General features: G+C 36.9%; 8 protein-coding genes, 1 non-coding gene and 2 pseudogenes across 12 annotated transcripts; 2 read left to right on the forward strand and 9 right to left on the reverse strand.

The window, feature by feature from the left end:
- Nucleotides 1–1,066: 1,066 nt before the first annotated feature.
- LOC148929930 (uncharacterized) lies at nucleotides 1,067–4,128 on the reverse strand. Its single transcript, XM_089068998.1, has 8 exons — nucleotides 3,973–4,128; nucleotides 3,646–3,669; nucleotides 3,295–3,400; nucleotides 3,064–3,132; nucleotides 2,129–2,622; nucleotides 1,782–2,043; nucleotides 1,456–1,664; nucleotides 1,067–1,352 (listed from the first exon to the last, which is right to left on the reverse strand). Exons 1-8 carry the CDS (start codon nucleotides 3,975–3,977, stop codon nucleotides 1,286–1,288), a joined length of 1,236 nt encoding a protein of 411 aa, XP_088925124.1. The 5' UTR covers nucleotides 3,978–4,128; the 3' UTR covers nucleotides 1,067–1,285.
- A 3,688-nt stretch (nucleotides 4,129–7,816) lies between these two features.
- Nucleotides 7,817–9,432, forward strand: LOC148929931 (peroxidase 5-like). The gene is made up of 3 exons (XM_089069000.1): nucleotides 7,817–8,070; nucleotides 8,248–8,729; nucleotides 8,993–9,432. The coding sequence occupies exons 1-3, from the start codon at nucleotides 7,861–7,863 to the stop codon at nucleotides 9,282–9,284; spliced, it is 984 nt and encodes a 327-aa protein (XP_088925126.1). The 5' UTR covers nucleotides 7,817–7,860; the 3' UTR covers nucleotides 9,285–9,432.
- A 1,080-nt stretch (nucleotides 9,433–10,512) lies between these two features.
- On the reverse strand, nucleotides 10,513–15,987 carry LOC148929932 (coatomer subunit beta-2-like). 3 transcript variants are annotated; one of them, XR_016137086.1, is made up of 6 exons: nucleotides 15,864–15,987; nucleotides 13,115–15,177; nucleotides 12,191–12,700; nucleotides 11,718–11,803; nucleotides 10,927–11,211; nucleotides 10,513–10,808 (listed from the first exon to the last, which is right to left on the reverse strand). XR_016137086.1 is itself a non-coding variant. In XM_089068323.1 (6 exons), the coding sequence occupies exons 2-5, from the start codon at nucleotides 15,161–15,163 to the stop codon at nucleotides 11,007–11,009; spliced, it is 2,850 nt and encodes a 949-aa protein (XP_088924449.1). In that variant the 5' UTR covers nucleotides 15,164–15,177; nucleotides 15,864–15,987; the 3' UTR covers nucleotides 10,513–10,808; nucleotides 11,005–11,006. The 3 variants fall into 3 exon arrangements, 2 of the variants coding, with proteins under 2 accessions (XP_088924449.1, XP_088924450.1); XM_089068323.1 differs by having other exon boundaries at nucleotides 11,005–11,211; XM_089068324.1 differs by having other exon boundaries at nucleotides 11,005–11,211; nucleotides 15,771–15,931.
- Nucleotides 15,988–17,028: 1,041 nt separating this feature from the next.
- Nucleotides 17,029–20,865, reverse strand: LOC148929933 (putative WRKY transcription factor 26). Its single transcript, XM_089069437.1, has 5 exons — nucleotides 20,485–20,865; nucleotides 20,284–20,409; nucleotides 18,638–19,092; nucleotides 18,399–18,554; nucleotides 17,029–17,905 (listed from the first exon to the last, which is right to left on the reverse strand). Exons 1-5 carry the CDS (start codon nucleotides 20,647–20,649, stop codon nucleotides 17,272–17,274), a joined length of 1,536 nt encoding a protein of 511 aa, XP_088925563.1. The 5' UTR covers nucleotides 20,650–20,865; the 3' UTR covers nucleotides 17,029–17,271.
- Nucleotides 20,866–23,028: 2,163 nt separating this feature from the next.
- Nucleotides 23,029–24,739, reverse strand: LOC148929934 (isopentenyl-diphosphate Delta-isomerase I-like; annotated as a pseudogene). The gene is made up of 4 exons (XR_016137172.1): nucleotides 24,541–24,739; nucleotides 24,047–24,102; nucleotides 23,631–23,964; nucleotides 23,029–23,445 (listed from the first exon to the last, which is right to left on the reverse strand). The product of XR_016137172.1 is annotated as an isopentenyl-diphosphate Delta-isomerase I-like (transcript).
- Nucleotides 24,740–26,677: 1,938 nt separating this feature from the next.
- On the reverse strand, nucleotides 26,678–27,350 carry LOC148929935 (protein METHYLENE BLUE SENSITIVITY 1 pseudogene; annotated as a pseudogene).
- A 340-nt stretch (nucleotides 27,351–27,690) lies between these two features.
- On the reverse strand, nucleotides 27,691–29,955 carry LOC148929936 (putative pentatricopeptide repeat-containing protein At3g23330). The gene has a single exon (XM_089067558.1). It carries the CDS (start codon nucleotides 29,700–29,702, stop codon nucleotides 27,924–27,926), a length of 1,779 nt encoding a protein of 592 aa, XP_088923684.1. The 5' UTR covers nucleotides 29,703–29,955; the 3' UTR covers nucleotides 27,691–27,923.
- A 68-nt stretch (nucleotides 29,956–30,023) lies between these two features.
- On the reverse strand, nucleotides 30,024–33,139 carry LOC125214665 (GDT1-like protein 4). Its single transcript, XM_089067559.1, has 9 exons — nucleotides 32,861–33,139; nucleotides 32,724–32,780; nucleotides 32,413–32,544; nucleotides 32,024–32,122; nucleotides 31,840–31,912; nucleotides 31,515–31,600; nucleotides 31,070–31,153; nucleotides 30,844–30,903; nucleotides 30,024–30,353 (listed from the first exon to the last, which is right to left on the reverse strand). The coding sequence occupies exons 1-9, from the start codon at nucleotides 32,942–32,944 to the stop codon at nucleotides 30,165–30,167; spliced, it is 864 nt and encodes a 287-aa protein (XP_088923685.1). The 5' UTR covers nucleotides 32,945–33,139; the 3' UTR covers nucleotides 30,024–30,164.
- A 1,258-nt stretch (nucleotides 33,140–34,397) lies between these two features.
- LOC125215681 (cellulose synthase-like protein D4) lies at nucleotides 34,398–38,453 on the reverse strand. Its single transcript, XM_048117176.2, has 2 exons — nucleotides 36,097–38,453; nucleotides 34,398–35,435 (listed from the first exon to the last, which is right to left on the reverse strand). Exons 1-2 carry the CDS (start codon nucleotides 38,412–38,414, stop codon nucleotides 34,466–34,468), a joined length of 3,288 nt encoding a protein of 1,095 aa, XP_047973133.2. The 5' UTR covers nucleotides 38,415–38,453; the 3' UTR covers nucleotides 34,398–34,465.
- A 2,017-nt stretch (nucleotides 38,454–40,470) lies between these two features.
- TRNAG-CCC (transfer RNA glycine (anticodon CCC)) lies at nucleotides 40,471–40,541 on the reverse strand. The gene has a single exon. It is a non-coding gene; the product is annotated as a tRNA-Gly (tRNA).
- Nucleotides 40,542–44,366: 3,825 nt separating this feature from the next.
- Nucleotides 44,367–46,067, forward strand: LOC125214672 (U-box domain-containing protein 39-like). Its single transcript, XM_048115789.2, has 2 exons — nucleotides 44,367–44,956; nucleotides 45,049–46,067. Exons 1-2 carry the CDS (start codon nucleotides 44,517–44,519, stop codon nucleotides 45,893–45,895), a joined length of 1,287 nt encoding a protein of 428 aa, XP_047971746.2. The 5' UTR covers nucleotides 44,367–44,516; the 3' UTR covers nucleotides 45,896–46,067.
- The last annotated feature ends 16,314 nt before the right edge of the window (nucleotides 46,068–62,381 follow it).

Raw genomic sequence — 62,381 nt, forward strand, 5'->3', positions numbered from 1 at the left:
ACACACATATAGATAAATGAGTAAGATATTTATACTGCTGCTGTTTTAATTTAACTTAAACCAACACAGAATAAATTGGTAGATATGTTATGGTATTACAAAGAAATGGATGACTAAGAAGACAAGGTGATCCCACCACGAAGCCGATAACAAGCAGTGACAATATCGCCATCTTCAATCCCGGCTTCCTCTGCTGTTTTGTATTCGTTTAAGCGAACGCCATCAAAAAGGAAGGTAACAGAACCATAAACGCAGTTGATTTTATCGCAGAAGTCCAAAAAGACCATTCGCAACGGGAGGCTCTTCTCGGTTGTGAAGCTCAGTCTCCGCCACCCTGTTCTGGCCTCGTAAATCTGGATTTGAAACGTGATCATTCCGCTTTCTTGCTTCGCATCTCACACTCTTCCTCCATATATATAAGGGAGGAAATGAAGGTGAATGATCATTCCCAAAATGCATTAATTTTACTTGGCGCATTATCTACTTCGACTGTTGAAACTATCGAGTGATGCTTCATGTTCTTGAATTCATGACTGCTTGCTAATCAATGTAAATATCAATTAATAGATACATAAATAAAAGGTGCAAGCAATAACAAAAAAAGTCATTGTATATGCTTAACAAAATTAGGAAAGATTCGAGAAAAGATGACTTAAGAACAATTTTATTCTCCTATAAGAGCTTTTAGATGAAACAATAAAAATGTATAGTCACATGAAGCCTCGATAGCTGGCACGCCAGGTAGGAAGCCTCGAAGAGGTCGTTGTTCGTTGTCAATGAGGAGGAGAGGCTGTAGCTGGAAGAAGACGAGGATGCGACATGAAGATTGGGCCGAGAAGAGGAGGGAGAGCATGGTGGATGTTGGCGTGGTAGGGGATAAGGGTTGCAGTGAAAGAGCAAAGTTTAAAAAAAAGAAAACAAAAAAAAAAGGCAAAGAGAGAAATGGTATGAGCAGGATTTAATACCCAATTTTATGATAATTGTTAGCATTTTTTTATATCTATTTTTCATTAAGCTTTTTACTTGCAACTTGCGATCTTTCATGGAGTATGAAATTACTATGATATAGGAGGCACAATAGCAAAAATCAATATATGAAAACAGACAACTTAATTGTAACAAGTCTACGTAACATGAATCCAGAAACATTACGATAAACGACATCCATTATCGAATCTCACATGAAACAGCCCTCTTCAGCAAGAAAAATTCAAGGAAGTCGATATGCATAAAACGAAAACGGGACCAGCCAGTGCAGATAGACAGGCTGACGGCGTCACCCAAGTTACTCTTCTTCCTCAGCTTCCTCTAGCCACTTCACAAATGGCTCCAGCGACTTCACGAATGTTTGCCTAGGAACACCAAGAAAACAACAATAATGGATGAGAAATTGTACAACCAAGTAGAGCCAATGATTTCGTTCGTTCCTCCACAGAAAAAGAAAATGCAGCCTACCTGCCCTTAGTGATGGTTCCTTTGCGGAACCAGTGAAGAATGGTGTCTTCTGCAAGAACGTCCTGATCATAAAGTGATCTTATTATTTCGGGAAATAGCTTCATCAGTTTAGCGTCTTCGTAGCACTGGACCTGCACTTTGTAAATAAGTTCGAGCTCAAGCTTTCCTGAGGTGCAGAAGGCACTCAGCAGTGCAGCCCATGTTTTCACCTGAAAACAGAAGAAAATAAACATCATTTCAGATCAATGAATCATAAATATTCAGTAGCAGACATCATATGAAAATTGAAAAATATAAAGACTTTGCATATAGGATTCGGACCATACCTGACGTAGAGCAGAATTAGCATTTTGCTGCTGGTTTTTCCCAGACCATTGCACCGCGTCCATGAGGACATCCCAGAGAATCCGCACAACCTCGATGTCCGGAAATTTAGCATCTTTCACATGTTGTTTAACTGTTTCTATGACCTCAGCTACATCAGCTGCTTCACTTATCTGATTTGTTATCGCAGTTTTCATCTCCTTAAGCTTGACCTCAAACAGCTTCTTGTCATTGTACTCAACCAACAGTAGGAGCCCTTCCTTGCTGAGATACGAAGATAACTTAGAATCATTTAAAGATAGCTGAAATTCAGTACATATGGCCAGAAGGGCGGAAGGAGGTTACTTACGTAAAATGTTCAGAGAGAGCTTCAGGCGTCCGCTTTGCAGACGGGAAAAAGCCCATTAGGCTATCCTCAATTTTAGCCCGCTTCAGAATTGCGATGAGGTCATCAAGACTATTGTCAACCAGATATTCTTTGAAGAAATCAGTGATGAATGAGAGAACTAGCCCTTTCTCAATGAGGTTATCCTTGAGCAATGGCTGGAAGACGGTCTCCGGGGGGAGACCAGACAACTTCTGGGAAAAAGCAAGTGCAGTGAAGATAGCGAGCTTCTTCCTTTCATCCTGCTCGAACAGTTCCAAAGATTGCAAGAACTTTTGCATGACATTTTCAAGACTCTTTATGAGAAAAGGCCTTCTCCTCAAAAGCTTCTGTATATAGATCACTGACGGCAAAATCACTTCACGACTAGGTTCACAGTCGAATATAGAGTATGGATGACGCTCCCCCTCATCGAGCTTGATAGTGCCAGGTTGTGTACGGGTGCCCCTGAATACAACCTGCATTCACAAAATCATTAGTTCCCCCACAAAATAAAGATACTAGTCAAAGCTACACAAGAGTTTTTGCAAACTCATCATCAAAACCAATCATCATTACATTATCCATCAATTTTCAAAAATCCAAAACAACTCCAACTCAGCAAGTTTGTAGTATTAGCTACTGAAAATCAATTATTAGGGAATGTGCTGGCAAATGAGTGACACAAGCAAAACAATCTTATATATAAATGATTCAAATCAAAATCTATGTATTTACATATACCTGAAAAGTGAAAAATAAATCAAGACTGCATATACGCTTATGACATGTACTGAAAAATCATTTTTTTTTTATCATCGTTCCCATTCAGAGAAAAGAAAACATGCATCGCTATTCAATCCCTAAACCCTCAAAATTAGAAAACAACATATGCAGCTGACAAAAGCTTAAGAACCAACCTCAAAGAAGGTATCTCCGTATCTTGAGAAATTAAGGTCTGAAGATTCAATGCACCTTGCAATAAGTTCCTGATTCCACAACAGACATTTCCATCAATCAACACTCAAAACATCATGTTACCAAATCATCAAATTACGACACTTGGCAAAACAATAAACAGAATACATCACAAAGAAGACAAACAAGGATTGAGCTGAAAGAGAAATCCTTGACAGTGACAACATAAGTACCAGATCACCAGCATTATCCAAATAAATCTGGACCACTGCATCCGAGAATGCTGCAGGGTCCAGAGGCGCAGCGATATTCCGTTTGCGGGTCTTAATCCGCGTACCACTGCAATAAACAATTCAGCAACGCCACTCATCAAAACATAATACGCAGAGAAAGATTTTCAGTGATGAGCTCAGCTAAAAAGTAAAATAAAAAAAGCAAGATTCCGAGCTGCTTAAAGTGCTTAAAAAGAAGAAACTTTGCCTCATATCCAAAAAAATTTTCAAAAAGAATTAATCTTAAATGAAAACAATCTGCCTAAAACACCTAAATTGTGTGCTAGCTAATGATGTTGTTCAAAAACTTACCCGAGAGTGGGTTTCTCCTTCGAGCTGCATGTCAAGAAAAACACAAATAATTAGCAAATCTGTCGATTAAAATTATGATTAAACCTAAAACAAAAAAAAGCCCTAGCCAAGATCCTAAATCACCTAAATTTTAAAATCGTCTCAGCTGAAATCGTAGTACAGAAAAAAAATCCACAAAAAACGAATCAAACACAGCCAATTGATGCACGAAACTAAAAATTGCCGATTACAAATCCAAAAAAAATTGGCAGATCTGAAAAACACACACACACACACTGAACCACGAGAAGGGGATAAAAAAGATAGGATCTTGGAGGGAATCGTTACCTCATAAACCGATATTAAGAGAATCAAAGAGAGGGCGAGGCTCTCGCGAAGCAAAGAGAGAGAGAGGTGTGGAGATTAGAGAGAGAATGAAGAGAAGTGATGCAAATCCGAATTGTGAAATGGGGTAAGCGGCACAAGGAAAACGATATTTATACTGGGAAGGAAAATGAGAAATAATAATACTATAATTAAAAAGATTAATTAATGAAGAGTACAAGTACATAAGCGCACAGCACAAGTGACTGATGCGGTAGAAGGACTCTTTGCTCATGGTGGTTGGTGGGGTCCACAGTGGAAAAAGATTAAAAGAGTTTCCTTTTTTGTATATAATTAATAGCATTAAACATAAATCCAAATCAGCGCTAAGATATTTTCGAAGGAAAATGGGCTTCATTTGCCCATAAAAAGCCCATAGCCCATTAAGTTGTACTCAATTTTGTTTTAAAATAAGCCTAGGCAAATTCCTATAGAGAAATACACTTAGTGCGTGCGCGCGGGTCAAACCCGATTGGGTCCGTGCTTCCCCCGGTTAGAAGGGAAGGGCGACGTGAGTGTGTTGTGCTACATCGGTTATAGTTATGAAAAGTTCAAACCTAGTGTTATGTTACTATTCAATTCAATGACGAACGTTATAAACCTGTAGTTTATGCCGACAGATTTAGTGACTAATTCCCTCGCTGATTAATGAACACATCCAAAGATAGGCAAAAATGACCAAGGATTTTGGAGACATTGGTTGTGTCTTGATAGTTACTACTCCCTCCGTCCACGAATAAGAGTCTCGTTTTTCTATTTTGGTCCATCCATGAATAAGAGACCCCACATTCCACTAACTCATTCCACTCACATATCATTTAAAACTAATACGTATATACAAGTGGAACCCTTATTTCACTAACTTTTTTCCACCCACTTTTCTTAACATTTCTTAAAACTCGCGCCATTTAAAAATGAGACTCTTAATCGTGGACGGAGAGAGTATAATATTAGATAGCCCCCAAAAAAATGGTAGAATTGATAGGTTATTCCCTAGATAAATTCAATACAAACGAGTAATTAGAAAGAAATCACATTTTTAGATGTACTCCCAAAGTTTAGTTCATAATTATATATAGTAGTACTATCAAAACTCTAACAAAATCAAGTTAAATCAAAGGTGAATTATTGCACCTAAAAGTTTCCAATTGTTCCTATCATCACTATCACCATAGAAAGGGACGAGACGACACACAAATGAAAATAAATTAGTAAATAAAAGAGGAAAAATAAGGTTTTCAGTGAGTGAGGCAATTGATCGAACAGGTGGTGTGCAAAACAGAATAGAGTGTAGAAACAAAGGAACTGATCAATCAAGATTCCTCTCGAAGGGAATCGGAGGAGGTGTTGTCAAATCCGGAGGCTCCGTCGGCGGCGGCGCGTGGTGGGTCTTGGTGTTGGGCGTTAATGATCTGGTCCATGTCCCTCATTCTTGTGAACATAACATTTGTGACCAGCGCTGATTGAAATTGAAAGAGATGAATTAAGATGAGAGGGAGAGTAGAGGTTATGAGGAATGTGAGTATTACCGGCGGCAGTTCCGAAGGTCCACAGCCATAAGATCTTCAATCCTGGACTCTTGTCTCTCCACATATCTTCTCTCCCCTCTTTCTCTTGCTTGTGTTGAGTTGTGTTGTGCAGAAAACACAATGTGAATAGAATCATTAGTTTTTAATGTTTATTGGACAGTCCACCAAATCAAATTGGGCTACCTCTAAGGCCCACTATTTAGGTTCTCAAAATCTAATACACCGTTCGTCCTACGACAATATCCATTTTTAGTTGGTCACAAATTTTAATGCACAACTGGTAAGATAGACCCCACGAGAGAAAAAAAGTTTCCATATTTAGAAAGTGTATAAAGAGTGCATATTCTTGTGGAACGGAAGAGTATTGAACATGACTATTAAATTATACTCCCCCTGTCTCCAAACAATATGTATTTTGGGTTCAGCACGAATTTTAATGTAAAATTAGTAAAGTAAGAGAGAGGTATAGGGAAAAAGTAATTAAAATATTGTTAGTGGATAATGTTCTACTTCAAATAAAGAGAATTTTTTTAAAAAAATCGAAAGTGCATATTCTTGTGGGATAGATAGAGTACGTCAATATTTCATTTTGAGTAGAGTCTTAGCGATGAAGTGAGTGTCATTTGTTTTAGTATTTTAGAAAATTTATTTATAATATCTTTACGGGATACTTATCATAATTCATACTATGGGCCCACTCATTAAAGTATTCCATACTATCAATATTATCCTAGAAATATGACACATACTATCAATTTGTATTTTTCAAAAATATATTCCTAATTTTATTGATTTATCTATGCAGATGACACTTGTGAGAGTTGGTCCGCCGCCAAGTCAAAATAATTTTGTCAACATAAAAAAACAGCAAGAAATAACACTTTGACAAAATCAACTTCGAACAAAATTAAGGTAAAATAATTTTGTCAACATAAAAAAACAGCAAGAACTAACACTTTGACAATAAAATTAAGGTAAACCAAATACTACAAACAGAAGTACGGAAGTCACTTTTACCTAATCTCGTGAGTCTTGACTTATACTCACCATTAATCCAATTAGATATTTTCACCAAAACTTTATGAATTCTTTTTATATAAATTTTTCAGTTTATCTCTTATACTTTAATCAAATTTCTCTTTTATTCACACTTTACTAATTAATACTCCATCTCCCTCTGTCCAATGAAGATGACCTTAGGTGACACAGCAATTTATGCAATTTTATTTTGTGTGTGAAGTGGAGAGAGTAAAGTAAGAAAAATGAAATAAAATAGAGAGAAAGATATTTCCATTAATAGTAATGGGTCATCTTGGTTTGACAAACCAAAAAGAAAAGTGAGTCATCTTCAGTGGGATGGAGGGAGTATTAAAATCCATATCATCCATGAATAAAACTACTTATGATTGGCTGATTGTTGAAGTATAACACAATATGATAATACTCTTAGGTGGTGTTCGATTTCCCAGATAAAATAGCTCGTGTCATTCTTCAACTATGTCATCTATTATGAGACGGAGGGAGTACTAAGATATAATCTAGTATTGAGTTGTGAGATTATTTTAGTCATAGGGGGATTAGCTATAACTAGTTATTCCACGATTATCCATCAAGAACTGAGTTGACAGATTGAATCACAAGAACCAAACACACTACATATTTAATATTGGGATACAATCTTGCAAACCGAACACCCCTTCTACTACAACACTAATGGTGTCGGTAATTATTTACCGACTTCACTTGTGCTTCCGCGGTTAGGTAATTTTTTAATGAGACAAGGATTTGTCCATTGCCGAATACTTGTGCATTGATTGAGCGAGATTTACTAGAATTTAACTAACCAATGAAAATAAAATAATTTGTGTCACTGTAAACAAAATCAACGCGGGGAGGTTGCGTATTGATATGATACCTACAAATATTTAACTAGTTTCAATTATTCTATGACATCTTGCTTAGTTGCTTTAGTTTGAAAGTTTCATGATATCTACACAAATTTGAAGTATTCTTTCTAGTCATGATATAATCGATGCGACATCCCAACATACCCTATCACATAATGACATAATTAATCCACAACTTTCTCATATAATTACAATTTTACAAACAACTAATTACGTGTGAAAACGAGATCATATGTACTAATTCAGACATCAACTATGCTCAAGAAATCTTCAATTAAAACATATACTAAAATATTACTCACCAATTAACTTGTTCAAACGTAAATTTGTACTATAAAATCCTCTTCAAATTTCATACTATTCCATATCCATACTTTACTTGCTCTTTGTGACAAATAGCTACTTTTCCATAACACATGGATTCCTCAAAGATTATGAAGTTTGCAGTTTTTATGCTGCTCTCCTGCTGCTTATTGTCGTCGTCGGTGGAATCTGGCGAACTGAAAGTGGGATTCTACGGCTACACGTGTCCTCAAGCCGAGACCCTTGTAAGAAAGGCCGTGTCGAAGAATCCTGGCTTTGCGGCCGCCATCATCCGGATGCATTTCCACGATTGCTTTGTTAGGGTATGTTTAAACTGATTGAGGAATTCCATCTTATAACCAATTGGAAATAAATGAAACGTAAAATAGTGGTTTCAGTTCTCTTTTCACACTGACATACATTTCTAACTTACTAATTAGGGTTTCTTCCCTCGTTTTCGACTTTTTTCACGTGTTTTATTATTTTAACGATGATGGTAGGGTTGCGATGGATCCGTGCTACTAGACACGGTCCCGGGAAAACCGGTTGCAGAGAAAGACAGCCCGGTCAACAACCCCAGCCTCGTAGGCTACCAGGTGATCGACGAGGCGAAGGCCATGGTCGAGGCCGTCTGCCCTAAAACAGTGTCGTGCGCGGACATTCTTGCCTTTGCGGCCCGCGACAGCGCCCTCGTGGCCGGCCACATCTGGTACGACGTGCCCTCGGGGCGCAGAGACGGGCGCGTGTCTCTGAGCTCTGAGGTGGTGCAGAACCTCCCTCCTCCGTTCTTCAGCGCCGCCCAGCTCAGAGACAACTTCAACGTGAAGGGCCTGTCGCTCGACGAGATGGTGACGCTCTCCGGGGCCCACTCCATCGGGGTCTCCCACTGCTCCTCCTTCTCCCCCCGCCTCTACGCCTTCAACGCCACCCATGCTCAGGACCCTTCTCTGGACCCCGGATACGCCGCCTTTTTGAAGACCAGGTCTGTTAGGAATTCTTGTCATCATCTAATGATACGCATGCTGAAAACAACATACTTATATAGATATTGTGTGTTGAATTAACATACATAATAGTACTTTTTTTTTTTTTTTTTTGTCCGCATGTTCTCATGGGATCCGGTGCATTAGTACTATTATTTTATCTAACAAAAGATTGTCGCATTCTAAACATAGATTTTTAGTCTGCATGAATTGATTAATTAAAATTCAAAATCGTTGTAATATAGTCCATTATCTCTGACAGGTGCCCGCCTCCGGGGAGTAACAGTGATCCTATTGTCAACAACGACGTTGCTACGCCTTCGATTCTCGACAACAAGTACTACTCGGGGCTGACGGAGAGGACGGGTCTGCTGACCTCGGACCAGACGCTGTTCGAGAGCGCGTTGACGAGGCAGCTGGTGGTGAACAACGTCAGATATGGGGAGGTTTGGGGGAAGAAGTTTGGGGCGGCGATGGTGAAGATGGGGTACATAGATGTGCTCACTGGGAAAGAGGGGGAGATTAGGAAGAATTGCCATTTTGTTAATTACTAATTAACATTGTGTTGATTGAGATTTGCATGTGGTTTGTTGTGAGTTTTTATTGTGTCGTCATTTGGTTCTTGGTGGCAAACATTTGTAAGTGTGAATCATGTTTGCAGATTTGAGTAAATAAAGAAATTGGTGTGATTGAATTTGTGTACATGTATATTTTGGTGACATATTTTAAATGTTACAATAAGCAGCATATAAAGACTACACATAAAGGCCCTATTAGAGTGTTTAAAATTGTAACAATATTCTAGTATAACCTCGGACAATTGAAATTGGAGCTTGTGGAAAATAAATAAGACATGAAAAACTAAAAAGGAGTTATTTATCTATAAAATAAAAAAATAGATCAAATTTTGCTTTTATCTACGTCTTTTAAAATTTGAATGATAAATCACAATTGTCTGTATAAAATTTTAGAAAGTCTCCATACACTTGTTGTGATACTTAATAAGTGTCACAATAGGTAAACTACTTATTAGAGTGCCTATTAAAATATACTCCCTCCGTCCCATTAAATATGTAACCTTTGGTTTTTGGCACAGGATTTTATGCAGTGTTGTTTTGTGAGTTAATAAAGAGAGAGTAAAGTAAGAGAGAAGAAAAAGTAGAGAGAGTATTGTTTCCATTTTTAGAAACGTTTCATTTTTAATGGGACAAACCAAAAAGGAAAATGTTTCATTTCTAATGGGACAGAGGGAGTATAAATTGTTATAACGGATATAACACCTATTAGGATATCTTGAAAGGAAAATGATCAATACAAAAATGCATCTCAATACAAAATCCAGACCAAATCCTAATCATGAGATTTGCCAAGTCAATAATGCACCAAAAACACGGAAGATCATTATTAAGCAGTTTTAGATCATATTATAAAATTCGGGTTGAGGTCATGATAAGATCATTTTAGGTCATCCTTATTATAATGACCTAAATATACACTAATAATGATCTAAAAATGACCTCCATATGCTTGGTTCTACGTTTTGTATTAAAAATGAGTTTTGGGATAGATCAAAACCCCTTCCTATATAATAGGATTTGTCGACATGAAGTCAAAATGCTCACCTTTGATTTGCACAAAAATATGGAGTAGAATATTTAAAGACTTCGAAGGGTGACTAAATCGAAAACTGGACTTAGCTTTATCTTAGAATAATAATGTGTTTTAAAAGGACATGGGACAATATCTCTACGCGACTGAAAGAGCCATATTCATATCAATATATATACCAATCCATCGAATTTGATTATATTAGTCAATCTTTAAAAGGAACAAGATAATGTTGAGACATTCATACACCTATTTCAAAAGGTAGATATTACAAAAATCATTTCTCAATTTGCTCTACAAAAAGAATAATTCTGAAATACAGTTCAATTTGTCTCATATTGTGTAGTATCCCCCCATAAAATCGACAAGGCGTAAAATATCAAAGGTAAACGTATACACTCAGTATCCTCTCGAAGGCGGTTTCTCAAGGGAGCAAGTATCAATGAGTCGCAGATACTTGGTGCACGAACCTGAGCATCGTACGAAACACGGCTTGTGTTAAACAAAACAACAAAGAAAAACAGAAACACGAACTCTTTATAGTAGCTGGGAAAGGGTAAGTTGCATGAGCAACGAGAGTGTGTTTACCACTCTATCTTAGTACGAATCAGTTGAATATATGTTGTGTAGCAAAGTCACGCCTAAGAAAGAGTCAATAGCATTTACCATCAGCTTCCTCCCTTTTGCTTGAGAGTGATTTTGTCACCCAAGCTGAGTGCGATTCCCTGAGTTTTGCTCCTTATCCTGATATATCCGTTCAGCTTCTCATCTGCCTGCTTCTCAACACTGATATTCACCAAAGCATCCTCTCCAAATACACTCTTCGCATACAAATTAGCAGCCAGGAATCCGCAGTCACCTTCTAAGGCAGAACTGGGGATAAACATATTATGAGCCACCAGTTAGATTTTCACGAGACGAAATAGAGTAAAACATAATTGACAAGTGAAGACTGGATTAGCTGAACAAACATTCATTTACTTATTTTCTACTGGCCTTGCTTCCACACATAAGAATAGAACAAAGATTGATCGTTCTATAAAAATAGCTAAAAAGCATATTCATCTCTGTTGCATATGAAATTATGTTGGAGTTATGTTTCATGGATCAGATGAAAGGACTAAATTGTCGGGTAGAAATGGATATAATAATGCTCACACCATTTCAATAGAAGCCAATCTAACTGATCAGCACCTCACTAAGACAAAAGCTATTATTAAACCATATAAATATCTCGCACATTGTCTGCAACAGAGTTACTGATTTAGCATTATCGATATCAATCACAGCCTCAGTTCCATTTTAAACCCATAAACACAGCAGGGCTTTCCCTGCATTGAAGCAGCAGAAAATAAACTAGACAGCATGAAATTACTTACGATGGAGTTAGGCATCTCATGTTGGTTGACTTGATAATATGATCAAGGAATTCTTTTTCATTTGTTATGGTGGTGTTTACAGCAACCTGCAAAAAGAACGTGAATGGAATTGGAAAATGAGACATCATTAAATCGAAGAAAGTTGAATATCAACAGAAGATGGAAAAGCTTAGGAAGAGAGACAAAGTCAGGCTAATAGTTTTATGAGAATCAGTCATAAAATATAAAAATAAAAAATTGGTGGTCCAGAAATTTTGTTAAAACACGAGTCAGTTTCATAAAAATTGAACATTAAACGAACTGATGAACAGAGCAAGTGGCTAGAACCATAAAGCTTAAATTTCATCAAAATCAGTAACATGTCATATAAATAGGAACCCAATTAGGAAGCATGCTAATTTACAGAACTACAATGTAAGTTCAAGCAATTGATTATCCCTGATTGCAGAGTGCCAAAAATGTGTTAGGAATACCTTGTTTTCCCATTCAAATTCTGCCCACATGGTCCTAAAAGCACTGTCGCTACAAACAGCAGGAGATATGTAGTCCATGATATCAATATGGATATCATTGAGGACGACAACTGTCCGCTCGAGCACATTTGATGTCTCATATACAATATTTCCAAATATCACTCCAGTTTCAGTAGAGGAAACCTTAATGTTTGCTTTTATTTGCTTGCTTGATTCAGGAGCCAAAGTATAATTCTGTGGACGCTCAACAAGTTTGAGATCTCCCATTGTTGCTAACTCTAAACACAGGTTCTGAAGGGTCTCTTTTGTTCTATTGATAATTGTGACATCCAGGACAATATCGTAATGATGAACTGTCACATAAGCTTCAGCATATACTGGATCACTAAATCCTGTAAGTTGAATGATGCGATTGAGCTTATTTGCATCGTCTGCATCCTTCACAAATTCCCCAGTAGCACGTTTTAAATCATCTTGGACCTCATCCTCGAGCTCCAGCTGGCTCATACCCTGGAATTTCCACAACAATGATAGGCATGCATATAAACCACTTATCCAAAATCCAGTGCACAAGCCAAAAAGAAAGTCCAGTACCAGCATGCTAAAAGACTAATTAGACTTTTACCTATAAGCATTCAGAAACTTGAGAACAAGTATGAAGACAATCACAACAATGACGAGAATGGATTTTTTTCCAATATAAAGAGAAGTTAGAGAACTTATGGATGATCTCATACCAGGTGGTTAGCAACTTCAAACCATATAACCAAATTCAACTATTTGAAAGTTCAAAAGATTTGATGGGCTATTGAGACAAAGAAATACAGTACTGAGAGAGAATAAGCATTATATGGTGTAACAAAACAAATTGTGCATATGGAACTCTAGTGCAGAAAACATATAGCGAAAAATGCAACTTTGTACCTTTCTGCTCTTCAAATGGTAGAAATCAATAAGGTCATCTGGTTGTGAATGAGTAACCTGAGCCTTAGCCTTATTTTCTTCAGTTTCACGGAGCTGTTTATCAGAGAGCATTTTGACAAAGCTCTCGCGACAAGTCTTCAGCCAAATCTTCCTTGCAGCAGCCCCTGTGTTACACAGCAATCTTACACAAAGAAGAATCCTGTCATAAGAATCATTGTCAATTGGGTGTGGTAGGACCGAAGATTGCCCGAGCTGTATCATAGAGACCATAATCAACAGAGCATTGCTTGAAGCCTTATTCACTTCAACCTTCGATGGTTGAACCTCCTCCAATCTTAGACAGAGTTTTGCTAGGGTGCAGGCAATAACTGCCCCAAGGAAAAAGTCACCAGTCAAAAGAAGAGATCTCAAGTTTCCAGTGGTCAAAGATCCCTGAACAACAGCTGGAGCAGAGAAAGCAGTCTCGGAGGCAGCACTTTGAGTTGCATAAGTACCATCAGCAAGGATAGCCGGTCTTCTGGATGAAACGGTGATTGAGGAAGCCTGCTGGGGTGGTTTCTTTGAAGAATCAGCATCTTCCTCATTTTCAGAGACTGAAAAAAAAGGTAAATCCCCAAGACACTGCTTAATAGTTGAAATAGCACTCTCAACCTCAGAAAGAGATAAGGAATACTCTCCAATAATCCAAAGAGCACAGGAGCAGACTCTAGCTGCTCTAATTTGATAAAAGGTATCCAGAAGTCTGGTGACAATAGAAACCCTTAACTTAGGGTTGGTTTCAATTATCTCTCTAACAAAAATGACAACATCCATTGCAGAGGCAATATTGTTGTCTCCCAAGAAATCCATCAACAAATGGACCACTGTGCTTGCCACTTCAGGGAACTTTATAGCACAAGAATGGATTGCTTGAATGAGCATTTGCCGATACTCCCCGTTCTTCTCAAGCTCCCCACTTTGAGTTTTCATGACTTCCTTCTTCAGAGTAAGAACCACCTCAGTGACATTGCGAGGGGTAATCAGTTCCAGAACAATATCAAGTGTTTTTCTTCGGATATCGAGATTTGGGCTAGACAGTGCCCTAAGGACATCCATTATCAAGTCAACCATAAGCTCATGGTGGGAAGACTTGAGCTCATTCAAGCGATCAAGCAGAATGAGCTTAACATTATTATCACTCTGTGAAAGAAGAAGCTGGCAATATGTGTTGGCTGCAGCTTTAATAGCAGTTGGAGCAGAAGACAAAGAGACAAGGGTTCCAGCACACTCATAGACAACGGCAGCTGAAGGAGCATTCAATAGAGATATAATGATCTTAATATATTTTCCCTTTTCAGCCTTATTGGTCCTACAAACTTTCCGGATCAGCTCCAAGACAACCATCTGCATTAACTCACCCCAATCTGATACTCTGTCAACATTGGCCAGTAGGTAGTTAATAGCACGATCCTGTGCACAGTTAAAAAGCATCAGAAATGCATTCCTCTTAGTTGATTGATCCTGCTCTGTCGAGAGAAACTTCTCAATTGTCTCTGGTGCATCAACCAATAACTGCTCACCGTTTGGGAGTTTGTAGATTGACGATATAGCAGAAATGGCATTTCTCCTGACATAAGGGTGTTTATGCTCCAAGTTTGCGAGGATGGAGGGTATCAACGGTTCGATGATATCCACTTCATTGAGCCGGCAAAGGAACCTCAGGGTGACACCCCGGATATATTCATTGGGATGGATAAGATTGTTCCTAAGATTCTGGCAGATTAAGATCATTTCTGGTAACACACGTCCATTTCCATCAGTCTTATCAATAATTTCCAAATAAAGCAGGAGCAGTTTCTGAACAGTGTGGTCTTCCGAGGGCAGCACATATCTCACGATAGTGATAAAAAGCTGAGGCAGGGTTTCACCATTTAGCAAAAGCATGATTGCATTTTTCATGCCATCAATCTTAGCTGGAACATCATTCCCTTCAAGTGCTTCCTTGATCTCATTCGCAAGGGCCGGGGTGCCCTTGTCAAAATGTACGAGCAGAGAGCATGTCTTCTCCATTCGGCACTGGCTATCTGGTATAATCAAGCTCAATTATTCAACTAATTAATAACAAGACAATTCAACTAGATTTTGACATTTTGTGCACGAAACGTATAATTGTAATGATCCTTTTGACTTAATAATCACAATTTGAAAAGTATTTACAACCTATATAAAAAGTGGAAGCTAATCGCCCAAGCTAATACATCACACAAGACATATCATATTTCACACACAAACCATAATCAGGAAACTGTTGAACCAATAAAGTTTACTACTAAGATTTTGTGCATGAAGCGTATTTTCAAGTGTAATGGTCCTTCAGCCTTGTGAATCAACTAAATATTGGCAATTTGGCAGTATCAGATTACACACACAAATCATAATCAGGAAACCGCTGAAACAGTAAAGTTGACTATCAGAAACTACATAGATGCATAATCCATCAGCATATCAGTAGCATAAAAATGCAGAAGACAAAATCATCAACCTAATCGAATAGATCCATTACTGTTTTTTCACGAATCAACAGGCATAACCAAACACAATGCACAAACACGAAACCAAATCGGAGAATAGAGTCGATAATTAAGTACCAAACTAAGAAATTGCTGGATGTGCTTACAAAATCACAAATTAAGGCGAAATGCCAGACAATTCAGATCTAGAACGACCGTGAATGAATAATTGGAAGGAACGAGATGAAAATCAAGTTTACCGAGCGATTATCCGAGACGGTTTTGCGAAGAAGGAATGATCAATCACAAATCAGTGCAGAGTTCTCAGATCTGCTGCCCTCTCTCTCTTTTGTAGTATTTCGTTTACTCTGTCGACTTCTTTTTAAGTGCGATGGAACTATATAAATACGATTTCTAGGTAGTGTCTAATTTTTTTTTGGGATATTGGCATTTAATATTACAAAACTTTCAAAAAATTAGGTTTTTCCCGAGAATTTTAAAATTGGCAAATAATATCACGAACTTTACCCGTGTTTGTTTTTACCACAAATGAAAAAATTCATGTTATTTTAATAGATTGAAGAACAATTTTGAAGGGTGTGCTTCAAGAAATACTATCTTCAAAGATTGAAAAACTTGAAACTTTCAAAATTATTGTCGAGAAATTACGAAAAAAAAATCGGTATCATAATATTATTTGTGGAAATTTTTTCATTCGTGGGAAAAAACAAACACGGGGTAAAGTTCGTGATATTATTTGCCAATTTTAAAGTTCGTGGAAAAAACTCAACATTTTGAAAGTTTCGTGATAATAGAGGCCAATATCACCTTCTTTTTTGTCCCTATAATTGAAGTTATTAACATAAAATTACAAATCTGATTTTATTTTTTATTTATACCATCCGTAAAGTTTTCACAAATATATTGACTTATGCTTTTTTCTCAAGAATTTTTTTTTAACTCGTGGGAAAATAAGGCTAATTTCATGATTTTTCCATATTTTCTCATAAATTAAAATTTAGTCGGAAAAATCATGAAATTAGTAGTTAGTTTTTCATTAGTTGAAAAAAACTAATTTAGTGAAAAATTCACTACAAAGCCTAAGTTAGTACAGTGCCCCTATTGTACTTGCACATTTCATTTTCGGAATGTCTCAAACTATTTGTATTATTTTTATTTTAAGCAAAAAATTATGGTATTTAATTAAGAGTGGAGCAAGTGTGTAGAGAAAAAGGTTAAGCATAATAAGTTTGGTGAGAGTATAGTTATAGAGTGATTTGAGTTATGTAAAGCATTGCAGTGTGGTCTTGTGTACACCAAGTCACCAACTTGTTGTTTTTTGTATACCCTCCTCAAGTATAATAAATTTTATTTATGTTGTTTTTATAATCCATCCTATAGAGTACCACTAATACCCAACAAAGATTTCATAAACTAATTTTTCATTAATAAACTTTTGGTGGTTGAGCCATGAAGGAAGAGTGAGTAAATGTAAGTTGCCTTAACTAGTAGCTAGCTAACTAGTTATGTATCCTAGATCAATCTCTAGGAGCAAAAAATAATAGCAACAAATTAAAGGAGAAATGAAAAGTAAATGAACAAAACCAATTTTCTAGCTAGCTACACATATATCCTAGATTCATCTCTAGTGGGAAAAAATAATAGAGTTCATCCTGCAGCTCCTCCTTTGGGCATGTTTAGGCAACTACGATAGATTTCATCCTGCAGCTCCTCCTTTGGTTGGAGTTGGTGAGTCGCATCGCCTCGGATTTGGTGAGTCGCATCGCCCCCGTAATGGTAGGGTGGCGTATGAGACAATGTCGATTGTAACGCGGACGATGATATTGTCACAGTGGACGACGGCATTGACATTGGCACGGGCGTCGCCACCGGCATTGGCATATGCATAGGCATTGGCACCGGCATATACTCGGGATAGAGATTCGAGTAGTTGGGCTTCATAGGGACAACGGAGGCATAAGGCACGGAGTGGAACGAAGGAAAGTTGAATGAATAAGGTGAGGCGCCTCCGAAGCCGAGATCTCCTCCGCCCAAGCTAGCGTAGTCGAACGGCATTGACTTTCTGTCCAAGTACAAGGGCAGATCTTGATGAGCCACCTGTTTCACGGCTGGTTTTGGCGAGGGCGATCCCGCTCCCTCGGCGTTTATGCCTGTCCTGCTCGAAGGAACGGCGTGGGTGTGCTTGCCGTCGTAGGTCGTGATCACCGACTTGATGTCGTCCGCAGCCCTCTCCACGTGCTTCCGCACGGTGCAATTCGGTGCCGTGCACTTGTAGTAGCTTCTGCATCATGCAATCATTTACTTAGAACACGTAATTACGACGGAAAATTGCCAAATAAATTATGACAGCTAGTAAAATTCCAGTATATCACTTTTTAAAACCTGAATTATTAGCTGATTATAAATACGCCACCAACCACATAAACACATATTAACCTTAGGAAGAGATTCAACATTCCTATCATAGCCATAACATTTCCACGTGTTTAAAACAGATTCGCATATTTCTTCAAAAATTGCCAAATAAATTACGAAAGATAGTAAAATTCCAGTATATCACTTTTTAAAACCTGAATTATTAGTCGATTATAAATACGCCACCAACCACGTAAACACATATCAACCTTAGGAAGAGATTCAACATTTCTATCATAGTCATAACATTTCCACGTGTTTAAAACAGATTCGCATATTTCTTCAAAAAAAAGAGATGGATGAGATAATCGAGAAAATTACAAACCTCGTGATTAATAATTCACCCTAATTGATCTTACCTGGGATTTGGATTTCCTTTGACAACTTTTTGGCCATATTTTCTCCATCTGTAACCATCTTCAAGAATGTCAACATCACTCTCTAGCTGGACAACCACCTTGTTACCTTCCCGGCCGGTCGACCTCGTCGCGGCAGCCGACTCAATATCTCTCTTCCTACACAACCAAAAACTCATAACAACAACCCGACCTTTAAAATTTATGTTTATTTATCACTTCAAAAAATATAAATGGAGCACCGTTTCCTGGCGGTCTCGAACTCAGCATCATCAAGCTCCTCGTTAAAGCCCGCGTTGTCCGAGAAGGCGGCCGGGGGGTCGGGGAAGTCATGGAAAGAAGCGTCGTGATTATGCACGGATAACGAGCCGGCATCTTGCAGCGAAGGCTGGGAAACGGGCTTAGGCTGGGGGTGATTGTGACTGCCCTTGTACACGATCTCCGCCACGTGGCCTTCATGGGAGCGCTCGACCTTCTTCGTCACGGGGCACTTTGTGCTCGTGCACTTGTAGTAGCTTCTCGGATACTCGCTTCCTTTCACGTGCTTTTGTCCGTATTTTCGCCAGTAGAATCCGTCGTCTGAGTTCTTCGTCGCGTCTTTCGCCCTTTGCTGCTCGTAATCGATGTTTGCTTTCGAATCGTCCATCATCGATTCATCTCTACTGGCGTCTAGACATTCCTTTGGATACTCAAATTCCTACAATCCTCAACAAGTGTTTTTAGCTTTATTTACATTTTTTACACCAAAGTAAAGTAATTGCATTAACATCAAGAATTCATTTTACGATAACATCAAGTAATTGGTGTAGTTATATATAAGAAGTTTGTATATAAATATAATGACGATGAAAGATACACCAAAGTAATGGCACTTAACGTCAAAAATTCATTTTATGAGGTGCAAAAATATATAGGGAATTTTAAGTAATGTATGGAAATTTGTACTCCTTCCCTCCCAGGTTTAATACGAAATTAGTAAAGTCGTAGAGTTAAAAAAAAATTATTGGGAGTGTTGTAATTGGAAAATGGGGATGGAAAAAAAAAACTTGTTAAAAATGAAAGTAGACTAGTTTTGTGACGAATGAAAATGGACTAATTTTGTGACAACAAAAATAAAAAAGAATAGAGACTATGAAGGGTGAGGGGTCATATGCCCCTCTGCTTAAAGGGCCAGCTTTGCCTGCTTATCGTATATAAGCAACTAGGGCATCGGCAGCAGTGAAGCACTATAAAACGCTTCATAAAAGTGTACTCTGAGCACCTTGTGTTTCACAAGTATAATTCATTTTTGTTTTTCGACCATATATACATTTTCAATTGTCAATAAAAATACAATTCGCATCAAAATAAAAAGTTACATAATTAACAAAAAATTACATAAATAAAATCCGTAGATCATATAATTAAAGTAAAAAGTGATTTCTTTTCATCTCATATAAAAATATTATACAAAAAAACCCCTAAATTTCATCACGGACTTGTGCTGCACACGAGGCGCTGATTGGCTCTCAGATCCCGGGCCCACGATGTCCGCGGTGTGTGCAAAAGCAATACAGCTCCGCAATACTGTGTTGCATCATTGCATGAATATTTGCCATGTATAATTTTTAGCCAGGTGTTGCAGGTGCCCTTATTGAAATCCAAACAAGAACACGAAAACACAATCCGCAAATCAGACGGACCAAAATGAAAAAAAAAAAAAAAAAAAAAAAAAAAAAAAAAAAAACACGGGACTCTTATCGCCGGTGAAGAGAGTATATATAGGACTCTTATTCCCGGCGAAGAGAGAGTATACACAAATACGTTACACGGCAACCAGGACAGACCGAAATGGAAAAACGGGGCCCTCATTGCCGGTGACGATTATTAGGAAGTCCTAGATGTATACCTTATAAACATCATCAGCCATCAAATTGTTTTCCTCAGAGCAAATCTCCATCCCTTCCCTACTAATATTCAAATGCTCATGATTTGAAGCAGAATAAAACGTTCCAGTCGTTGGAGACAATTGTGCCTATATACACACACACACATTTACATCAAAATCAACCATATAACAAATACATTTGTATCAAAATCAATAATTCACCTCATCATTGGGTAGCATGACCGGAGGATCCAAATCGAAGAGCGCCGACGGGCTGAGGCCGGGCGACAACGTTATGTACGACGGGCTGAGGCCGGGCGAGGTGTCGTCGAAAACGCCGTAATTCTCCTTTTTAATGAACGGGGAGGAGGAGCCTCCCGCAGCCATGGATCGGTGGATCAATCAAACGATAATCAATCAATCAATCGTAATCAATCAAGATCAATAATATATCTGCACGCCTTGTGAATTTAATTAATGATTCATGATTCCCACAGTATCAATCTACGAATAATCGAGTTGTTCAGAGATGTGATTGATACTGGGTGGTACATGACATGGTGATCGAACTTGGACAGAAAGGAAAAAACCCGATTAAACCAATGTGAATGATGCTCAGCAACTCCACTCTCTGATTACCTAAGCATGGTATTTATAACGAGATTGGAGCACGAGATTGAGGCACGTGTCACTTTAGAAATTAGATGAAAAAACAATGAATTTTAGATTTGTGCAGATTTATCTGATCTTCTACGTGTAATATATTGTTCATGTTTTCAAGTAAATAATGTCGGTTTTGTTTATGAATAAATCCAAAATTCGTAGTTGTTTAAATTTGTTTAGATTTTCCCTTGGGAAAATCTAATTGAAAAATAAATCATAATTCATGATTTTTTTAGGATACTGCCACCTGATATCACGAGACTTTTCAAAAATTTGTTTTTTCTCACGAACTTTAAATCTGGGAGGAGTACTATATAATACTCTATCTGTCGCATAAAAATAAGGATCCCATAAAATTATCTCATTTTCATTTATGGAAAGTTCTCTTCTCATCTCATTTACTTTATCAATTATGCATTAATTCTCGTCTCGTCCCAAATATTCTTATTTTTTAGGACGGAGGGAAGGAATATCACAAACTTAAATAGTTGTTGAATTTTTTTCCACCGACTTTAATGCTATTAAAGACGTTAATTTGTGCGTATAATTATGCCACTGACGCTTCGTTAAGCGTTCTTATTGTTAGTGTCACAACTAAAATAAGGGGTACTAATAAAAGCGTCCTAAAAAAGAAAAAAATTAAAATAATTTGTCTTCGACTTAGAGCACTTTCTTTTGCGTCCTAAATTATGGTTATTTTTAAAATTTCCCAAACGCTAGTAATTGCGTCTCAATTTTCATGTCCTTAACAGATAGTAACTTTTTTTTAGTGTACATTAAAATGAGATAGATAACCCTATCTGGAGACTTTGTAATCACATCATTATCATTTTTCAGTGGTAACCATATCTTATGTGATGTAAAGGCAAATGATATATAACCGGATTTTGTCGTTGGTGGAAAAAATTCAACAATTATTTCAGTTCGTGATATTATTTGTCAAGCTTAAATTTTGTGGGAAAAAAATTGAAAAGTTTCATGATATTATGTGTCAATATCTCTCTTTTTTTGATCGGATTTATCTCATAATGAAAAAAATCAGAACAATGTCGTTTCTTTATGCAAAAAATCCAAATTTCTTATTTTTCAATCTAATTTTAAAAGTTCCAGAGCGAATAAAAATTTGACCAAAATTTATGATTTTGCATGCAATTTGCACTAAAAGAAACTACTAAGTATATTACTCCTTCCGTACCACAATAAGAATCATACTTTGTCATTTCGATCCGTCCATTAATAAGTGTCATATTTTACTTTACCATAAATGGTAATTAAGCCACACATTCCACTAACTTATTCCACTCACATTTTATTATAAAACTAATATATATAAAGGGACTCATACTCCACTAACTTATTCAACTCATTTTTCTTCATATTTCTTAAAATTCGTGTCATAACTAAATAGGACTGCTAATCCGGGATGGAGGTAGTACTTAATTAGTGGAATAACAAAGTTTTATTTTACCTTAAGTAATGAGGAATTTGTTAGGATTAGGTCGGTGGATATAGATATATGATGATATTATCCTCAAGATAATAAAATAAAATATATAGAAATAAATTGGAATAGAAAGTTTATTTTACCTCAAGTAATGAGGAATTTGTTAGGATAAGTTTGGTGAATATAGATCTATATGATAATATTATCTCCAAGATAATTAAATAAAACATGTAGAAATATATTTAAATGTTTAATTACAATATAACATGAAAAACGTCGCTACTAAATAGGTGAAGAAAATATGTTTAGAATGCATGGTTTGCCAATAATTTATGGTCCGTATAATTAGGGAATGCAAATTATGTTAGCCACGTGTTTGACCAGACCTTCTAGATCGTAGATTTGTTAATCTTAACTTAATTAATAGTATGTCTCATTTTTTTGTCATTTGAGATAGTTAATCATATCCTAATTACTACAATTAATTTGAAGCACGTGGGGGAATCAATAAAATGACATGATAGAAAATTAGGGGGATCAACGACTTGAGCGCAAACTAATTATAGGAATCTACTATAAACAGCACAAACTAATTATAGGAATATTCTATTATTATGATACACAAATATATTATTCAACTTGAATTCCGATCTATTAGTTAAAGTGAAAACAACATTTCTCTTAGATAGAGTGAAATCGGTTTATCAACAAATACTTTATAATAATACAAAAAGAAAATTGAAATTACTATATAAGTTTAAATTTAATAAGCTACTTTTCTAAAATCAATTGATATTAAAGCAGGTCGCAGACTGTGAATTGTTAGGTTAACTTGTGAATGGTTTTCATGTCGGCTGCTTGGGAGAGAGTCCCGTTGTCGACATGATCCCACCATCTGAACAAGAAGTTGTCCACCACTAATCCGAACCACGGCGACACCTGAACGCCATCTTCCCCGAAATCGGCCTTCCTCATGAGCTCCTTCAATTGCTCGCGGTCCACATATCTCACACCCGCTACTTCATCTGGATTCGGGTCAACCCTAACGTCTCCGACAAAAAACAAAAGATAGTCCACTGCGCATGCCACATAGGAAAAGTTCACTTTACACGGTATTATATATTAGTATAAAATATAAAACACAATATTTAAAATTAAATTAAACCAAAAATTAAATTTACTTTGAGTGATTAGATAGATAGATAGTTAGTGATTAGATAGATAGATAGATAAAGTCGAATAAATTAAAAATTAAACTAACGCTCGTGTTCTCCCCATTTTCCATCGGAGGGGGCTTTGTAGAGGATACGGCCCAACGGGACCAAATGGTCGACCGGGACCTCGTCCGGGGCGATGCCAAGTTCGTCCGAGAGCTTTCTCTGAGCGGCTACACGGACGCCGAGAGCGTCCTCGTTCGACTAGCTCGGGTTCGCGGTGGAGGGGATGGCTGCAGCAGGTGTTGGTCCAGACGAGAGGGAAGGTGACTTTCGTTGCGGATCGTTGCTGAAGCAGTAGCTCGTGGTTCGAGTTGAAGAGAAACACGCTGAATGCTCTGTGCAGCAGATTTTCTGAATTGATCTTCTCCATCAAGTGGCCTGCAACAAATTGATCATTCCTTGATTTTTCAAGTGATTATGTGAATGTTTTAGTTTTTGATGAAGGGGTTTGAGATTGTACAGTTGTATTTGGTGTCGTGGCCGACGACGACGTCGTTCTCATCAACCAAAATACACCTGCAAACAAGAATCATCACGAGCGGATGCAGAAAAAAAATATTGGTAGGAGTTATCTTTTCAAAATTTTATTGCAAATTATGGAAGTTTTTACATAAAAATTGGATAAATTGAAACTATTACTGCAATTCCCTAAAATCTGAATTATAAATGTAATTTTATTTAATTTTTATTTTTATCTCGTATATGTAATTTTTAATTGTTTAATTTAATGAAACTATTAATTTTTTTCAATTTTGTCATAAATTGTAGTATTATATAACTAGAAAAAATATAAAAAATGTAAATAGTGCAAGTATTTAAAATTTATTTTTGCTTGCACATGACTGTTGATAGAAGTGTTTTTGCATGAACATCAACGTAGAAGTATTTTTGAATGAACATCGTTGATGATTCCTTGAAACCAAAATTTATGATTGGTGGGTTAAGTGTACAAACTCGTCTTCGAACATGAGGCGCCTTTGAACGGCATCCATGGAGGAGGAGTTGACCTGGTGGCGAAGACGGGTCACAGGGAGACAAGCAGAGGAGGAGTTGATGTGGCGGCGAGGGGATTTGAGAGGGAGAGGTGAACAAGAAGAGGGAGGCAAGGAATTGTGGAGGATCAAGGTTGAGGATGAAGACAGAGACATAAACATGTTGCTTGAATTGAGCTCTCAAACACAATGAGGATTGTGGCTTCGTTTAAATAAGGTGTTTGTGAATTGTACACTCCGCCGCACTGAACGGATGGTTTTAATGCTAATTAATTTGCCTTCCACTTTTCTCGTCTCAAACGGGAAGCAGCCACTCTAGTTTAGAATCTGTCTTAAACATGAAGCAGCCACCCTAGTTTATGTTGTACTTCCTCCGTTCTATAGTAATAGGGGCGTTTTTCCATTTCCGTCTGTTCCATAGTAATAGAGTTATTTCCCTTTTTAGTAAAAGTCAACACATTTTTCCACACCTACTTTACTCTCTCTTATTTTTTTCTCTCTTCATCTCTCTACCTTTTTCATTTTCCACTTTATTCTCTCTTTACTTAACTCACCTAACACAATTTTTCTTAATCTCCGTGCCAAAAAGTTTTGCCTTCATTACTATGGAACGGAGGGAGTATATTCTTAGGGATATATATGGACAGGACTATAGATACGTAATTTGACGATGAAGTGCAACTTGATTGGTAATTCAATTCCATAAAATCACAAGTACAACAAAATTTCAATGCCATTACATATATATCAAAACCATCCCAAGTTAATTGGTCCCTGCATCACAAACTTGGAACTCCTATTTTCTGTACAAACTTCAAAAATGAAACAGAAAGAGAAACAATATCTTCACAAATTTCTTCTGTATCAGTACAAATTTGTGAACATAGATGGAAAATAAGACAAACATGAGTAACACAACAAAATAGAACACAGTCGAATAGGCAGACTTGACGAAAAAGACAATAAAAAAGGACATACTTAAAACAAGTTTCATCTTACACTCGCAACCAATCCATACCTTCATTTTTCACCCACATCCCCTCTCCAACCACACCTAGCTCCGAAGCTCTGCAATTCTACACCCTTTCTTAAACGAACTAGAATTAGATCTAAAACTAAATACCGAATTCATACAACCACTTAATGGAGGATACACACAGAGGAATCAATTCTCCTTGAGTTACCATGTGTGTGAGTGTGTGGATATATGCATATGAGACATAGCTAAATAAGCTACATGGCCAGGCATAATTACTGGACATAAAATAAAGGCAAAGTAATAATGGGCTAAAATGATATACAGGGAGTACTTTTTATGAAAAAGGCAATGATATGAAAAGGGACAGCGAAGAAAATGCATAGGCGCCAAAATTCTATAGCATATGCTAGAGAAGCGCACCCAATTAAATCACTCAATATAATAATCCATGTCCACTCTTACTAAGAAATTCTAATGCTTCAACAATACACTAATCAAACGCAGACACGGAAGACTCTTCAATATAATCCATGTCCACGGATTCAACAATCACACCTCAACAGCTCCAACCACCACTCTTACAGAGAAATTCTAATGACACTAATCAGACGCAGACAAGGCAGACTCTTCAATAGTTTTAGCCAAATGACATATCCAGAGCACATATATCCTAAATCCCAGACTAGGAAGAACGTAGTCGTGTGTGTATGTATATAATCCGACCAACAATGCATCATACCACAAATATTACTACTATAAAACAAGCAACCAACCATTGGAGAGAGAATTATCTCAAGCATATCCAATACAAATGGAAACTCAAATCGAAGAAGACACCATTTAGGCATTGCTTAACTTCCTTAGACATAGAATTCAGTTCAACACAAGAGCTTCCGTCTACATAAGGCGAAACATATTTAACACAACTATAGTATCAGAGAATTATCTCATGTACATCCAATACAAATGGAAACTCAAAATCGACAAAAGACACCATTTAGGCATTGATTAACTCATTTAAACAGAGAATTCAGTTCAACTCAACGGCACCGCCCTACATGTTTAACACAAGTATAGTATCAGAAATCAGGATTGGCAATGGCACAGTTAACACAACAGATTAGGCAAAAATATAAGCAATATCGATTAGCAAAAAACCACACAACTAGAAGGCAGCTGCAAGTATCAATACAAAACAACTGTAACAAGTCATAAGCAAGCATGATAATACAGCAAGACGGAACAATTATTACTATAAGCCACAGACAACAGGCAGCGGCCTCTCCTCTCTCCTTTCTGCCTCCCCTGTTTGACGTGAAAATAGCGCATAAAAGCAGGGGAAAAGGGGATAGAGAAGAAAATTTCACTTCTTCAAGCTGCCGCGGACGCCAGGCTTAGGCTTGGAGGTCTCGGCGACGGCGGGGGCGGTGGAGTGGAGATTATTGAGCTTGGAATCGTCGAAGGGGATCTTCGGATGGCGAGCATCGTGGTGGATCTGCATAGACTTGATGTCGGGGGCGGTGACCTTGCAGAGGGGGCACTCGAGCTTGGCGTGGCCGCCTTTCTCTTTGCCGGTGCGATCGGCGAGGCCGGCCTTGCCGCCGCCGCGGTTGGTGGTGGCGGCGTCGAGTTTGGCGGCGAGTTCCTTCGCGGTGTGCTTCTTCGGCTTGGCTTTTCCGGTCATGGCGGAGAATCGAGAGCAGCAGCTGGATTTTTGTGTTGATTTTTGATTTGGGGGCGAAAGGGATTTCTTCTGCGATTCGCAACAAATTTAGCCCTAGTTTACGCTTTGCCTCTCTTCGCCTATTTATACCATTAAATCCCTAAAATTTACTTTTTCTATTAATCCCACGGAATAAATTATTCTATTTTATCATTATTTTAAAGCATATTAATTATAGTGGGTTAGTTGAAGTATATCTATTTATCTTATCATTTCTCAACTAAATACTGATACCTTTTAGATAAGGAATTAAAGGAAAGATATTAAGTGAGTTAAAATATGAGAGAGATTAGATTTATTTTCTATGTTGACATTTCAATATACTATGATTTTTTAAATATCAATGTCAACATAGTGTATTAAAATATCAACTATGTTTATGTTGATATTTCAATGTCATTCATTTGATACTTTAATACACTGCATTAATAAGTTAGCAGAGTTAACAACTGAACGAGGGCAGCAGGGGTGGATAAATAGGGGGAAGTGGGGTGGATAAATAGGGGGAAGTAGTAGGATTTGCGCTTAAATGTGGAGGGTCTGAAAACATATTCAAACCCTACATCAAACCGCCATATTCGCGATGGCGTTTTTCCAAAATCCCGCCACAGAAAAGCGTCATGGCACTGTCGTGACGCTTTCGCTAAATCCAAGATTGACCAGGAAGTTTCCTCACATCCTTTCCCAGCATCAAACCCCTAACTTTAGCCGCCTCCTCCCACGCGTCGTTAGCTGAGTAAGTATTCGAGGCGAGAAGGTAAGGCTCGGGTTGGCTCGGATCCAGCTCAAGCAGCTTCTCAGACGCCCAATTCGCCATCTCAACATTCTTGTGAAGCCAGCAACAAGATAGAAAAGCTTTCCACACCTCTTTCAAATGATCAATCTTGTTCTCATAAATGAAATCCATCATCTCCTTAAGGTGTCCTGCTCTGCCTAACAGATCTATCACGCAAGCAAAATGTTCAACACCCGGCCGGACCCCACACGCGTCTCTCATCGCGTTAAAATACCTGCAGCCGTCGTCTACTAAACCAGCATGGCTGCAGGCAGTGAGAACGCCGAGAAAGCTCACTTCATTCGGTTTGATACCTTCCTTTCGCATCAACTCAAACAGCTGGATCGCTTCATTTCCCAGCCCGTGCGTTGCGTAGCTTGATATCATCGCACTACAGAGCACGACGTTTCTAGTCTTCGTCTCCCTGAAGTACGACCACGAGCTGCCTAGCTTCCCACATTTGGCGTACATGTCGATCAAGGACGAACACAAGCAAACATCTTCCCCGTGCCCTAGTTTGAGCGTGTGCGCATGAATCTGCTGGCCGAGCTCCAAAAGAGCGCGGTCAGCAGAGACGGTAAGGATAGTGGTCAGAGTAAACAGATCTATCTTGAGCTTCTCAGCAATCATGGACCTGAAATAACACAAGGCATCTTCCGTCAAACCATTTTGAACGCAGCCAGCTATCGTCGTACTCCAACGAACCGTTGAATCGCCACGGCCTCTCTCCTGTCGAAAGACCACAGAAGCCTTGTGCATTTCCCTACACTTACAGTACATGTCAAGAAGTGAAATACCCACAAATGAATCTTGATCCATCCCGGCCCTCACCAGCCGGCCGTGGATCTGCCTCCCCATCTCCGAATTCTTCAACGAAGACGCCAGAGCCAACGATATGGAGAAGGTAACTCCATTAAAAGGATATCTAAGTTCAACCATTTGGTACAAAAGCTCAAGCGCTTCCTCCTTCAACCCCTGCTGCAGAAGCCCATCAATGATCGTATTCCAGCTCGCGCAGCTCTTAACGGGCAACCTCCGGAACAAATCAAGCGCCTCCCCAGCCTCGCCCTCGCCCATCTTCGCAGCCATGACTATATTCCAAGAAGTGGAATCTCTTTCATCCATGGACTCAAAGAATCTCTCCATCCAGCGAAAGAGACGGAACTTCGCGTAAAAATCAAGAACCGCATTGTCCAACGCGACGTCCACTTCGACGTCATTCGTGATTATCCAGCCGTGAACGGCCTTGCCAAGCCTGAGGCCGTGGCGATGGGAGGCGCAGCACTTGAGCACGCTCGACAAGGTGAAGGCGTTGGCGGCGACGGCTCCCTCTCTCTGCATGGCGGCGAAGTGATGCAGAGCAATGCTGTGGTGGCCGGATTTGGACAAGGCGGAGATGAGAAGGGTCCATGTTCTGACATCTCGTTCGGGAATTTCGTCGAACAGGTTGCGGGCATGCTCGAAATCGAGGTGGTTGACGTAGAGTTTTAAGAGATGGTTAGCCACGTGGGGGAAATGAATAGAGCCATTTTTTATTAGGGAGGAGTGATATGGGCGTGGATTGGAGGGAGGTGAAGGGAATGAAGAGAAGTTGCGGCAGTGTTTGATTTTTGAATATAAGGTGGCAAGCGATTTCGCCCGCGTCATAGAAATGAACGAAAATAGAAATAAGTGACAAATTTTTAGAGACGGAGAAGATACTGTTTGGACTACATAAGTGATAATATGATAATAGGGACTATATATTCTGGAATTGGCGTTCAAAATTTTGAGATAATAATTTTCATATGTTTCACTGGGATTTAGAGACTTTTGAACAACGATTCACACAAAATATACTGAAAATTTAGTGATACAATATGAGTAAAAAAATAAAGTTTTTGTTTTTAAGATGCGCCAATGGTGATAATGTCTTTTGCTATTTTCATGGACAACTTGTGAACTATTGTATTAATAATGGATTTGAAATTGTGTGAAAGATTGGAAAAATATACTTCCAATCCATACAAAAAATATATATATATGCCCAACAATGTTTTTTTGTTAGAATTTTCTTGAATAATGATAACTAGGAGGGCAGTATCAAGTTAATCTACAAAACTTTCAGTATCATAGAGGAGGGTAGAAGTACGAGGACACGGAGAAGCCCAGGAAAAGCAAGCCCCCGACTGTAGCAACGGTGCGCTGTGAGATCCTCGAAGCCAGCATACTTCCACCGATCACTGCCACGGACGTACAAATGGTGTGTCCAATGGTAGCTCCTACAGCAACTCCCACTGCATTCTTATGTGTTGCTAGCTGTACAAAGAGGAAGAAGATAACCTATTTTAGCTAGCTGTGTCAAGTTCGCAAAGAATTGGATGATGAATTATAAGAGTATCAGCGGCAGAAGCCCCAGACATGTCAAACTGGACCTGGGAGATCTTAGCAATGGATATACATATGTAGTGGAAGAAGAGACAAGTACACTCCCGATGCCCATAAACAGAAGTAAATTTACTTTACCCTCGCTGAATCTATAGAGCGATAGAATCCTCGATCAAAGTTTATATATATTCAGCAAATTCGCAAAGTTCTAGTCTCATGCTACTGGTGTGCTGCTATTCTAGCTACTTCAGTTTTTATATAAATACTAAAAGCTTTAGTGATTATTTGGTTTAAAATGGCCCTTGAATAGATTATGACATGTAACAACATAATTCCAGCTAGTCTGAGATTTGAGAAATATAGAGATAAGAGAGCAAGATCATTGGCAGTATATTACACACACACACACAGAGAAACTTACAGCAATTGTTGCTATCTGGCTACGGTCACCCCACTCTGCCAAAAATGTCAATATAAATGACTGCAAATGAAATCATAGGAGAGAAAAAATTATTAGTGTCTAGAAAGTAATACTAAAACAGTTCAACGTGGCGATCGGTTTTGTGCTCTTATTAATTACTGTAATATTTTTGGCAGAAGATATCAAGATGGTATACGGAACTAAATCAAAGAATATTAAGCTATACCTCTAGATAGATTGGTGTACAAAATCTAGAAAAGAAACGTCGCCAAGTCGTCTTCCCTTGTCCAGCTTCAAGTTTCTCTTCTACCTGTAGTAATCAGTCTTAAAATCAACCCATAGTGTATTGTACAAAATCAGTCTTAAAATCAGCACATACTGTATTAACCAGCTGGGAAGAATTTAATTAAAGAAAACAATTAGTGTACCAGTAATGCAGGTATAAGAAGCAAATTTACCTAACCACCATATTAAAAAAACATAAAAGAAATAAACAGCAAAACAGTTAAAGACACCTGCAAAAATACATACTACAATAAAGCCAAGCCTAATAGTTTACAGTGAAGGATAACAAGTACCTGAGACCATACATATCAAAATACTACTACAATACCAGTTTTAATTCTAAATCTTCAGGACAGTACAACAAGATTTAGAGAAGTTCAACATACTTCCTCAATTTCTTTCTTCTGGGAAGCTTTTGGGTCAGATTTCCACGCAATGTAAAGTAGTCGGAGACCAAAAAAGGCATAAAGAACTGCAAGAAGGGTTTCATGTCAGATTTATAAACAACATGCACATAAGAAAACCACTCACAAATGAGCATGCTGTTCCTACATAGCTACTACAAAACATTCCTATCAGCTAGATCCTGTAAAATGACTATGACCCATTTCAAGGAGAGTCTTTAGACACATTTGAACCTTTTTAACTACACCCCATAAAATAAATAAAACAAACATTTTGTCACATTTATTGAAACAAACAGAAACAAACCTGTAGCTGCACTATTGGTATGCTTCCTCGATATCAGATTTGGAACAATCCTACCAAGGCCGGTTGAAAGTATCTGGTAGGAGTTGTTATCAGCATAATTAGTACGATCCATCAAAAGTACCTTTATGAGCCTATTACTTTCATCCATGTAAGTAACAAAGCAAGAGAAGGAATTTTGACTTACCGTCATCACAAACAAGGCACTGAGTGCACCTGATAGAACAATCGCCTTAGGGTGCCGCATAGCCATGAGAGCTGCAATGATGAACGTTTCATCTCCAATCTAGCATCAGAACAAAAAAGTACTATTACAATATGACACCAAGTGATCACAAAAACTGACAAAACAATTATATCCCGAAAGAGTTTTTTGCAAAAGTAACACGTGCTTCATTCACATATACAGTTAGATATTCAACCTCTAAGACGATAAAACAGATAGGCAATACCAATCACTCAACAAATAAGACCCGAAATGATAAATCAATGAATACAGACCTTCAAAATACACACCAACGTGAAATTTAAAGACAAATCTGGCAAAGCTAATACCATAAAAACGAATCCACTAACCTCACTGACGAGTATCATCGACAAACTTGCGAAAAAAGCATCAAAGACTCCAAGACCAGAGTCCACATCCACGCCATAAGAATCAGGATCATTTTTTTCGTTAACCGCCTTGAGTTTGTCCATCCAATGAATCTAATTTAGACAATTTCCGATAACATGCCAATCAATGAATCATCACAAAAATCACAAGTACCACCAACAAAGGGATCACATAACAGAATATACCCTCCAATCAAGCTACTTCACAATTACAAAAGCTGAACTATCTAATCAAGCAGTAACATCAGAATCAGGGAACAAAACTGACTCACTTTACTACGCCGGCCCAGATCCTTAACTCCAGTATCCGACTCGTCGATTCCACTCTCCTGGATTAGATCCGAGGCATCAGAATCAAATTGCACACAATCCAGAATAAATGAAATCATAAATTTACGAAAAATTGTACCTCAGCTGAAATTAGAGGAACGGAGAGGGTTACGAATAGGACAAATGCGACAACGAACGATCTCCCTCGGAACGAATCCCCCATGCTTGTGGATTTGATCTGATGAATGAGCGAGACGCCAATTTCAGAGGTCGCAGCTCAATTTGGGGGTATCTCGACCGGAAATGGGTGATTGCAGATTGGGATCTGCGCCGGCATTAACGAAAGACGAGGCTAGAGAGAGAGTCTAAATTTATGGGCATTTTATGGTTTAGATTAGGAATTTTGAGCCATAATGAAACTACGCGGTGAATTCAATTCTACTCATCACTTAAATATTAAGCAAATCACCGACAAAATCAGTGAATAATCAGCCTAAATGAAATTTACGTAATTCAAAATTATTCTATTGTGAAAAAATTTGTACTACTAAGATTTTTTTAGCTAAATGAATGCAATTCTTTTATTTTATGAATACAAAATATTGTTTATTTACGTTTTCTTTATGAATAAGTTACATTTTTAACAGATTACTACTACAATTTATACGATAAGGGATTCATACATTTTATGAATATACTAGTACTTCTTTGTAAAAAAAAATTATACTCCCTCCGTCCCACTTAAAATGCAACATTTGGGAATCGGCACGGAATTTTATGTAGTGTTGTTTTGTGAGTGAAAGAAGAGAGAGTAAAGTAAGAGAGATGAAAAAGTAGAGATAGAGTTGTTTCCATTTTAGGAAATGTTTCATTTTTAATGGGACAGCCAAAAAAGGAAAACGTTTCATTTTACCCATATATATATGAATAATAAAATTCTTTTGCCAAACATTTCCTTTTTCTTGTTTGTGGGGGTGATTGCCGTCCTATAATCCTATTTAGTAACGTCTGAGTCATTTCTTCATTATGAAAATATATTAAACTTGGAATTATATCAATTTGTAATTAAATATTCATAAAGACATGTATATTCAATCATAGGTGGACACACACTTAAGTAGACACTCATGTCAACTTTTTAATAACAAAAACAAAGAAATATATAAAATTTAACTTCAAACAATAGGATATACTCACTCTATCCCTGATCAAGAGTCACACATTTTTATTTCGGTCTGTCCCCAATTAAGAGTCACAGTTCATTTTTACCATAAATAGTAAATAGGTCTCACATTTCACTAACTCAATTCACTCACATTTTATTATAAAATCAATATAAAAAAATGGATCTCACATTCCACTAACTTTTTCAACTAACTTTTTTTTATATTTCTTAAAACTCGTGTCCGGTCAAAGTGTGACTCTTAATCGTAGACGGAGGGAGTAATGGGTAAGACATAACATTAACTTTTTTCATAGATTCGACCAATATTTTTCTACGTTTTGACTTTTGAATATAACATGACATTACAATTAAATATACTAGACGCTTCTCCTCCAAACATTAGATTAGAATTTTAGTTATCACTTCGCCTCATCATTATTAATAAAAAAGAATTAAACAAAGTGAATATAACATAACATGATATTCATGGCTGTAATTACACAAGTGTTGAGATTTACTTCAAAAATTATGTATGCAGAAAGAAAGAAAACTTGTAATTAACCAAACTACACATATCTATCACGGGAAAGAGAACCCGCCGCCGCCCGAGGTGGCGGCCGGGCTCTCGCCGGCGGAGGGGTTGATAGCCACCCACAGCAAAGACAGCGTGATCGCAATGAGCCCCGACCACACGAACACGATGGTGGGCGTCTTCCCCCTCCTCCCCATCAGCCCCTTGGCGAAGGGGTACAAATGCGCCAGCACCCAAAAGCTGAAGAACGCCCCGCCGATGAACTTGCTCCACTGCGGCACCGCCTCGTATATCGTCCTCGAGAACGCCACCACAATCGCGATAATGTTCACCATCCCGATCACGATGGGCGGGATCATCAGCGACGTCCACTTCACCAGGTAGAGCTCCGCGTAGATGTCCTCGTTCTCGTCCCCGGCCGCCTTGGAGGTGAGCGTGAAGGAGATCTCGATCCCCGCGATCACCTTCAGCAGCCCCTGCACCACCGCGGCCAGGTGCGCGCTGGTGCCGGAGATGAGCCAGAACTGCTCGTTCCGCCACCACTCCTCGAGGCCGACCCCGGACCACTTGACCTCGAGGATGGCCAGCCCGATGAGGCAGAGGGACATGGTGAGGAGGAGGACGAGGAAGGTGATGTCGAGGTTCTGCACGATGAAGTAGCCGGAGAAGAGTGAGAGGGCCGGGAGGAAGCAGTAGACGATGAGGAACATGGAGGTGAAGGGGTAGACGCCGACGTTGATGTAGGCCAGGCGCTGGAGGACGTTGAGCTTGCTCGAGGCGAGGATCGCGTTGTTTCGCGAGAAGAAGATCTCGACCGAGCCCGTGGCCCACCGCAGGACCTGGTGGAGGCGGTCGGTGAGGTTGATGGGCGCGGAGCCGCGGAAGGCGTCCCGCTTCGTCACGCAGTAGACGGAGCGCCACCCGCGGTTGTGCATTCTGTAGCCTGTCACCACGTCTTCTGTCACCGAGCCGTAGATCCATCCGACCCGTTCGCCCCATTCAGTCTTGTCCTCGTACCTGCAATTAAACCGATATCAAAGATCGATACGATATACCGAAATATCGTACCGTTTCAAATACTTGTATACCGAAAAATATAATTTCAATACGTATTGAATTTCACTATATTTCGATATATACGGTATATATCGATAATTCAATATGTATTGATTTTAGATACAATTCAGTCTTGTCCTCGTACCTACAATTAAACCGATATCAAAGATCGATACGATATACCAAAATATCGTACCGTTTCAAATACCTGTATATCGAAAAATATAATTTCAATATATTTCGATATATACGGTATGTATCGATAATTCAATATGTATTGATTTTAGACACAGTTCAGTCCTGTCCTCGTGCCTACAATTAAACCAACATTGACTTATAATGTGTTAAACCTCGCAACGACTACACTAGGAGTTATATAGTACTCCCTCCGTCCCATAAAAGTTGAGACAAAACTTTTGGGCACGGAGATTAAGAATTTATATTAAATAAATAGGAGAGATGAAAAAAGTAGGAAAGATAAGAGAGAGTAAAGTAAATGATGGAATAAAATAAGAGTGATGAGATGTTTTGTCTTTAGTTAAAAAAGGAAATGACTCAACTTTGTTGGGACGGACTAAAAAGGAATACGACTCAACTTTTATGGGACGGAGGGAGTACATACCAACATGATATGACAGAGACAGCTTCAGCAACAGTGGTGGCGTCAAGAGGTTCGCGGGGCGCCCTTAGAATACCCGGAGGGCGTCCGTACTTGACGGCCGGATGATCAGCAATCGGACGACCATGAAACTCCGCCACGGGTATGGACTCCGCTAGTAACGTGGAATTCCCAAACCGTTTAGGCAGCAATTCGACATCGAGTTCGGGATCAAAATCGCTGGCCTTGAGCTCCACAGTCTTGTCTATATTGGGAGGAAGTTTGTCCAGTTTCGGGGGTTCGAATCCGTAGAGAGCAAATCTGCGAAACATCGTCCCCGTCCCGACATAAACAGGACCTTGTAAGCCATCAAGAGCTCGCATGTTCCCATCAAAGAAGACAGTATTGTGGTTAGCATAACGATCCGATGGATCAATGCCTTCAAATCTTTGTGGAAACTGAATGTAACAAATGTCTTCCCCGCCCCTGTCCATCATGAAGCACATCCCTTCCCGAATGGCGTTGCAGTTGTAGATATAGTGATCGCAGTCGAGGTTGAGGATAAACGGCCCGTTGGACAAAATAGCCGAAGCTCGGACGAGAGCGTTCATGGCACCGGCTTTCTTGTTGTGGTCGTAGCCAGGGCGTTTCTCGCGCGACATGTACACAAACATAGGTAGGCGTATGTCCACGCCGCTGAAGTCGAGGATCTGGTCTTCCGAGCTTCCCATGAGTGGATCAGAGCTAGGAGGCTTCAGCATGACCTGCAGGATCCCGGCATGGTCACCCTTGGCATGCTCCCGGGACGGAACCGCCCACGTCCCCGGCCAGTGGGTGCCATCGGCCATCCATGTAGCTTTAGTCACTTTGACAGGCTCTAATGTGTCAGCCCCAGTCTCCCTCATGTGCTTGAGCACCTTCATCTCTTCTCTAGCATTGAAAGCCTCCGATCTTCGCCTGATCGAATCCGGGAGGCCGTTGATTCGCACTTTAAACTCATCATACTCCCTCTTCACTCTCCTCCTATCCTTCACAAAATCCACCCTATTCTTGTTCTTCGTCGGATCACCCTTGAGACTGAAGTAAGTCTCCGGGTTCCGAGGCTCTATGTCGTGTTTCTTACAGAAGGGCACCCACAGGTCAGCAAAACTGCAGGCCTCAGCCATTGCTTCAAAATTTAGCAAGGCGCCGCCATCGTCGGAAACATAGCAAGCCAGCTTCTCCACAGGGTACTCCACGGCTAAAATGGACAGAATCGTGTTCGCAGTAACGAGAGGGGGCTCCTTCTCCGGATCAGCGGTGGACACAAACAAGTCCATCCCGGGAAGGTCGGACCTCCCCGTGGGGTTCGCGGGAGAAGGAGCCTCAAACTTGTCCCTCAACAGAGGCAAATCCGTGCTCCGGCTGATCGGGTGGATCTTCGGAACCTGGTCGAGAATCCAAGAGAACGCAAACCATAGCTCGCAGACGACAGACATGAACCAGAGCCAAACAGCGTCCTCGTTCGGATGGCGCACTCTCCACGTCAAGAAGAAGCACATGACAATAAAACGAAGAACAATAAGAAGCCTGTAAGGGCTTATTATACTATTGGGGACGTCGATGACCCGGCTGAGAGGCCTCCACGGCCTATCCGACGTCTCGAGCATGCCCTGATTCATCCCTCCATCCTCATCCCCGTCCTCGGGCCAGTAGGCATTCCCATACCCGTAAGTCCCCTGCGTCTCGAATAACCACTTATTATGGTCGAACTCGCCATTCTGGTTCCTCTTCATCATCGACATCTGTTTAGGATCCTTCTCGGGTCCGGGGAGCGGGAGGGCCCCACTAGCATAATTCGGGATCTCGTCGTCACAGTCGGTCTTGTACGGCTCCCTGCACCCGGGGCAGAGCCCCGAGTCCTTCTGCGCGTCCATGTAGCAGTCGCGGCAGATCTTGAAGCGGCACTCGCAGGGGATGACGTCCTCGCCGCGCTCGTCCTTGATGACCTTGCCGTCGCAGGCGGGCACGGCGCAGGACGAGCCCTTGCAGCCGGCCATCTGCGGGTGGGAGACCTCCGAGTCGATGACCTTGTCCATGAGGTGGGCGCGGGTGACGCTGTTGAACCCCCCCGTGAAGAGGGAGTTGGAGACGTACTGCTCCTCGGCCTTGGCGGCCACCGGCTGGTTGTCGGGGGTGGCCGGGATGTGGACGGTGTAGCTGCTCTGGTCGCCGCCCTCCACCTCGATCTCCTCCTTGGAGAGGTTGACGTACTTGCCGCTGGAGGTGCGCCGGGCGAATTTGACGCCGGAGGAGCCGCCTTTTCCGCCCTTCTTCGATGGCTGATTCGTCAGCGACGCCATTGCACGCACGCACTGCCTTTCTCGATCGATCAACCTTGTTTTATTCAATCATTCATCATCGTCATATTTTCTGAAGAAAACATGTGTTTCGAAATTAGAGAGTAAACATGGGATTACGAGAATAAGACATGGATTGAATTTCTCCCAAATTTTGGGGGAATGGTTGAATGTGAATTTGTTGTTTCGTTGGCGCTTCTTAAGGAGATTGCTCTTGTTCATGGTTACTATAAATATATTTCTTGCATAATGTTACAAATAATCGTATTTTAATTTAAATTAATTCAGGTGTTTCTTAATATCAAAACCTCATATTTCATTGATATATTATAGTATTAGTAAGTTTTAGTTCATGCCAGGTTCAATTGAGAGTCAGAATATCTACTTCTTGTTTAGATGTTTTGCTACTCATCCAAACAATAAAGTTAATCTCTTAATAGTTATTTGAACTAAGTAGCCAACAAATAGCCTAATTACTAATTAGGGTCTTCACCACAAATTTTAATTATTAACTGTGGTGAAAAATACATTAACATTGAGAGTGCAGCCAATTTCCCATAGAATCCAATTTCGCTCATATACTTTAATTAGATTTAAGTTTGCAGGAATACTTTAGCATGAGAAATTTACTATACTCTTAAAGTTAAGTATTTTTTTCACATTTAAAACTAGTGATGAAAACCTAAATCTACATTATTTAATTGCCTAAAGTTATTTTTGTGTATGCAATTTACTGGGAGTAATATCTTTGAGGTGTAATATCACTGATATAGTATGTACAGTATAATCCTAGCTAGCTAGCTCTATATATGTTTATAAATTTTAATATCAACTCTTTTAACGAAGAGGGCCAACAGTATAGCATTTTCATTGATTTATTAAAATTTCTCTATTTCACACTTCTATTTACTACAAAGACAACACACAAAAGAAAAACACCAAATCCAGCCTAGAATTAGTGTTCAAAAGTCATACATAAACACATGGCTATGGACTTGAAAGTCACTACAATGAAGCTACTTCAGTTCATTTTATTTTATTCTGGCTTCTTTCTCTCTTCATTTTATTACTGAGACACTACAGTAAAATTCCCACTGTAAAACCAAGACTAGTTATGGGGCAGTTGTCATCCACCCCAATTCCAATTTCCTGAAAGGGCAAATGTGAATTCAAGAAATGGAAATGCAGGATCCATTTCCCAATAAATAAATAAATCCCTGTTCTTCTTATCACTCACAAACATCCTCACCATTTTCAAGATCCCATTTTTATTTTTCTCCCACAAAACAATCCCAATCCTCAGCAGATGCGGCGTCCGATTCTCGGTGGGCTGCTCTTAATCTTGTCATTATCACTCACCATCGCCGGATTTCGCCACGTGAGTTTCGAATTCACAGATCCCATTAATTAAAAATCGAATCTTTACTGAAAACGGTGTCGTGTTGATTCAATTGCAGGAGGAGACGATGGTGCCGGTGGCGGCGGAGATGATGGTGGGGAGGAGGAAGCTGGGGGGATTTCAGACATGCGCTCTGTGCACTTGCTGCGGCGGCGGCGGAGGGAGGAGCTACTGTTTGGCGACGCCGTGCTGCTATGCGATTAATTGCAATATCCCAAACAGGCCCTTTGGATTCTGCTCTTTCACACCCAAGACTTGCAATTGCTTTGGATGCCATCTCTAGGTTGAGGATTTGTTTATCATTGCTCTTTTTGTAATGTTGAGGATTTGTTTTGTTTGTTTCTAATTCAGCTTTTTCTGTGGGAAGAGACAGCTTGGTAAGAGACAGTGGAGGAAGTGGCATTGGGATTAACGGTTATATTGTCTTGTTTAAGAGTTAAGTGGATAGACTATTTGTTAATTTCATACAACTACATCTCTCTATTATCAATATTCTCTTGTGAGGAATGAGTTTATCTCGTTTAAAAGAAAAAATTGAACCATTCAAAATGAAAATAATTGGACTTGTGAAGTTGGCAGTTAGTATTAAGTTGATAACTAATCCATCTTTACAATAATTAATGATTAGTTTAAAAGAGGAAAGATTTTATAAAAAAAAGATGCGCATCCAGGGAATCGAACCCTGGTCAGTACCGTGGGAGGGTACTATGATACCACTACACCAGATGCGCTTCAATGTTAAGTTTCCATAATTAATTTTACTTACCTTGTGTTTGGTATATGGAATTGGAACTGGAGCCTTCAATTTCAAATCTAATGTTTTGTGGATCTAGAATTGAATTACAATTCCAAATCCTCCAATCCCACAATTTGAATTCCATATCAAAAGTAATGGAATTCCAAATATTTATTAAATTACACACACAATGCATAATCTTTACACACATTGCACACAAACATTCATGCACACATTCACACACTCACAACACACACGCAGATAGCACACACACAATACACAACACACAAATTCACACACACACACACAGCACACACAACAAACACAACACGATTCAAATACACACACACTGCACACACGCACACACATTCACACACACACAACACACATTCTTACACACACTGCACACATCCTCAAACACACACACACAACACACGCACACAGCACACACAATGCACACACACAGCACAAACACAGCACACACAGTGCACACGTACACACAGTGCACACACAGCACACACTCACACACACAATACACAACACACACATTCACACACACACACTGCACGCGCACACACACATACGCACAGCACAAACACAACACACACACTCACACACACACATCACACATTCTTACACACACTACACACATCCTCAAACACACACACACACACACAGCACACGCACACACACGCACAACACACTCATATTCAATTTTTAAATTAAATTCCATATCAATTATTTCATTTTGCCAAAGATTTGGAATTGAATTCCAATTCAATTCCTTCCAATTCAATTCTATATAATTCCAATTCTAATTCCGTGTACAAAGGACCCTTATGTTTTTGAAAGGGTTATTCACATTCAGAATTTGGTTTTTGAAAGAGCATATTGAGGGGAAATAGATATTCCTTCGTCCGCCATTAGGAGTCTCATTTTTTAGCGGAACAAATTTTAGGAAATGTTAAGGAAAAAATGGGTGGAATAAAGTTAGTGGAATATGAGATCCACTTGTACATATTAGTTTTAAATGAAATGTGAGTGGAATGTAAGACCCTGTTATCATTTATAGTAAAAGTGAACAGAGACTCCTATTTGTGGAGGGCTAAAATGGGAGACTCTTATTCATGGACAAAGAGAGTAGTACGTAGCTTTAATAAAAGGGTTAAATAGTCGTTTAAATTATGAAGTTTGGTAATTGAAACGACATGTTTCATTAAATATCAATGCACAAATGTCGTCCGTTAATGATATTTAAAACGACATGTTTCATTAAAATAAGTACTCCCTCCGTCCCATAAAAGTTGAGTCACTTCATTTTTTGCACTCGTTTTGAAAGAATCGTAATAAATAGTTAGAATGGATAAATAGTAAAGTAAAATCGAGAATAACGTAGATAAGAGTCTTCTCTACATTATTTTCAAATCTACTTTACTATGTATCCACTTTAACCATTTAATATGATTTTTTCAAAACGAGTGCACAGAATGAAGTGACTCAACTTTTATGGGACAGAGGGAGTATATTTTTTATTTTATGTTCCTTCATTTTCTCATTTTTGTTCTTATATTATTGGAATATTATCATTTTTAAAATAAATAAAAAATGTCAATCTGTGCATACATGAGATAACTAAGAAAAAGTATAACTTCATAATTTTAAAATTTATAGGACAAACTATAATTTGATACTACTACTACTTTATAATTTAAATAGCTATTTTTATCCCTTTATAAAACTACCATGGAAAACATGTTACCTGGATATACATGCAAAGCAAAAGTTTTGAGTTTGTTTGAATATGAATAATTATACAAAAGGTAAATTTGAGACATCACTGGGTCATGCATTTACCGATAAAAGGGACATTTCTTTGATAAAGAAGAAATAATTGGATGTGTTACTTTATCATAGGAGAACATGTAGGCAAAAATCATCTTTACTTGTATTTATATGTATGCTTTATTCAGTCTTCAACCAAGCCTAAATAATGAACAGCACGTGTTTTAATCAGATTAGTAAAAAAAAAGTTGTAAGAATAAATGGAGGAGTAGTTGTCACAGTGAAAACATAATTAACCGAATCTATATTGAGAAATACTATAATTTAAATAAATAAGTATTCAGAAAGGAAAAAATAATTGTGGGAGTATGTGTTAATGATAGTATACTTTTTCTAAGAAATTAAAATGTTACATTTTTTATGAGATAAACACAAAAAGAAAATTGTGACATTACTTCAAGACAAGAAGCAATTATAGCACTAATAGTGATGATGATAATAACAAATGTATTGATAAAATTATATTTTGTTTATTACCTAATATCGTTGAGACAAACACATAAACATAGAAACCTAATAACAATGAGATATAACAATGATATAAAATATTTTCATATATAACAAAAATAATGAAGCAAAAGTAAATATTTCCCTTCATCAACGACAAAAAACATAAGAGGGTATATAAACAAAAAAAATAGCAATAAACAATATACTTAAAATTTATATTATTAAATTATAGAAGTACTATATTTGTTCCATTAAAAATGAGATAAATATTCTTATTTATCTTTCCTCTATAAGTGAGTCATTTTTTTAAAGCAAAACTATCACATTTATTTTCTTTTATTTTAACTTTTTTTATATTTTATTCATTTTTTGTTCTTTCTCATATTTTATTTTTTATTCACTTAGTTTTTTTAAGAAGCACTTTCTTAATTCATACTCCTACTACTAAAGAATATTGGAGTATCTCACTTGCAAGTGGAATAATAAATAAGTATGGCCCTCCCTTCTTCCGCACCAACTCATGTTTTACCATTTTAATCATTTTGTAAAACTGTTTTTCTTCTATTCTGAATATAAATTTTCTCCAATAAAATGAGTTTCATCCTATATCAATAATATTCCATCAACTGTTTTTTTGGCGATTTTTTATTATTTTTATTAATTCTATACTTAAAATATGTCTCGTTAATAACTAAGCCAACAAATAGTCATTATAAATGTCTTTTAAATGATATGATTCATTATCATATGATTATTCATTTAGAATTAAATTATGAGATTATATTAATTAGAGGAATGACATAACTAATTATTAGTATATAATATTTATTAGAATTAAATTATAAAATTATGGAGTATTAAAATTAAAAGAAATAATTATAACTAATTATCAATATAATTAATCTAGAATTAAAGTATAAGACTCGATATAATAACTAAATAGTATAATATACATATTTAATTAGAAGATGCATAATATTGGAAGCCTACTAGCCTTCCACATTTCTACATGTCTTGTTTGAGCATCATTAATTTAAGTTGAATAAAAAAGAAAATGACAATTAATTTTTACCGACAAACCCATTATTTTTAAATAGAGAAGTTAGAAAAATGGTAGATGATGATATAAAAGAAAGAAGCTTACTCTGACAAGTTACAATAAGAAAATATACTTATAGAAACGGTAAAATGACAAAACAAATAAAGTAAAGGAGACATTATATAATATCGTGTCGGACTTATGCATATAATAATTCCCTCTCCTTGAGCAACTCACTCGCATTGGAATTGACAGTATGGAACTGAGGTGACCTCACGGGTTCAAATCCTGCTATCTGTTGAGAGATTTTCGTCCTTAATCCGCAAACTCGGTCGAACAGGATTAGTCGGATTCGGTCGAGTAGTTACCCACTGGAAGACTTTCGGCCTTAATCCGTAAGTCCGGTCGAGCAGGATTAGTCGGATTCCGCCAAAAGACGAGTTCGATATACTTGTAGTTAAATAAAAATATAAAAAAAATAACTCTCTCTCTCCACTGTCCGTCTCTCTCTCATCTCCACTATAGCGTAATGCATTTAATAAGCGATAGAAACGGAGACCATTGTGTGTGTAATGCATCAACGCACTGTGTATAAATGCGCTGTCGCGAGTGTGAGTGCGAGTGATCATCGTCGTCGCCATGGGCAAATGCGAAGCCGGATCGGTCGCGCTCGAGCGTCCTTTCAAGCTGTGGTCTCTCATCCTCGACAGCGTGCGCTGCGGCGGCGGAGGCGGAGGCTTCCAGCGGAAGAAATCCGGCGATCGGAGGGGATCGGAGAAGCTGTCGGAGCTGCTCAAGCAGCCGGAGTGGTGGGAGGGGGATGAGGATGTGAGGAGGAAGGAGGAGTCGCTGCAGTGCTTGAAGAATGTGGCGAGGAAGCTCCAGGTGGAGGAGACAATGCTGGAGGGGGCGGCGGATGTGCGGAGGCTGACGAAGGACGATTCCGGCGCCCGCACCACGCTCGCGCTGCTCGGAGTGATTCCGCCGCTTGTTTCTCTGTTAGACGGCGGAGATCTGTGTTTCCGATCTCAGATCGCGGCGATGTACGCTCTGCTCAACCTCGCCATTGGAAACGACGCGTCGGTACTTTTCCCCTAAATCGATTTTGACCTAGGTTTTTTTTGAAATTGGAAGCTGATTCAAGTAGATCTCGTTGGAATTGATTTTTCAGGAACAAGGCGGCGATTGTGAAGGCAGGCGCGGTGGATAAAATGGTGAAGCTGTGCGAATCCGGCGATTCCGCCGTCGTCGAAGCGGCGGTGGCGAATTTCCTAGGGCTGAGCGCGCTGGACTCGAACAAGCCGATCATCGGCTGCTCCGGCGCGATTCCTCTTCTAGTGGAGGCTCTGAAATCGGATCAGGCTCAGCCGCAGCAGGATTCGCTCCGAGCGCTGTACAATCTCTCAATCGCACCTTCAAACATCGCTGCAATGGCGGAAACCGACCTGATCCCGTTCCTCTTCGCCAAAATTGGGGAAATGGAGATGAGCGAGCGGATCCTCTCCATCCTCGGCAACCTCGCCTCCGCCTCGGAAGGGCGGAAGCGAATCAGCCAAGTCGCAGACGCATTCCCGATCCTAATGGACGTATTCAACTGGATCGATTCGCCAATCTGCCAGGAGAAATCGAGCTACATTCTGATGGTGATGGCGCACAAGTCGTACCCCGATCGTCAATCGATGATCGAGGCCGGCATCGTGTCGGCCCTCCTCGAGCTCACGCTGCTCGGGAGCACGCTGGCGCAGAAGAGGGCGTCGCGGATGCTGGAGAGCTTCAAGGGGAAGGGGAGCGCCTCGGCCCCGCTGTCGGCCTACTCGGCCGCCTCTGATCACGAGGCGGCCGAGGTGGCGATGGAGATGAGCCAGGAGAGCATGGCGGTGAAGCAGCTGGTGCAGCAGAGCTTGCACAGCAACATGAATCGGATGGTGAAGAGGGCGAATCTGCCGCATGAGTTTGTGCCGTCGCAGCATCTGAGGTCGCTCACGGCGAGTTCGACTTCGAAGAGCTTGCCGTTTTGATGGTTTTGTGCAATATTTTGATTAACTTAGGTTGTTTTTTTCATTGGTATGTTGCACTTGTTTTTGCATATTTTGACTTAGATGGTAAGTAATTTAGTAGTACTAGTGTTAGTGGCATCGTTTTTGAAGTTGTGTTTGCAATGTTAATTATTGGAATTTCATGTTCTTAGTATATGCAAAATTCAATCGAGCCAGCTCATCGGGTTTTCAATTCTAAATCTAAACGTTAGGGCATCAAAGTAATCAGACTACAAATTACTCCTTCCGTCTGCGAATAAGAGTCTTGTTTTTCTATTTTAATCTGTATGCGAATATGAGTCCCGGTTCACTTATACCATAAATGGTAATATGGTTCGACATTTCACTAACTCATTCCACTTACATTTTATTAAAACTAATGTATACAAGCGAAACTCGTGAACGAAGAGAGCTAATGAAAATTAGCTAGTGAGCTTCAATGGCACATGGAGGAAATTATTCCAAAGTATAATTTAAAATGTTTATGAGAATTTTGGCATGTAATATAAAATAATTAAAGTCAAACGAAATTAAAAAATAGCTAAATTTTAAATTATTAGTATAAGATTCGTATACTTAAAATGAAATATAAGCCCATTTGACCGTATTAAGAATATTTACAATTCTTATTATTTCTTATAATCAAATTAAAATTTTCAATTCATTTGACTTTTATATATATGATACGGATAAAAAAAATTAATACATGCATATTAAATCTATTTTTAAAATGGTAATTAAATTATTAAAATAAATGTTAAACAAGACGAAATACTAATGTACATATATAACTAGGCATATACAATTTCGAGTGGCACGACATTCATATGCACATATAATTCAATGGTGACACGCTATAGGTGCAGTCACATTCGAATAATATAAGTAGTATATTTTTACATTTCAATCATATGAACATTTATGATACTCACCTATATCTATTCATAAAAATTTATTTGAAATCAACATGGTCCTTTATTTTGGCCCACTCTTTGTCCTCCCCCATTCTCCTCCACATGAGTCTCATTATGAAGAGAGCAACCTTTTGGATTAGAAAAACATGCATCTCTAAAATTGGTTATACAATTGGACTATAAAAACAAACATATTTTGCTCTCATTAACAAGTAGTTCCCACTTATGCAATTAATTTGTCATCAAGCACTACAATTATTGGATTTTGCAATAAATAACTCTAAAATTCTATCTTAATATAGTTGAAGTAAAGTGGGATGCATGTGAGCTCTCTAATTTTGGTAAGATAATTATTTTGACAAATCTTAATCTAAAATCATTTCTCCAATTTTGGTATGACAATTATTTTATGGAAAGCACATTATGTCTTTATGGTATTTACAATATTTTATTTCACTAGGTCCTTATAAAAAAAATCTTTTTTGATAAATTATTTAATCTTTTTTGTTAATCATTGACTTGTCGTCCTTTTTGTTTACATATTATTAAACATTCAATTAACAAAATAAATTAAAATTTATTAATTCAGGTAATTGAACTAACCGTAGAATTAGATTTTTCCCGTGCAACGTTGAAAAGTGAGAGGATGAAGTGTTGCAAAATTTATGAAATTTCTATTTAGAATAAAAACATTCGCCATTTTAGTTTACATATAGTACTCCATAATAGATGGGTAAAAAAAGTGAATTAAGCCCATTAACTTTAATGTGGACATGTATTAACAAAAAAGTGAATTAAGCTCATTAACTTTTAATTGGGACATATATTAAAAAAAAAAGTGAATTAAGCCCATTAACTTTTAATTTGGACATATAATAAAATGGAGTACAATGAAAAGAAAAGGAAAGTACAAGTACTTTATAATGTATTTTGCCCACGTGTTGAAATGCAGATATTAGTTGTGTCAATATATCAATTAACTTCATTAACTGATTAACTCCATTGTTCTCATTTTATTTGAATTGTATATTTTAGGTACAAGCTTTTAAAAAGCTATATTAAGTGGAAAAAAGAAATAGAAAAAAAAAATTAAAGAATGAAGTTAGAGAAAAAAGAAAAATGACTTAAAATAATATAACATAACCCATTATCTGATATTCATAAGAGAAGATTGTGCATATAATGAGAAAGACGAAAAAGAGAACAAGAGAAAAAGAAAAAGCTTCTCTCGCTGCATGTTGGCGGCCACACTATGCTAGCTCTACTAGCATCGCCTCATGGTCCTTGTGTATTTTTTTTTGTCGTAACTCTAAATTAAAAATTCTATATACTACCGCAATGACAATATATCGACAAAAATTGGATTTGTATTTATTTGTATAGTCGTATTCATTTATTAGTGATCACACATTGAAAAGTTAATTAAGTGAATTATCAAAATTGAAAATTAAAACTATTATAGTATTAATTTTCAGTAATTAAATACACAATTATCAAAAAATATAGAAGTGATTCAAATAACCAAACGTGCAGTTCCACAGTGAGTCTTTATTCCTTTTCATCTTCTTCTTTCCCTCTGCTCACCTGGCCGAACTTCATTTTCATTCTCTGCATTTCAATTTTTCAAGTTCTTCCCCTCATTTATTCAAACTATTCTATTAAGACTCTCTTTCCCACTCCGGCGTGGAGTCGAGGGTGACTTCAAAGGGCGAATAATGGATTTCCGTTGGCTGGCGGTGGGGTCGGTCGACCACGCCCAACCCCACCTGGATCCGCCATTGTTTTCTATAAATGATTGGAATTTTTAAAATAACACAATCTCTACCCATTTATTTAAAATTGTCATTCATCTAAGATTCTAAATGATCCGAGACTCTGCTCGGTTAGTTCACGAGTCTTCTTCCCTCTTAATTTTTTTCGACGGAGGAGGCGACTTTGAAAGTCCACTTTTCATAAATGTATAACTAATTTCTTTGAAAGTCCACTTTCCATAAATGTAAAACTATATTTATTGGACTTGCATACATATTATAATACATATTATAATCACCTGTAACTCTGCAAAATACAAAGCTAATTAGGTGTATCACACCTAGAATTGCAATTTCAAGATTCACAACGGGACATTAATTAGCTGTAAAAATTGACACGAACTCGAACAATTTATTTTCTCCGTAACATTCATCTCTCCAAAAAATATATGACGAACTACTTTCAAAGATCACTTTCTATAAACGATTGGAATTTTCAAAATAAAACAATCTTTACCCATTGATTTAAAATTGGTATTCATCTAATTAATGATTGGAGACTCCACTGCTCGGTTTGTTCACGAGTCTTCTTCTCTCTTAATTTTTTTCAACGGAGGACGCGATCATGGCTCTTTCCGGCCAACCCTTAGGACAAATTCGACCATCTTAGCCGCCAGGGAGGGGCGACTGCCCCCTCCTGCCCCCCTAATCTGCCACTGATTGGAATACTCAAAATAAAACAATCTCATCCCATTTATTTCAAAAGCATCATTCATCTCCTGAGCAGCTTTCGTCATAGGGCGAACTTTATTTTTTGGGCCCAAATACAAATTATCCTCACCTATAATATTATGCAAAATACAAAGCTAACTATGAATATTGCATTTCGTCAAACCAATGTTTACAAAGATATCAGGGAGGGGCGACCACCCCCTCCTACCCCCTGAATCCGCCATTGATTGGAATACTCAAAATAAAACAATCTCAGCCGATTTATTTCAATTCGTCATTCATCTCCTAGTTATTTAACATTTATCTCACCAAAAAATGTATAACTAATTTATTTGAAAGTCCACTTTTCATAAATGTAAAACGTTATTTATTGGACTTGCATACATATTATACTCACCTATAACTCTGCAAAATACAAAGCTAATTTAGGTGTATCACACCTAGAATTGCAATTTCAAGATTCACAACGGGATTAGCTATAAAAATTGACACGAACTCGAACAATTTATTTTCCCCGTAACATTCATCTCTCCAAAAAATATATGACGAACTACTTTCAAAGATCACTTTCTATAAACGATTGGAATCTTCAAAATAAAACAATCTCTACCCATTTATTTAAAATTGGCATTCATCTAATTAATGATTGGAGACTCCACTGCTCGGTTTGTTCACGAGTCTTCTTCTCTCTTAATTTTTTTCGACGGAAGAGGCGACCATGGCTCTTTCCGCCCAACCCTTAGGACAAATTCGACCATCTTGGCTGCCGAGGAGGGGCGACTACCCCCTCCTGCCCCCCTAATCCACCACTGATTGGAATACTCAAAATAAAACAATCTCATCCCATTTATTTCAAATCGTCATTCATCTCCTGAGCAGCTTTCTTCATAGGGCGAACTTTATTTTTTGGGCCAAAATACAAATTATCCTCACCTATAATATTATGCAAAATACAAAGCTAATTATGAATATTGCATTTCGTCAAACCAATGTTTACAAAGATATCAGTACAGCTCACTGTGCATTCAATATAAAAAAATACTACTACTATTTTTTAACAAATTATTTAAACTTTTTGCTAATCAATGTCATGCTATCCCTTTGTGAATGGAGTATATTATAGGGTCGACCCAATAAAAACCAGAAGTTTTTTGATCCGACATGATCCGCCCGAAGTTAATCTGGCACGAACATGCACGAATGCACACAAAGTTAACCTGACACGAACACGCACGAATCCGCACAAAGTTAACCTGACATGAACACGCACGTTTAGGATTTTGGTCCTAATAGGGTCGACCCAATAAGAATCCAAAAAAATTGGGTTGGGTTGGGTTATCCGTTAAGAAAACAAATAATTATTTTGATTAATTAAAATAATATATTAAACTTTAATTTTAATTATTTTTATTAGTAAAAATATGATTAATGCTACTATTAATTATTTTCATAATAAAAAAATATTACTCCATATTTAAATTTTATTAAAAATAATTATTTTAATTATTTTTAACTTTTTTATTTACATTTAATCTTAATATACTTTAATTTTATTATTTGGATTTTAAAGTTATTTAAATTAATTATTTTAATTTTGTAATATCTTATTTTATAGTGTAATATCAAAATTTAATTATATAATATCATGTTTCGGTCGTAATCGTGTACCGTCGAGCTATATCATGTTTCTGTCATTTAAAGAGGACCGATATTTTTTGGGATGGCACAAAATCCGCACGAATCCGACACGAATATGTTGGGTTGGGACCCGATAAGAACACAATGATTTCGGGTTGGGTTGGGTTGGGTTTGATCTTATTGGGTTGGATCGATATTGGGTTGACCTGATAGCGATCCAATCCGCACGATCTGCCAACCCTTAAACCTTCAATTAACTAAATTAATTTTAACTGAATCATCTATGCAATTGAACTAATGTAGAATTAGATTTTTCCCGAGCCACATTGAAATGTGAGAGGATGGATTAAAGTAGTTTGTGGAAGACTCTTGTGAAAAAAAAAAGTGTTTGCAAAATTTATGAAATTTCAAATTATAATAAAATTATATTTCAGATAACAAATAATAATAGATGGGTTAAAAATGTAAATTAAGTCCATCGGTCTCTTACCTGGATTGTTTCTTTTTGGCACGAGAATTACAAAAATTATGTTTAATGGGCGAAGTCAAAAATAGAGATAGAAGGAAAAAAAGGAATAAGGTGAAAAAAAAAAAGTAGGACTGATTATAATATGTTAATATTTTTTGCATAAAGAAAGTTTACTAAAATAATATAACACAACTCATTATCTGATATTCATTCTATAGTTCATTTATCCACAACACAATTCTGCCAATAGCCCCATACACAAAAAAGGGTTTATGCGTAGAATTATAGAGACGAAAAGCAGGAACAAATAAAACAAAAATCTTTCACTATGCCTAGCTGAGCTCCACTAGCACCCACTTCGAATCTTTGTGTAATTATTTGTTGCAACTCCAAATAATTTTTTTATATACAATCGCAACGATAATATACCCTCAAAATCATTTGAATTATTTGTTTAGTGGTATATCTTAGATTCTTAATCTCATGGGTGCTAATCTAATTATGAATAAAAGTACTGAGAACATAGGTTCTTTACATTGAGCTCTCTAATTTTGGTATGATAATTATTTTGACAAATCTTAATCTAAAATCATTTCTCCAATTTTAACATGACAATTATTTTATGGCAAAGCACATTATGTCTTTGTGGTATTTATAATATTTTATTTCACTGGGTCCTTATAAAAAAACATCTTTTTGATAAATTATTTAATCTTTTTGTTAATCATTGACTTGTCACCCTTTTTTTTATATATTAAGTACTAAACATTCAATTAACAAAATAAATTAAAATTTATTAATTCAGGTAATTGAACTAACGTAGAATTAGATTTTTCCCATGCAACGTTGAAAAGTGAGAGGATGAATTTAAAGAAGAGTGAACTACAAAATTGACCCCTATGTATGACAAGTCGAACGTTTGAGATACCCATGTTTTAAAAAATGCATTGTAAGCCTCTACGTATGGGTATAATATCATTTCAGAACATTTTTCACTATTTTGAGACTTTTATACCCTTTTCCCTCACTTTTAACTTTAAATGTAATTCCAATGATGTTTTAGTCTTACTCATTTTTACTATGTTTATTTTATATTCAAATATTATTTTCATTTAATCCATAAATATTGTGAATTTAATTAGATTGATAAAGAAAAATACTTATCAATAGTTATCATAAGAATGATTTATGTTTTTATTTTAGTTAGATATGTTTTTGTAAATAGTAATTTTTTTTAAATAAAAGCTGTAAATTATGTAATATATATCTAAATAAAATAAAAACATAAATCATTCTTATGATAACTAGTGATTTACTATATTTTATTTAAAAAAATTACTATTTACAAAAACATATCTAACTAAAATAAATAATTCTTATGATAATTATTGATAAGTATTTTTATTTATCAATCTAATTAATTAGTTTACAATATTTATGGATTAAATGTAAATAACATTTTAATATAAAATAAATATAGTAAAAATGAGAAAGACTAAAACATCCTTGGAATTATATTTAAGGTTAAAAGTGAGGGAAAAGGGTATAAAAGTCTCAAAATAATGAAAAAGGGTCTGGAATGATATTATACCCATACGTAGAGGCTTACAATGCATTTTTTTAAATATGGGTACTTCTAGCGTTCGACTTGTCATACGTAGGGGCCAATTTCGTAGTTCACTCTTTAAAGAAATACTAGGAAAGTTTGTGGAAGATTCTTGTGAAAAAAGTGTGGCAAAATTTATGAAATTTCTATTTAGAATAAAAACATACTCCATTTTAGTTGACATATAGTGCTCCATAATAGATGGGTAAAAAAAGTGAATTAAGCCCATTAACTTTTAATGTGGACATATATTAAAAAAAAGTGAATTAAGCCCATTAACTTTTAATTTGGACATATATTAAGAAAAGTGAATTAAGCCTATTAACTTTTAACATGGACATATAAAATGGAGTATAAATGGTCCAGTATAGTACAAGAAGCTAGTGGAAAAAAAAAGGAAAGTACAAGGACTTTATAATGTATTTTGCCCACGTGTTGAAATGCAGATATTAGATGTGTCAATATATCAATTAAGTTATTAATTCCATCGTTCTCATTTTATTTGAATTGTATATTTTAGGTACAAGATTTTAAAAAGCTATATTAAGTGGACAAAAATAATAGAAAAAAAAAATTAAAGAATGAAGTTGGAGAAAAATGAAAAATGACTTAAAATAACATAACATAACTCATTATCTGATATCCATAAGAGAAGATTATGCATAGAATGAGAGAGACGAGAAAAAGAACAAAGAGAAAAAGAAAAAGCTTCTCTCGCTGCATGTTGGCGGCCACACTATGCTAGCTCTACTAGCATCGCCTCATGGTCCTTGTGTAATTATTTGTCGTAACTCTAAATTAAAAATTCTATATACCGCCGCAGGGACAGTATACCGTCAATAATTGGATTTGTATTTATTTGTATAGTGGTATTCATTTATTAGTGATCACTTTGAAAAGTTAATCAAGTGAATTATCAAAATTGAAAATTAAAACTATTATAGTATTAATTTTTCGTAATTAAATACGCAATTATCAAAAAATATAGAAGTGATTCAAATAACCAAACGTGCGGTTCCACAATGAGTCTTTTTTCCTTTTCACCTTCTTCTTTCCCTATTCTCGCCTCTGGAACTTCATTTTCATTCTCTGCATTTCAATTTTTTCAAGTTCTTCCCCTCATTTATTCAAACTATTCTATTAAGAAGAGCGATAACTCTCTTTCCCGATCCGGCGTGGGGTCGACGGTGACTTCAAAGGGCGAAACTAATGGATTTCCGTTGGCTAGCGGTGGGGTCGGTCGACCACGCCCGACCCACCAGGATCCGCCACTGCTTTCTATAAATGATTGGAATTTTCAAAATAAAACAGTCTCTACCCATTTAAATAAAATTGCCATTCATCTAAATGATTCGAGACTCTGCTCAGTCAGTTCACGAGTCTTCTTCTCTCTTAATTTTTTTTACGGAGGAGGCGACCATGGCTTTTTTGAGCCAACCTTATGACAAATTCGACCGTCTTGGCCGCCAGGGAGGGGCGACCACCCCCTGAATCCGCCACTGATTGGAATACTCAAAATAAAACAATCTCAGCCCATTTATTTCAATTCGTAATTCATCTCCTAGTGATTTAACATTTATCTCACCAAAAAAATGTATAACTAATTTCTTTGAAAGTCCACTTTTCATAAATGTAAAACGTTACTTATTGGACTTGCATACATATTATAACACATGTAACTCTGCAAAATATAAAGCTAATTAGGTGTATCACACCTAGAATTGCAATTTCAAGATTCACAACGGGACATTAATTAGCTGTAAAAATTGACACGAACTCGAACAATTTATTTTCTCCGTAACATTCATCTCTCCAAAAAATATATGACGAACTACTTTCAAAGATCACTTTCTATAAACGATTGGAATTTTCAAAATAAAACAATCTTTACCCATTGATTTAAAATTGGTATTCATCTAATTAATGATTGGAGACTCCACTGCTCGGTTTGTTCACGAGTCTTCTTCTCTCTTAATTTTTTTCGACGGAGGAGGCGACCATGGCTCTTTCCGCCCAACCCTTAGGACAAATTCGACCATCTTGGCCGCCGAGGAGGGGCGACTACCCCCTCCTGCCCCCTAATCCACCACTGATTGGAATACTCAAAATAAAACAATCTCATCCCATTTATTTCAAATCGTCATTCATCTCCTGAGCAGCTTTCTTCATAGGGCGAACTTTATTTTTTGGGCCAAAATACAAATTATCCTCACCTATAATATTCTGCAAAATACAAAGCTAATTATGAATATTGCATTTCGTCAAACCAATGTTTACAAAGATATCAGGGAGGGGCGACCACCCCCTCCTACCCCATGAATCCGCCACTGATTGGAATCCTCAAAATAAAACAATCTCAGCCGATTTATTTCAATTCGTCATTCATCTCCTTGTTATTTAACATTTATCTCACCAAAAAATGTATAACTAATTTCTTTGAAAGTCCACTTTTCATAAATATAAAACGTTATTTATTGGACTTGCATACATATTATACTCACCTATAACTCTGCAAAATACAAAGCTAATTAGGTGTATCACACCTAGAATTGCAATTTCAAGATTCACAACGGGATTAGCTATAAAAATTGACACGAACTTGAACAATTTATTTTCCCCGTAACATTCATCTCTCCAAAAAATATATGACGAACTACTTTCAAAGATCACTTTCTATAAACGATTGGAATTTTCAAAATAAAACAATCTCTACCCATTTATTTAAAATTGGCATTCATCTAATTAATGACCGGAGACTCCACTGCTCGGTTTGTTCACGAGTCTTCTTCTCTCTTAATTTTTTTCAACGGAGGAGGCGACCATGGCTCTTTCCGCCCAACCCTTACGACAAATTCGACCATCTTGGTCACCGGGGAGGGGCGACTGCCCCCTCTAGCCCCCCTAATCCGCCACTTATTGGAATACTCAAAATAAAACAATCTCATCCCATTTATTTCAAATCGTCATTCATCTCCTGAGCAGCTTTCTTCATGGGGCGAACTTATTTTTTGGGCCAAAATACAAATTATCCTCACCTATAATATTCTGCAAAATACAAAGCTAATTATGAATATTGCATTTCGTCAAACCAATGTTTACAAAGATATCAGTACAGATCACTGTGCATTCAATATAAAAAATACTACTCCTACTATTTTTTTAAAAAATATTTAAACTTTTTGCTAATTAATGTCATGCTATCCCTGTGTGAATGGAGTATGTTATAGGGTTGACCCAATAAAAACCCGAAGCTTTTTGATCCAACATGAATCCACACGAAGTTAATCTGACACGAATACGCACGAATCTGCACAAAGTTAACCTGACACGAACATGCACGAATCTGCACAAAGTTAACCTGACACGAACACGCACGAAGTTAACCCGACACGAACACACATGTTTAGAATTTTGGTCCTAATAGGGTCGACCCAATAAGAACCTGAAAATTTTGGGTTGCGTTGGTTTGGGTCGGGTTGGTTATCCGTTAAGAAAACAAATAATTATTTTGATTAATTAAAATAATATATTAAACTTTAATTTTAATTATTTTTATTAGTAAAAATATGATTAATGCTACTATTAATTATTTTTCATAATAAAAAAATATTACTCAATACTTAAATTTTATTTAAAATAATTTTTTTAATTATTTTAACTTTATTATTTACATTTAATATTAATATACTTTAATTTTATTATTTGGATTTAAAAGTTATTTAAATTAATTATTTTAAAATTTTAATATCTTATTTTATTGTTTAATATCAAAATTTAATTATATAATATCATGTTTCGGTCGTTATCGTGTCAAGCTATATCATGTTTCGGTCATTTAAAGAGGGCCGATATTTTTTTGAATGACACGAAATCCGAACGAATCCGACACGAATCTGTTGGGTTGGGACCCGATAAGAACACAATGATTTCGGGTTGGGTTGGGTTTGACCTTATTGGGTTGGATCGATATTGAGTTGACCCGATAGCGATCCAATCCACACGATTTGCCAACCCTTAAAAGCCTTCAATTAACAAAATTAATTTTAACTGAATCATATCGGCAATTGAACTAGTGTAGAATTAGATTTTTCCCGAGCCACGTTGAAATGTGAGAGGATGGATTAAAGTAGTTTGTGGAAGACTCTCGTGAAATTAAAATAAAATTATATTTCAGATAACAAATAATAATAGATGGGTTAAGAATGTAAATTAAGTCCATCAGTCTCTTACCTGGGTCGTTTCTTTTTGGCACGAGAATTGCAAAAAATATGTTTAGTGGGTGAAGTCGAAAAGAAAAATAAAAGGAAAAAAAGGATAAAGGTGACAGAAAAATAAAGTAGTACTCCATAAAAATTATAATATGTTAATATTTTTTGCATAAAAAAAATTACTAAAATAACATAACCCAACTCATTATCTAATAATCATATTCTATAGTTCATTTATCCACAACCCAATTCTCTAATGCCCATAGCCCCATACACAAAAAAGGGTTTATGCATAGAATTATAGAGACGAAAAGCAGGAACAAGTAAAACAAAAAGCTTTTGTCGTTGCCAGCCGACTACCACACTACGCTAAGCTAAGCTCCACTAGCACTCACTTCGGATCTTTGTGTAATTATTTGTCGTAACTCCAAATAATTTTTTTATATACGGTCGCAACGATAATATACCCTTAAAATTATTTGAATTATTTGTTTAGTGGTATATCTTAGATTCTTAACCTCATGGGTGCTACTCTAATTATGAATAAAAGTATTGAGAACATACGTTCTTTATATTGAGTTTAACCTAACAAATATTTATGTATTAGTAAAAGGCGATTGTGAACTAAATATTATACTTATCTCAAGTTGTAATAATATGATAAAAATTGACACGCATTCGAACTATTTATTCACTCATATAATTATTACTACTAGTACATGCATGCGATCGTAAGTAATTAAAAAATATGCATGCGATTGTAATTCATAAGAACCGACACATGCTCGAACAATCTCTATGCTCATATTTTATAGACTTATAGTAATGTATGCTATTACAACTTATAGAATATGAAACGATCACATACTCTGCATCATATATGTTACATATCTGACACGTACTCGAGCAATCTGTTCGCTCAGAGTTCCTATTTTATGGCAATTATATACCCAATCATAACTTACAAAAAGTGACACACGATCGAACCATCTTCACACATAGGTATTACTACTCGTATATCTGATTGTAAGTTATAAAAACTAACACGTACTCGAATAATCTCGCTCCGTAATGCTCAACATTTATTTCTCCAAAAAACCTTTAGCGAACTTCTATCAAAGTTCATTTATAGCATCTTCAATCATAATTATTACTATTCGTACACATGATCATAAATTATAAAAATTGACACGCACTTGAATAATCTTCTCTCTCCATATTTCTCAACATTTACCTCTCCAAAAAAATTTAACGAAATTTATCAGGGTTCATTGATAGCATCTTTAGTCATATTTATTATTACTCGTATATATGATCGTAAGTTATAAAACTGAAACGTATTCGGATAATCTATTCGATCCGTAATACTATCATTTATCTCTCCAGACAACATTTAAGTAACTTCTTTGAAAGTCCACTTTTTTAATGTTTAAAATAAAACAATCTCAACCCATTTATTTTAAATTGCCATTCATCTAAGGATTTTTCAAAATAAACAATCTCATTCCATTTATTCCAAATTGCCATTCATCTAAGGATTTTTCAAAATAAACAATCTCATCCCATTTTTTCCAATTTGACATTCATCTCCTGAGCATCTTCAAACGCTATTTTTTGGAATTAAATACAAAGTATTCTCACCTGTAATATTCTACAAAAACAGAGCTAATTCATTAACATTTCTCTCACCAAAAAATGTCTAACTTCTTTGAAAGTCCACTTTTCATAAATGTAAAACGTTATATTTTGGACTTGCATACATATTATACTCACCTATAACACTGCAAAATACAAAGCTAGTAGTAATTAGGTGTATCACACCTAGAATTGCAATTTCAAGATTCACAACGGCACATTAATTAGCTATAAAAATTGACACGAACTCGAACAATTTATTTTCCCCGTAACATTCATCTCTCCAAAAAAAAATATGACGAACTACTTTCAAAGATCACTTTCTATAAATGATTGGAATTTTCAAAATAAAACAATCTCTACCCATTTATTTAAAATTGCCATTCATCTAATTAATGATTGGAGACTCCACTGCTCAGTTTGTTCACAAGTCTTCTTCTCTCTTAATTTTTTTCAACGGAGGAGGCGACCATGGCTCTTTCCGGCGAACCCGTAGGACAAATTCAACCATCTTGGCCACCGGGGAGGGGCGACTGCCCCCTCTTGCCCTCCTAATCCGCCATTGATTGGAATACTCAAAATAAAACAATCTAATCCCATTTATTTCAAATCGTCATTCATCTCCTGAGCAGCTGTCTTCATGGGGCGAACTTATTTTTTGGGCCAAAATACAAATTATCCTCACCTATAATATTCTGCAAAATACAAAGCTAATTATGAATATTGCATTTCGTCAAACCAATGTTTACAAAGATATCAGTACAAATCACTCTGCATTCATTAAAAAAAAATACTACTCCTACTATTTTTTAACAAATTATTTAAACTTTTTGCTAATCAATGTCATGCTATCCCTCTGTGAATGAAGTATATTATAGGGTCGACCCAATAAGAATCCGTAACTTTTTGATCTGACATGATAATCCGACACAATCCGCACGAATTTAACCCTACACGAATACGCACGAATCTGCACGAAGTTAACCCAACACGAACACATACGTTTAGGATGTAGGTCCTTATAGGGTCGACCCAATAAGAACCCAAAAATTTTGGGTCGGGTCGGGTCGGGTTGGGTTATCCGTTAAGAAAACAAACAATTATTTAATTATTTTGATTAATTAAAATAATGTATTAAACTTTAATTTTAATTATTTTTATTAGTAAAAATATGATTAATACTATTATTAATTATTTTTCATAATAAAAAAATATTACTCCATACTTAAATTTTATTAAAAAATAATTATTTTAAATATTGTAAATTTATTATTTACATTTAATTTTAATATGCTTTAATTTTATTATTTGGATTTAAAATTATTTAAATTATATTTAAATTTTGTAATATCTTATTTTATCGTGTAATACAAAAATTTATATATAATATCATGTTTGGGTCATTATCGTGTAGCGTCAAGCTATATTGTATAGGAACTTACTATCATTTAAAGAGGATCGATATTTTTTGGATGACACTGACATCCGCACGAATCCGACACGAATCTGTTGGGTTGGGACCCGATAAGAACACGATGATTTCGGATTGGGTTGGGTTTGACCTAGGTCGATATTGGGTTGACCCGATAGCGATCCAATCCGCACGATTTGTCAGCCCTTGAACCTTCAATTAACTAAATTAATTTTAATTGAATCATTGGGCAATTGAACTAATGTAGAATTAGATTTTTCCCTAGCAACGTTGAAATTTGAGAGGATGGATTAAAGATTTAAAGTAGTTTGTGGAAGACTCTTGTGAAAAAAAAGTGTTTGCAAAATTTATGAAATTTCTAATTATAATAAAATTATATTTCAGTTAACAAATAATAATAGACGGGTTAAAATGTAAATTATGTCCATCGGTCTCATCTTACCTGGGTTGTTTCTTTTTGGCACGAGAATTACAAAAAAATGGTTTAGTGGGTGAAGTGGAAAAGAATAATAGAAGGAAAAAAAAAAGAATAAAGTGAAAGAAAAATAAAGTAGCACTCCATAATAATTATAAGATGCTAATATTTTTTTCATAAAGAAAAATTACTTAAATAACATAACACAACTCATTATCTAATATTCATATTCTATAATTCATTTATCCACGACTCAATTCTCTATTGCCCATAGCCTCATACACAAAAAAGGGTTTATGCATAGAATTATAGAGACGAAAAGCAGGAACAAGTAAAACAAAAAGCTTGTCATTACCAGCCGACTGCCACACTATGCTAGCTGAGCTGCACTAGCACCCACTTCGGATCTTTGTGTAATTATTTGCCGCAACTCCAAATAATTTTATTATATACAGTCGCAACAATAATATATCCTCAAATTATTTGTTTAGTGATATATCTTAGACTTAATCTCATGGGTGCTAATCTAATCATGAATAAAAGTACTGAGAACATACGTTCTTTGTATTGAGTTTGACCTAATAAATATTTATGTATTAGTAAAAGGTGATTGTGAACTAAATATTATATTCATCTCAAGTTGTAATAATGTGATAAAAATTGACATGCATTCGAACTACTCCCTCCGTCCCAAAAAGATTGTCCCAGTTTATTTTTTGCACTCGTTTTGCAAAAATAATAATAAATAGGCAAAGTTGAAAGAGAGTAAAATAAGAGAAAAAATAATATAGGTAAGATTATTCTCTACGTTATTCTCTCTTTTACTTTACTCTCTCTCTACTTTAACTATTTATTATTATTTTTGCAAAACGAGTGTGAAAAAGGAAATGGGACAATCTTTCTGGGACAGAGGGAGTATTTATTAAGTCATAATTATTACTACTAGTACATGCATGCGATCGCAAGTAATAAAAATTGGAACCAACTAATGACATTTACTCCCTCAGTCCGCCATTAGGAGTCTCATTCATGGACGGCACAAGTTTTAAGAAATGTTAAGAAAAGTGCGTAAAAAAAGTTAATGGAATAGGGGTCTCACTTGTATATATTTGTTTCAAATGAAATGTGAGTGGAATGAGTTAGTGGAAGGTGGGGCCCTATTACCATTTATGGTAAAAATGAATCGGGACTCCTATTTGCGGACGGGCTAAAATGGAAAAACGGACCTCTTATTCGCGGACAGAGGGAGTAGTTCTTAACATTTATGTCTCCAAAAACCATATAACGAACTTAAGTTCACTTTATATAAATGATTGGAACGTCCAATAATTTTTTTAAAAAAATATATGCATGCGATTGTAATTTATAAGAACCGACACATGCTCGAACAATCTCTTCGCTCATATTTATATACCCAATCATAACTTATAAAAATTGACATGCGTCCGAACCATCTTCACACATAGGTATTACTACTCGTATATGTGATCGTAAGTTATAAAAACTGACACGTACTCGAATAATCTCGCCCCGTAATACTCAACATTTATTTCTCCAGAAAACATTTAACGAACTTCTATCAAAGTTCATTTATGGCATCTTCAATCATAATTATTACTATTCGTACACATGATCGTAAATTATAAAAATTGACACGCACACGAATAA

Source organism: Salvia hispanica, chromosome 3 (genome assembly GCF_029641045.1).
Source record: "Salvia hispanica isolate PSC_SH4W2 chromosome 3, Shi_PSC_v1, whole genome shotgun sequence".
In the NCBI taxonomy this organism is placed as follows: domain Eukaryota; kingdom Viridiplantae; phylum Streptophyta; class Magnoliopsida; order Lamiales; family Lamiaceae; genus Salvia; species Salvia hispanica.

What these genes read in the sequence shown, in the direction of transcription:
- LOC148929930 (XM_089068998.1), bottom strand. An exon ending in ACGGAGATACCTTCTTTGAG is followed by an intron (nt 2,623 to 3,063) that starts GTTGGTTCTTAA and finishes TTGTGAATGCAG; the next exon opens with GTTGTATTCAGGGGCACCCG. An exon ending in CTAATTCTGCTCTACGTCAG is followed by an intron (nt 1,665 to 1,781) that starts GTATGGTCCGAA and finishes TTCTGTTTTCAG; the next exon opens with GTGAAAACATGGGCTGCACT.
- LOC148929931 (XM_089069000.1), top strand. Translation starts at nt 7,861, where the DNA reads ATGGATTCCTCAAAGATTATGAAGTTTGCAGTTTTTATGCTGCTCTCC. An exon ending in TCCACGATTGCTTTGTTAGG is followed by an intron (nt 8,071 to 8,247) that starts GTATGTTTAAAC and finishes CGATGATGGTAG; the next exon opens with GGTTGCGATGGATCCGTGCT. An exon ending in GCCGCCTTTTTGAAGACCAG is followed by an intron (nt 8,730 to 8,992) that starts GTCTGTTAGGAA and finishes TATCTCTGACAG; the next exon opens with GTGCCCGCCTCCGGGGAGTA.
- LOC148929932 (XM_089068323.1), bottom strand. Translation starts at nt 15,163, where the DNA reads ATGGAGAAGACATGCTCTCTGCTCGTACATTTTGACAAGGGCACCCCG. An exon ending in ACCATTTGAAGAGCAGAAAG is followed by an intron (nt 12,701 to 13,114) that starts GTACAAAGTTGC and finishes TGGAAATTCCAG; the next exon opens with GGTATGAGCCAGCTGGAGCT. An exon ending in ATGAGATGCCTAACTCCATC is followed by an intron (nt 11,212 to 11,717) that starts GTAAGTAATTTC and finishes GTTTATCCCCAG; the next exon opens with TTCTGCCTTAGAAGGTGACT.
- LOC148929933 (XM_089069437.1), bottom strand. Translation starts at nt 20,649, where the DNA reads ATGGCTGCGGGAGGCTCCTCCTCCCCGTTCATTAAAAAGGAGAATTAC. An exon ending in TTCGAGACCGCCAGGAAACG is followed by an intron (nt 18,555 to 18,637) that starts GTGCTCCATTTA and finishes TTGGTTGTGTAG; the next exon opens with GAAGAGAGATATTGAGTCGG. An exon ending in AAAGGAAATCCAAATCCCAG is followed by an intron (nt 17,906 to 18,398) that starts GTAAGATCAATT and finishes TGCATGATGCAG; the next exon opens with AAGCTACTACAAGTGCACGG.
- LOC148929936 (XM_089067558.1), bottom strand. Translation starts at nt 29,702, where the DNA reads ATGACGCGGGCGAAATCGCTTGCCACCTTATATTCAAAAATCAAACAC.
- LOC125214665 (XM_089067559.1), bottom strand. Translation starts at nt 32,944, where the DNA reads ATGGGGGATTCGTTCCGAGGGAGATCGTTCGTTGTCGCATTTGTCCTA. An exon ending in ATCTGGGCCGGCGTAGTAAA is followed by an intron (nt 32,545 to 32,723) that starts GTGAGTCAGTTT and finishes TGTCTAAATTAG; the next exon opens with ATTCATTGGATGGACAAACT. An exon ending in TACCAATAGTGCAGCTACAG is followed by an intron (nt 31,601 to 31,839) that starts GTTTGTTTCTGT and finishes CCCTTCTTGCAG; the next exon opens with TTCTTTATGCCTTTTTTGGT.
- LOC125215681 (XM_048117176.2), bottom strand. Translation starts at nt 38,414, where the DNA reads ATGGCGTCGCTGACGAATCAGCCATCGAAGAAGGGCGGAAAAGGCGGC. An exon ending in GTCTCTGTCATATCATGTTG is followed by an intron (nt 35,436 to 36,096) that starts GTATGTACTCCC and finishes GTTTAATTGCAG; the next exon opens with GTACGAGGACAAGACTGAAT.
- LOC125214672 (XM_048115789.2), top strand. Translation starts at nt 44,517, where the DNA reads ATGGGCAAATGCGAAGCCGGATCGGTCGCGCTCGAGCGTCCTTTCAAG. An exon ending in CTCGCCATTGGAAACGACGC is followed by an intron (nt 44,957 to 45,048) that starts GTCGGTACTTTT and finishes TTGATTTTTCAG; the next exon opens with GAACAAGGCGGCGATTGTGA.